The 71,862-nt window shown below is 42.5% G+C and overlaps 2 protein-coding genes and 1 long non-coding RNA gene across 7 annotated transcripts; 1 reads left to right on the top strand and 2 right to left on the bottom strand.

Annotated features, from left to right (window-relative positions):
- Window positions 1-32,410: 32,410 nt before the first annotated feature.
- LOC105889457 lies at window positions 32,411-51,615 on the bottom strand. The gene is made up of 48 exons (XM_031560357.2): window positions 51,444-51,615; window positions 50,802-50,859; window positions 50,173-50,220; window positions 49,748-49,828; window positions 49,413-49,490; window positions 49,167-49,226; window positions 47,327-47,389; window positions 47,143-47,208; window positions 46,945-47,022; window positions 46,666-46,710; window positions 46,379-46,477; window positions 46,151-46,222; window positions 45,800-45,859; window positions 45,579-45,647; window positions 45,417-45,485; window positions 45,266-45,334; window positions 44,893-44,949; window positions 44,730-44,780; window positions 44,447-44,503; window positions 44,290-44,358; window positions 43,655-43,726; window positions 43,466-43,531; window positions 43,266-43,337; window positions 42,963-43,013; window positions 42,790-42,861; window positions 42,575-42,643; window positions 42,164-42,226; window positions 41,994-42,062; window positions 41,800-41,862; window positions 41,631-41,699; window positions 41,282-41,344; window positions 41,116-41,184; window positions 40,920-40,982; window positions 40,751-40,819; window positions 40,434-40,502; window positions 40,065-40,136; window positions 39,776-39,847; window positions 39,574-39,645; window positions 39,360-39,428; window positions 39,211-39,264; window positions 38,406-38,477; window positions 38,112-38,180; window positions 37,506-37,568; window positions 37,043-37,126; window positions 36,833-36,872; window positions 36,615-36,666; window positions 36,000-36,414; window positions 32,411-35,522 (listed from the first exon to the last, which is right to left on the bottom strand). The coding sequence occupies exons 2-48, from the start codon at window positions 50,850-50,852 to the stop codon at window positions 33,657-33,659; spliced, it is 5,241 nt and encodes a 1,746-aa protein (XP_031416217.1). The 5' UTR covers window positions 50,853-50,859; window positions 51,444-51,615; the 3' UTR covers window positions 32,411-33,656.
- Window positions 47,545-48,431, top strand: LOC116218448. Its single transcript, XR_004162860.2, has 2 exons — window positions 47,545-48,052; window positions 48,136-48,431. It is a non-coding gene; the product is annotated as an uncharacterized LOC116218448 (long non-coding RNA).
- Window positions 51,616-52,021: 406 nt separating the features above from the next.
- apol1 (apolipoprotein L, 1) lies at window positions 52,022-64,830 on the bottom strand. 5 transcript variants are annotated; one of them, XM_031560205.2, is made up of 34 exons: window positions 64,654-64,830; window positions 64,471-64,512; window positions 64,227-64,298; window positions 64,048-64,104; window positions 63,889-63,942; window positions 63,482-63,544; window positions 63,331-63,402; window positions 63,163-63,231; window positions 62,941-63,012; window positions 62,770-62,838; window positions 62,546-62,617; window positions 61,921-61,989; window positions 61,678-61,746; window positions 61,446-61,517; window positions 61,257-61,325; window positions 61,060-61,110; window positions 60,871-60,924; window positions 60,711-60,776; window positions 60,411-60,464; window positions 60,170-60,241; window positions 60,000-60,053; window positions 59,695-59,757; window positions 59,256-59,315; window positions 59,036-59,113; window positions 58,866-58,925; window positions 58,389-58,469; window positions 58,039-58,098; window positions 57,702-57,785; window positions 57,495-57,557; window positions 56,528-56,590; window positions 54,430-54,519; window positions 54,270-54,309; window positions 54,118-54,169; window positions 52,022-53,990 (listed from the first exon to the last, which is right to left on the bottom strand). In XM_031560205.2, the coding sequence occupies exons 1-34, from the start codon at window positions 64,654-64,656 to the stop codon at window positions 52,850-52,852; spliced, it is 3,210 nt and encodes a 1,069-aa protein (XP_031416065.2). In that variant the 5' UTR covers window positions 64,657-64,830; the 3' UTR covers window positions 52,022-52,849. The 5 variants fall into 5 exon arrangements, with proteins under 5 accessions (XP_031416065.2, XP_042558987.1, XP_042558986.1 ...); XM_042703053.1 differs by having other exon boundaries at window positions 58,875-58,925; XM_042703052.1 differs by having other exon boundaries at window positions 60,711-60,770.
- Window positions 64,831-71,862: the final 7,032 nt, after the last annotated feature.

Genomic DNA, 71,862 nt, shown 5'->3' with positions numbered 1-71,862 from the left:
AAGCAGGCATACAGCTCACCTGATACACCCCACACATCAGTATGTTTGCTATACTTGATACACATTTAAACAAAGATTGCACATAATGTAATTCATTTCAATAGTGTAAATCATTTTTTGTCGTTCGGTAGTTTTAGTAGTTTGTTATCATGACTATCTTAGTGGTTATACTGATTGTTAATATTCTTCACACACAGATTATTGAGTTTTCATTCACATACTTTCCACCACACTATGAGGTGAAAATTATTATCCACTTTTGTCTGTTGAATTCTAGAAAGACTAGTCTGTGCTGTGTGGTGCATTACTCCAAAGTTAAACAAACCCAGCCTGTCAGTATATAACAGTGATAGTAATTATTTTCTATCATATATTTGGAGACTCAGTCTTGGATATGATCAGTCCAGGAAACAGGTTTAATCTTGTACAATGTTGGCCACCAAGGGAGAGACACAGACGTTTCACTCCTACAGAGCTCAACCTAAGAATCTTCTGAATGGCCATTGAAACATTTCAGTTATATGCCCTGTGAGTATAACGGGTGTCACCCTATATTAATGAGGCCTTGGAAACATCAAGTCTCTGAGCAAACCTGAACCTTCAACACCTACCTCAGGACAATCTCTCTCTCTCGTAACAGAATATTCAACCAGAAATGCTTACATTCTAACCAATCAAGTCCAAATAAAAGCACAATTACAACTAGATATAAGATGCATTGAATTATTGACTAAGGTATATCATTGTTAACTCATTATTAACTCTGAACCTTAAATTCTGATTCTTTCAACAGCTAGTCCTTTACAGCCTCTGATGTGGTGTGGATCCATTAACACTGCTTTTATTAGACATAGTTTAGGAGATTAATTTATCATTTAAATTAGTATTATAACCCTCAGGTCATTCTTAACACCATTTAAGTCAAATTTCTCAACTGTTGTCCATGTCTCATGACATATGTTTTAAAGGGAGAATGTTCAACCTGTGCCCTATTTTTAGATTTTTTGAGTTCAAAATGTCGACAATCGAAGCCACTGTCGGTAGATGATGGGTGGAAGGCCAGACGTTCCGCTTCACCCGGAAGTAATTCTAAGTAATGATTGTTTAAGACCAGTCACCTGACCGGAAAACAGGATACGTTTGATTGGCTAATACCAGGACCTTTACTTTTTTGGTGTCGATTGCCTGACTTTTTAAACAATAGTTTTTTGTTTTTGTTTTCTTAATTTTGTGAAGTTATACGGCTTAATACTCAACTGACTTGTTAACCGAACTTTTCCACCGTGTCAAATAAGCTGTAATAGTTGCAAGCTAGCGTAAATAAACTAAGCGTTAGGTCAGCTTGGTAGTCAAACGATGAACAGTATTTCATTGCCATCTTGGCTTGGCTTTTTATTTCACATGGGGTTTAATTTTGGCAACACTTACCTTGAACGTCTGCTGCTCATGTCACAAAGTTACTGCACTTACTGGTCGTAACATTATGCGCAAAGCAAAATATACAAAACAATATAGCACATCAATGCAATAACCTAGAAATGCTTCCTCGTATGCATCATGCTACATGTTATTGAAATGACTTCCCGAAAATGTCATACAAAAAGAAGTTTTTTTAACAAGAAGCAAACAACTGAATCTCATGTTCAAATTCCTTTATTTAAGAAATGAAAAAAAAAACCTAGGTGAAATTATTGCCAAAATGTTTCAAATGAATGTCTTCGAGACAAATCTATTTATGTAGTAGAATAAAATGCTAAAACCAGCAATCCCAAAAACGGCAATACAGTGGAATCTTATGAGGCATGCCAGGGTGGAGTTCTAACGTCTACAAAAGAACAAGAAATTGACTACAGAGCACAAATCAAAACATTACACAAGATTGATTGATTGATCTGTAGTGGATAAACAAAAGCATTGTAATAATGTAACCAATTATTCAAAACAACAAGAAAGTATTCATGGTTAAGGCACAGCTGCATCTTCTCCATAACAGAGTAGAGAATCTTCCTGAAAATAGGAGTTTTTCACTGACAAGTAATGGCCTCATTTTCTCTGAACTCACACAAAAACACAAATATGCATATGCACGAGGACACACACACATACACTTCTCACCACAAACCATATAAAGACACTCTAGTATTATTAGATCTACTTTTTTTTTTTCAAATGGTGAGCTCGCATCACAAACTGGAGGAGGGGTTTTATACATGAAGCATCACAGATCCAATATTGTCTCTGGTCATCACAAAGTTTTCTTTCATGTATAGTTCTACATAATAAGGGAGAAGGAGAAGGCAGAGTGAAATCTGCTGATCCAGGTAACTGTTGCAACTGCTGTGTGCTCAGTCCTCCCTCAGGTCCTCTTCAAAACAAGCGAAGAGCTAGGGCACTCAGAAGGATCGCTATTGCTAAACAAAAGAGAAAGTGTAGGTAGATTTGAATCCATATCAAAGTCAAAGTCAAAGTCTGTTTTATTATCACACAGCACACAACACCACACACATGCATTTGGCGGCGACACAGGACACACACACACGCATGACAAGACAAGACAAAAGCCAAGTTGACATGTCTAAATAAATAAGCACTGATGTCTTATGTTATGATGGCAACCATTTATCAGGCATATGACATAATTGCATTTTGTATAGTCTTTACAACAAACTTTTCTCTTTTCTTCTCTTTTTTTCATAAGAGAAGATAATTCAGGGCAATATATCTACTGTACCTTGAGTCAGTGGATGCAGGAGGGAAGAGCAGCCTGACATAGTAGTGGTTGTCGCGGTTGCATTGGTTGCAGCGGTTGTAGTGGGACTCACAGTTGTTGCAATATTAGCCATAGGATCAGCCACATTCAAGAGGCCAGAGCTTCTGAAGAGTTCAGACGTGGGGTTCTGAAATGTCCCATCAGCTGCAAACATAGAAGAGACTAAACCACTGAGGGAAAGACAGGTTTGGGACATATCCAATACTCTTGAGCATTGGATTACTACACTACTGACCTTAGTCAGAGACCATGATCTCAAAATTACAAGTTTCATGAGCCCATACGTTGTCAAATGCATAATTATTTAAAGATGACTGTACCATTGACTTCACCAGTGACGATGACAATTTGAAAGTTAAGTCCATTGGTGCTATTTCCAATTAATTCGGTCAGGTTCCGGACAGTGAATGAACACTGGTGGAAACTTCCGTTGAGGCTCCTGTTGAAGTTGTATGTGATTGAGTCCACTCTTGGCTAGGGGACAAATCACAGGACAAAGACAGTATTGTCGGTGGTAGTAGCCTACCAGAATTGCTTGGTCTAAGCCATGTAAGTATAAATGACAAGGATGCAATCAAACAAGCATAACCAGATGGGCCACTCACTATGTTTGTTAAGATGATGTTACCAGTGCTGTTCTGAAAAGCTGTGCGGAAGAAGAAGTTCCTGGCTGCGTTGAACGGATCCCTGGAACAAATGAGTGCTATACCACCCTCCTGTAGAACAAGACAGATTACTTAATATTTCAACCCATCGTGTAATAAACTGTCACCCTTTGCTATGAAAAGGGCGGTCTTAATCATGCCAGTAATTTGAAATGTTCCATCATGTCAGTGTGTTGTAGGGCAGTATTGGGTAGTGTTGCATTCAAGACAATATGTACATTGTCAAAGTGGGATTACCTGGTTTACAACAGGGGGGAGCACCAAAGCAATGTATCCACTGGCATTCCCAAAGAGCTCAACGGCCAGATCTAGGGTACTGTTATTTACGAGTCGGGAGGAGGCGAAGGGGCAGAGAACATTGCCAGCGGGGTCACAGTCAACATCTCCCAGACACAGCTTGGTGTCACCGCAGCCGTCACGAGTGATGCTTATCTGAAAATCACCACAGACGACTTATGAATAAGCCACCACTACTAAATGACATGAAGGCTGCATACAGATCCTAAGTCCTTTGTGCTTTGAGGCAATGCCTGACATTAATGGCGCCATATAATTTAATAAAATTGAATTTCCTAAAATGTCTGATTTGTGAATTTTTCATTATGTCGTCAGCAGAATGAAACATCAGACGATGCATTATGAGGACCTGAGTGAAAGCAATGTTACACTTCAGTAAAGCTATCTTACATTAGTGGCTGTCGGACGTGTCAAATGCCCATCTCCTCGGATCCCAGGTGTCAGATAACCAATCACGATGGTAACCAGAAAGATCAGTGTGCCTCTCATTTCTGTGGGCAGAACCGGGAGGGACAAGACAATGACTTGAAGACCCTGATGAAATTCCTGCACTAACATCAGATCAAATGGTGAGAGGAGTCAAAAGGGGACAAGCATCTTGTACTGAGACTGAGAATGGCACAAAAACAAGGCCTCGAAGATGTGCATTAAATAAATTAAAGTACACTTCAACAAGAAAAGAAAACAAGAAATCTGTTCACATTGATTGGACTGACAGTTGACAGATAAGTAATCTACATATTTATGATTGATATTTCAATTGCTTCAATGGTGTTAAGGTGGTAATTTACCATTAATAATACATTAAAATAAAAAATCAAATTACAAATTTACATAACATAATTTGATGGTTTTTCCTTTTTCTTCATTTATTACTGAGAATTCCCATATCTGCATTTTGTTGTTTAATTTTTATTTTAAAATCTCACAACAAGTCGATAAGCAACATAAAAGCAAATCTCACCTGCTGTGGTTCTTCCAATGTCCTTCCTTGCTGATTTCTGCTGAGGGTTGTGTGAGGATACACCTGTGCACGGCTTTTTAAGGCAGTTTACAGACACCTAAGAGGGCTGGGTCATGGCTCACACCTTAGCAGAACCATGACACATTTCTTCCTCAATACCATATCACACGGGGAGGGGCCCTTCCTGTTAGGCGCTTCCTTGAAGACTGTTCTCTATGACACAGAGGTGAGTGACTAAACTAGTGAGTTTTTTCCTTTTTCATGTTTTTAATGTTATCAGCTAGTTGTAGTATCATCTTTGCAACCCTTTCCACACTTACCACAGTCCTGTCCAAGCTTATCTCTATTGCTTGTGTGGTATTTATGTTCTGGAATACAGACTGCGAAATAAAGAATACATATAGCAACATACACCAATTTGCCATTTGTGAGAAATGTTTTTATAGGCGACTAGTTTTGTCATTCCCAACAGCTTCCAGGTCTGAGTTGGATTACCCATCGAAAACATAAAAAAAAAGATTTCATAGTATCACCAATTATCAATTTATTTAAGGCATACTTTATAGATATAATCATAGTTTTATATACACATTGTTAAACAAACCAAATGGATGTGTACAATACATACTTAATGACAATTCATTCTTAAACAATTCTTGATTTGTGATTCCTGTACAATATTGTTTAAAATGATGGGCCCAGCTACTGATCACAGAGTAACCATTACACTAAGGAACTAAGGGACAGTGGGTTTGTTCCAGCTTTTTGTTATAACCTAAAAACATAATCCTTTTTTGAAGGACAACACACACACATCATGTGACAAAGAAATGTTTCCTTATTTCCTCACATCCATTGCAATATCCAAACAATAGATGGTTAAAAACCAGATGGGCAAGTAAAGCTGCCTTGCAAGCAGGAACAGTTTTATGAAACTGATATAGTGATGAGAGTAGATAGGCATCTCATTTTAAATATTCTGGAATTTAAAAAAAGTATTCCGGTAATCACAACATATTTTCGGGCCAATACAAGTTACACTGGTTTAGTACGAGGAAAATTTGAGAGAGCTTCAAACTAACATCTACAAAAGAACAAGTAATTGACTACAGAGCAAGAATCAAAACATTACACAAGATTGATTGATTGATTGGCTGACTATTATTTCAGAATTAGTAACCAATTATTCAAAACAACAAGAAAGTATTTATGATTAAGGCAGATCTGCATCTTCTCCATAACAGAGTAGAGAATAAAAAAAACAACAAAACAATATAGCACATCAATGCAATAGCCTAGAAATGCTTCCTCGTATGCATCATGCTACATGTTATTGAAACGACTTCCCGAAAATGTCATACAAAAAGACGTTTTTTTAACAAGAAGCAGACAACTGAATTTCATGTTCAAATTCCTTTATTTAAGAAATGTTTTTCAAAGAATAGAAAACCTTGGTGATCAAAATTATTACCAAAATGATTCAAATTAATGTCTTCGAGACAAATCTATTTATGTAGTGGAATAAAATGCTAAAACCGGCAACCGAAAAAAACCCGGCTATACAGTGTAATCTTATGTGGCATGCCAGGGTGGGACTCTAACGTCTACAAAAGAACAAGAAATTGACTACAGATGCTAAATGTATCTGAACACACAAAAAAGCAAATATGCATGCACGAGGACACTGTGAGGGACCGGGCAGTCACCCCACGTTATTGGGGATGTGGCGACTGGACTTGGTGGGGAAGTTGGGCAAAACACAGTGCAAGAGTTGGTAGCTTCTTATGAAAATATATATATTTATTTACAAGGGGGGACCCTATATCTACCCCAACACGTGTGCCCACAAAACAAACATATCATACATACAAACAGTACCCACAGTAACCCAAGTAACCTGCATCCTGGGCACCAGGGACGTGCACAGGAATTTTGAAGGGCCATTGCTCTGACCTGAAAAAAGCAGTAGAGGGGAAGATGGTTATACCCCAAGTTATAGTCTGACTACGCCACCCTAGGGAAACCTTACACCAGTAAGCCCCAGGGAATACTTTAAAGTAAATTTCAGTATATTGTTTTATATACTGTTAGTCTCAGTTTAAACACAAAAGGCAAAAACAGGTTTGAATGCACGAGGCGACAGACGGGGTTTCGAGTTTAAGAATGTTTATGGATAACTGAGGGAAAGGGGAGTGGGAGTAAAGAGGTGGATTGTGAAATAACCTGCAAACAAGACTAGTTAGCAAGATACAAAAATATATTTATTGGATAGTATTTATGCCAGTAAAGCTAAAACAGGGAAACACTAGACTAGAGTATAGGCAGTGCTAAGTAGGACTCACCTGAGGGAGGCAGACTAGCAGACAGCGTGCTCTTGGATCCACACCGCTCACACGTGCACGCACACACACACACACACACACACACACACACACACACACACACACACACACACACACACACACACACACACACACACACACACACACACTCAAAGAAGTGGTTGTAAGGTGAACTATTACACGGCAAGCTACCCACAGCACACAGCACACTGCACACACAGCACACTAACCAGCTTGATACACCCGCATGCAGTGACAGGGGCCCACCACCAGGTGCCTGGCCTCCCTCTGGAAGCACCCAGCAACTGCTAAATGAATAAAACTAACAATTATTGCACCAGGAGCCAAAAACAAGCCTAAGAATAGGTCAACAAACTCTCAAAGTAGGGTCCAGAGACCCATAGCCTAGGGTTCCTTTTCCTTGATGGGGTGCCAGGGGGTCCCAACACATTAGCTTTGACTATAATTCCAACCATACGTAACAGAATGTATGACTGATTTGGTAATGGGTTTCATACATTTTTTGTAATAAAACATCTAAACTCAAAAATCTCATCAGATGGGGGAGCCTGGAAAATAGTCTTATCAAATAGGGATCCCTCCCTGGTCTAATTTGTGGCAGTTTAGTTGTCCTTGATATACCAGAGTTTGAGAACCGCTGTGCTAAATAATATTTGAACATGCCAATTACAGTGCTGTTGTGTATTCACCTTGAACTAAAAATAAAACTGACAAACAAAAAGTGAAAGCTGGTTTACACAATGAAACAAATGGCACGAACACAATAGACTGTTAGAGTTTACCTTCAATATTAACAGATGAAGCGCTAACGTTAGCCGCGCTGCTGTTGCTTGGTTGAGATTCATTAACGTTATCTTCACTCCATAGCCCTCAAAAACGCGACATTCCTGCAAAGTTATTGCATGCAGTATGGACACATTTTTCGGAGTAATGGTAGTTCCCCCCCCCCTTTGACGAAAGAGACGTTTTGCAAGCACTGCAAGTGGCCCTGTGGTCGTCTTTTTGAGTGAAAATACAACCACATTTTTGAACGCCTCTGCTGTAGTATATTGTAGAAGTGGTCTGTTAGTCGGGGATTATGTTTGTACCTGGCAAACTTATGAGTGATGTGTGATCGCGATATCTGTGTCTTGGAGCCGTAGTTATTAAACGTTACATGCAAGGTGTTCAACACGAATCAGCCTACGAGTACTTTTATTCCTGAACTAAAAAGTACAACATGGTGTCAGAAAAGGATTTTCTTCATCCACGAGTGAATGCTGCACTAAGCTGTAACCCTGTGGTTGAGAAAAGGAAAGTATTACCCGCGTTATAATAACTAAATAAGTAGCTAGCAGTTCACGCCTGGTGAATCTCGTAGAAAGCTAGCAGCTAAGCATGGACCAGTTCAAGCCCCCTGCACCGCTCGTGCTCACCGGCAATTTAAGCGAAAATTGGCGACGCTGGGAGCAGCGTTTTAAGCTCTATATGACGGCTACAGGTGCGGACGAGAAGGATGAACCGGTGAAGACTGCTATCATGTTGCACACTGTCGGAGAGGATGCACTTGAGGTGTACAACACCCTCAACGTTGAAACAGCCGGCGATGATGAACCGACGCTGGACGAGATTATGGATGCATTCAGGTCGTCCTGCATACCTAAGAAAAATATTGTCTTTGAACGCCACCAGTTTTGGTCTCATTCCATGCCTGAAGGACTCGCTGTCGACAAGTTTGTGACTGAACTTCGTCAGAAATGCAAGAACTGTGAGTTTGGTGTGGGTGAAGAAGATATGATAAGAGACAAACTTGTGTTTAGTGTGCAAATTGCTCGCATGAAAGAGAGACTACTAAGAGAAACAGGCTTGACTCTAGATAAAGCTGTTGATATTTGCAGAGCTGCAGAAGCTGTTAAGTCTCAAATGCGTGTCATGGGAACAACGCTAACAGAAGCATCAGTGCAGGCACTAAGCAAGATGGCAGTTGGTTCAGAGAAATATAAACTTAGCAAAAAGAGAAAGCAAAGGCCACCAGATAGAGCACAAACATTTAATGCAAATGCATGTAGAAAATGTGGTGGTACACACAAGCCACGACAGTGTCCAGCTTATGGAGCTGTATGCCACAAATGCAGCAAGCAAAATCACTTCGCCAAAGTATGCACTTCATCACAAGACAGGCTAGACTCTTTGAAAAGGGTCAATCAGTTGGAAAGAGAAGTCGAGTCTCTTTTCATAGGCACTGTGTCCTGTGCTGAATTAGGCCACACAGCTCAACAAGCTGACAGAGCATGGTACACCACAGCCAATATCAGAGACATTGCTGTTAAGTTTAAACTGGACACTGGGGCAGATGCAAATGTACTGCCTATGAACATTTTCCAAAAGATCCCAGGCCCTTATCAGCTGAAGCCCACCCCAGTAGTTCTCGTTGCATATGGAGGAGCACGCCTGGCACCAGAAGGCACAGTGAGTTTTATATGTGAAACCACCAAGAGCAAGTCAGGTCTGCAGTTCTTTGTGACAAAGCACTCCTCCACTCCAATACTTGGCAGAGAAGCGTGCGAGAAACTACAGCTGGTAAAAAGAGTGGACATGATCAGAGTGAAGGCATCAGCCACGAAAGAGGAGTTGGTGGAAGCCTATCCATCCGTCTTCAGTGGTCTGGGACAGTTTCCAGGCATACATCACATTCTTATTGACCCCAATGTGACCCCGGTAGTACACGGCTGCAGGAAAATTCACATCGCTGTCATGGACAGATTGAAAACTACACTGCAAGAGCTCGTTGACAAAGAAGTCATAGAACCTGTGACTGAGCCGACGGAGTGGGTTAATAGCCTCGTCATCACAGAGAAGAAGAACGGGTCTCTGAGGGTGTGTTTGGACCCTCGTGATCTAAACGAAGCCATTAAGAGGCAGCACTACTCCATACCCACCCCAGAAGAGGTCCTGTGCAGGTTGTCCGGAAAGTCCATCTTCACAATTTTAGATGAGAAGGACGGCTACTGGCAAGTAAGGCTGGACAAATCCTCATCTATGTTGTGCACATTTAGCACACCCTGGGGCAGGTTTCGCTTTAAGAGGCTTCCTTTTGGCGTGAAATCTGCCAGTGAAGTTTTTCAGCAAAAGAATTGTGAGACGTTTGGAAATATTGATGGCGTGCACATCATTGCAGACAATATGATCATCGCTGCTGCGTCTGACGAAGAGCATGACGCCATCCTTCAAAAAGTTATGGATACTGCACAAAGAGCCAACGTGAAGTTTAATAAGGAGAAGATTCAATACAAAGTGGACACAGTCAGGTACATGGGGCATGTTGTCACGTCCAAAGGAGTGAAGCCTGATGAATCCAAGGTGCTGGCTATCAAGAACATGCCAGAGCCTGAGGACAGGAAAGGGCTGCAAAGGCTGCTGGGAATGACAAGATATCTGTCCCAGTACATTCCAAATGAAGCCACAATAACTGCTCCACTCCGACAGTTGCTGAGAAAAGAAGCTGCATGGCACTGGAGTCATGAACACAGAGCTGCACTGAAACACAAGCCCCTGTGCTCAAATTTTATGATCAGTCCAAGCCTCTCACTATACAATGTGACGCATCTAAAGATGGACTGGGTGCTTGTCTTCTTCAAGAGGGTAGTCCACTGTCTTATGCTTCACGTGCACTTACCGAATCTGAGAAAAATTATGCTCAGATTGAGAAGGAGCTGTTGGCGATAGCTTTTGCAACAAAACGCTTTCACCAATATGTTTATGGCAACACAGTGACAGTCCAATCAGATCACAAACCGCTGGAAATAATTTTCAGGAAACATCTAAGCAAAGCACCAGCACGCCTACAGCGCATGTTATTGCAGCTCCAACGCTATGATCTGAATATAGTATACACTGCTGGCAAGGACATGCATGTCGCTGATGCCCTGTCTCGTGCCTTTCTTGAGGGCTACAATGAAGAGGTAAAGGAGGATCTGTTTGAAGAGAGAGTAGTTCACGCAATGGAGGCCACAGCTGCAATGGACGCTGACACTCTCAAGACACTGAAGCATGCCACAGCCGCAGATAACGTGTTGCAGCAGGTAGTCGCAATGCACCACAATGGTTGGCCCAATAGGCGAAGCAGCATCGCCACTAACCTCTACCAGTGCTGGCCTATGCGAACTGCCATCAGCATCAGAGATGAAATACTGATGACTGGTGATAAGATTGTGATTCCACAGAGTGCGAGGCAGATGATGCTTGACAGACTGCACCTTGCACATCAAGGTATACAGAGGATGAAAGCACAGGCCAGGAAGGTGATGTACTGGCCAGGGATGACACATGACATTGAGCACATGGTGGAAAGCTGTGCTCCATGTCAACAGCTTCAGCCACAAAATCAAAAAGAGCCTCTTATCCCACATGAGGTCCCTGAGCTGCCGTGGCTGAAGATTGGGGCAGACATTTTTGAGCTCCATGGACAGTCATACCTTATAATTGTGGATTATTTGTCAAAATACCCAGAAGTGCTCCATCTTCCTGACAAGACTGCACATACGGTCATACGCAAGATGAAAGCGGTCTTTGCTAGGCATGGAATTCCTAAAGAGCTGGTAAGCGACCATGTTCCTTTTGCAAGTTGTGACATGCGACAGTTTGCAGCTTCATGGGGCATAAAGCTCGTCCACTCCAGTCCAGGATATCCGCAATCAAATGGCCTTGCAGAGAGGATGGTAAAGACAGTAAAGCATGCACTTAAAAAGGCAACACAAACAGGTACAGATCCACACTTAGCTCTCCTGTCACTCAGAAACACACCAGTGACTGGTACAGAGTTCTCCCCAGCACAAGTACTGATGGGAAGAGTGTTACGAAGTACCTTGCCAATCGCTACAGCTGTGCTACAACCCGCCATTCCAAAAGGATTTCATTCAAAGCTTAAACATTTGCAAGCAAGACAGGAACACTATTATAACTCCAACTCAAAACCTCTGCCTGAGTTCACTCCTGGTACCACAGTTCATATGACAACACGACGTGGATGGGAACCAGCAACAGTCATAAGCAAAAGAGGGGAGCCGCGTGCATATGATGTGCAAACCCCCAGTGGTGTCACTTTCAGGAGAAACAGGCGACATCTAAGGAGAATCCACCCAAATCTGCAGAGAGATGGTGAGTATGAGCTATTTGAACAGCCAGAAGCCTTACCAACGGAGGACTCAGAACCACCTCTCAGCCCACAGCAAGACCAGAGTGCACCTGCCTGTGAAGAGAGCACAGGTTCTCCATCAACTCCTATTCGAAGCACCAGAAGTGGGAGACTGATAAAACCTCCTTCAAAGTACAAGGACTTTGAGATGAGCTAATGCTGATGATTGTGACCTGCTGATGGGTTAAGTTCAAGTTAATGTTAGTTAACCGAATAATATTAGTTAAAACCGACATGAGTGTTATGCAAATCAGTTTGTGTTTCTAAGGTCATATTGTATGCATAAAAAGTATGGTTATTAGGGACCAATGTAATTTACTGAAATTGTTTTGAGGTCCAGTTATTCAGTCAAAGGGGACTATCTTACTTGGAAAAGGAGGATGTAGTATATTGTAGAAGTGGTCTGTTAGTCGGGGATTATGTTTGTACCTGGCAACCTTATGAGTGATGTGTGATCGCGATATCTGTGTCTTGGAGCCGTAGTTATTAAACGTTACATGCAAGGTGTTCAACACAAATCAGCCTACGAGTACTTTTATTCCTGAACTAAAAAGTACAACATCTGCCTAGACGCCATGTTGGCTGCAGTCTAAAACAAAACAAAGCTGCGTGCGCGTGACACACCTAAACTGCACTTACATCGATACCGGAATCAAAAAAAATAAAAAATCTAAAAATGAATCATTTTTAAGGCATCTATAGCGGAATCGGAAAAAAAAATCGAAAAATTATATTAAATTTTTTTTAAGTATTGATAGCGGAATCGAAAAGAATTTTGGCTAACGATTCCAAGGAATCGGTCCACTGGGAACAGGTTCTTAACAAGAACCGGTTCTCGATTCCCATCCCTATTCCTCACTATAAAACATATGCGCTAATTAGAGCCAGTATGAAAGAGGCTACTCATTTTCCAGCGTTAATGAAATAGGAAAGAAGGCATACCTGAACATGCAGGGACAAGGACATACCGAAGGCGAGCGGCAGAGGGAAGGCTAGGAATACAGGGCTACAAAACAAACACGAAAAGGTAAGCCCAAAAGTAATAGGTAAAAGTTATGCCACTCGCCAGCGTCAAACACGTACCCGGCTACTCAGGAAAGCACCTCAACGGGAGAAGGGGTGTGGTTACAGACACCGTAATGCACACACACAACGTCTGGTCCTTTTATCTCCATCTAAGTGGAGGCTATCAATGACTAGGCTGACGATATTTGGGCTAATTGAATGTAAAAGCAGGAAGTGTAGGTGTAAGGACACCACCCTACCACACAAACAAAACAAGCACAATAAACAAGGCACACCAACAAAGCACAGAAGTAGAACAAGGCACAAAGAGACAGTGTCCACACACCTAGACAGATTTCAACTTAACCTCACATCAGGAAGTGTCAAACCTTCTTGCCTCTCCCTAGTTCTCTCATGCTTGCATGAGGCACCCTTTACATATGCCAGCCACTTAGTCTAAATTGGTCGAATTAGCTCCTCTGGGATTCTGAAAATTAGAAAAAAGTGTGAAAAAATTGATGGACAGAATAATTGAAAGAAGAAAGGATAGAAGAGTGAACATGAGTGGCTATGGATAAAGAGAGAGTGAGAAGGGAAAAGTTTGAAAGAAGGAGAGAAAATGGACTGAAGTAGAGAGATGGAGTGTGAGAAAGAGGAGTTGGAGAGGGATAGAAAAAAACAAGTTGATGGAGGTTGGACAGAAAGAGGGAATGAGTTAAAATAGATGACCGATGGATAAAGTGGAAGATATAGACATGGCATGGGGGAAGTAAAGTAAATGGAATGGATAGAGGACTGTAAAGTCAAAGATGGCCGACAAAAAAAGTTGAAAATGGTGTGGAGCAGAGAGATGGAGTGTGAAGGAGGATAGAGGACTGTAAAGTCAAAGAAGGCTGACAAAAAATTAGAAAAAAGATGTGAAAAAATTGATGGACAGAATAATTGAAAGAAGAAAGGATAGAAGAGTGAACAGGAGTTCAGGAGTGGCTAGGAGTGGATATGGATAAAGAGAGAGTGAAGAGGGAAAATATTGATGAAAAGGAGGGAAAAATGGAAAGTCAAAGAAGGCTGACAAAAAAGTTTTAAAAAGTGTAGGAATTGATGGACAGAATAATTGAAAGAAGAAAGGATAGAAGAGTGAACAGGAGTGGCTATGGATAATGAGATAAAGAGAGAGTGAAAATATTGAAAAAAGCAGAGAAAAATGGAGTGAAGAAGAGAGATGGAGTGTGAGAGAAAGTAGACTGAGAGGGATAAAGAGAAAGATGGAGAGAAAAAAAGTAGAGAATGGAAGGTGTCTCTTAATGTTTCTAGTTACAGTTGAATTGAGAGGGACAGAGAGAAGAGGTTCCTTGGAGTTGGCGCAGGTGTCAGTGAAGCACAGGTGCAAGCCAGTTTAAAGACCCTATCATGATGTCATAATGGCCCAATGTAAGTCAATGGGAGAAATTGTATTAGTTTTTCTTTAATATTTTAAAAAGTATAAAGTTTAGAAAAATGAAAAATACATAGCTTTACAAGACCTACGCGACCAAGTTCGAACGAAGTTTCTACGTTCGAGCTGAATTAAGCGCAGAAGCGGTACAAAGAATAATAAGAAGTATAAGAAACAAAGGAAAAACAATACAGGGCATTTCATGCACTGTAATCGATCTCTTCTACAGTGTAGAGGATAAGATTTGCTTTTGATCTCTTCAACAGTTAAGCTGTAGAGGATAAGATTTGCTTTTGCCCAGCCATGTATGTTAACTTTTCCTAAAATGTCTGATTTGTGAATTTTTCATTATGTTGTCAGCAGAATGAAACATCAGACAATGCATTATGAGGACCTGAGTGAAAGCAATGTTACACTTCAGTCAAGCTATCTTACATTAGTGGCTGTCGGACGTGTCAAATGCCCATCTCCTCGGATCCCAGGTGTCAGATAACCAATCACGATGGTAACCAGTGACCAATGACTTGAAGACCCCTATGAAATTCTTGCGCTAACATCAGATCAAATCGTGAGAGGCTGTCAAAAGGGGACAGTAGAAATAGAAAAGCCTTTATTGTCATTGTATTCGCATACAACGAAATTTGGACAAACAAGCATCTTGTGCTGAGACTGGGAATCAAATCAGTCTCATAAAATGTAATAATCATTAATTGTAGTATTTCATATTTTATAATTAAATTACTATAATAATGGGAAACTTTAGTTGTACCACTATGCTACAGTCTTAATATGGTATCACAGACTAACGTACTACAATTTCATTACAAAGTCTATAACACTTCATGAAACAACCAGATGAGTGAAGGCAATTGGAGTACTTGGTTGGCGGAAAATGGCTTTCAGTGAATATTGGAACAACAACAGACAAGACAATTGTTTAAGTCTAAATAAACAATGTATCAAAAGTGACAAACAGTAATTAATGGCTAATACTAATCAGGTATAATCACATAAACAATTGATTATAACAATGAACAAGGCACAAAGTGGAGTTGGGAAGTTGGGTAGTGAGGTCGTCTGTTTCAGGAATGCAGAGAAGGGTGCGTTAAAGCTTCCTCGTCTGTGTGTGTGTGTGTGTGTGTGACGGTGCAAACCCATGACACCGTAACGATAGGCTTCCATCGCTTTGAGTGGGCGTGGTGTAGCGTGTGCAAATAGCATAACAGACTGGACTAGTGAGCTAGTTAGCAGGCTAGCCAGTTAGTAGGCTATTTAGTCACTTGTCTTTATATCAAAACTGTCATTCTGTTCAAATAAGCCCAGGATTGAATATATAACATATCAGGAACAACAACAAGCCCTTACAAGGCCATCCAAGCCTTTCTTTTTAGCAAATTAACGACGAAACGACGCCACAGACACAACGACCAAACAACACCACAGTCCTGCAATTTTCAAACCGTCAGAGACAACACCAAACAATCTGATTGGCTGCTGCTGGGGAAAATCGCTCCTCATTTGCATAGGATTCAAGGACCCAAAACAGTGGTCTACGTCACAATGGATCGCCTCCCGTTGAAATGCATGGGATTTAGAATAACGCATCGCTCGCTACGCTGTCATGGTTCCTTGTCGTAGTTCACTGCGACATAACAGTATGGTACATGACATCAGTCATGGGTACAAAACGAAGCATTTATCTATTCACGCCTGAAAGGCCGCGAGATCTGTCAGCGCGCGCTCCTGAGCCCGCCCCTCAGGAGTCCTTATCTTGTTACGCGCCCTCAGATCTGCCTCTTTTGAAACTTCGCAAGACGGAGTGAACATCTCCGAGCATATCTCAAACGCTCTACCACAGTCAAAAGAGTTTTGTGTGCTTTTCGCTCTCTACGGGTTGGTGAGTTATCTGAGTTCCTTAACCCTCACTAGCTCAGGGCGCTACTAAATTCGTTGGCTCAACTTCATTTTAGTAGTGGCTGCTATCCTGGCTGCCTGGCTGGCTAAGTTTCTGACTAGCCTGCTAGCTTGCTAACAACGTGTTCGTTGCAGATAGTGTGCTTGTGTTTTAACATTCTTCTCTACTTTCAGATTGAAAAAAGATGGCTAGACACTACCCCGACTGCGGTCACGTCCGTCCCAAGGGCGACCGCCACCGTCGGTGCGTGACCTGCCTCGGCAGGGACCACGCAGAGGGCGCGCTTTCGGGCGAGGGCCCTGTCTGTTCCATCTGTGCTAGCCTCCCGCTAGCTAAGGCTACCAGGCGCCTTGCATTCTGAAAGCGCAAGGACGCCGAGGAGACTGCACTGGTTCCATCCGGGGCTAACGCCCCCGTAGGAATGAGTGCGTCTTCAGCCTTGGACTTGGTGAGCGTGAGCAGTCGCCTTGCAGCTGCAGCTCCGCTCCCGGGTCCCTCCCCGTCTCCGCCGCCTGTCAGCCCTGGGGCTGCGGGCAGCGAGGCTGAGGAGCTTCAACCAAGCGGTGTCCAGCCTGAACTCGAGCTGGACATCAGCCTGGATGATGATAGTCTGCTAGACTTCTCTGATGAGCACAGCTCAATCGTGGAAGTAATGCAGACAAGCCGAGACGTGGGGTGGGCAGACACCAGGCTCAGCTGGCAGATAAGTCCTACTTGGCTGCAGGGCAGGCTGCCTCCACGACCAATATGGCTAAGTTGCTACAGCGCTACTAGGCAAAGCTCCTGACTGAGCTTGCCTTGTCGCTGGGGGAAGATCACCCGTCTGTGACAGAACTCCGTCGCGCGACGGATCTGTCGCTCAGACTAACTCGGTGCACGTCACAGGCACTGGGGAGGGTGATGGGTGCCGCGGTGGCTACCCAGAGGTCTCTGTGGCTATCACTGGCTAAGCTGTCAGACAGAGAAAAAGCACCACTCCTCGACGCCCCGGTCTCTGTCCAGGGCGCCTTCGGGGAGGCAGTGGTCACAATGGCTGCCAAGTTCGAAGAACAGCAGATGAGCAGAGAGGCATTCCAGGCTTGGATGCCTCGCTCTAGTGGCACGGGTGAGACGTCCTCTTCAGGACACACCACACCCGCACCGGGCCAGAAGAGAAGCGGGTTCCGCTCGCCAGCGCGTCCAGCAAAGGTGTCCACCGGGCGAGGCTGGCAGAGACACCCCTTCCGCCCTCCAGCGCAGCCTGCAGCACAGCGACAACCAGCTGCGCGCCCTGCCCAGGGCGCAGCCCAGGCTCCGCGGCAGCACTCCGCTCGCCGCGGGCGAGGCAGAGGGAGACCTCAGGCTTCCTGATCGTGACAGTCAGCCACTCGTCACACAGGGGGGAGCGGTGGAGCCCACACCGCCTCCACAGAAATCAGCCCGTCGCTCACATGTGGAAATCAGGTCCTGCACGATAAGCAGGTTTTCACAAGCACCACAATCATATGTCCTAACTCCTGTCCCAGATGGCGCAGTGCCCAGGCATGCTTGTGCGACTGCCTCCACGATGCACACAGTGCAATCGCACCCCCCCAAATTTTTTCAAAAACATGAGGGGGCAACCCCAGATCTTGTCCTCCTCCCTAGGCGAAGTGGGTGTAGATCTAGGCTTAGACTCATTGACCATGAGCGGGTTAGTTCCTGACAAATTCAACTCAAACCACAACCTGGCTGGTTGTGTGGCGAGTTGGCGCGCATGCGCAGTGTCACCATGGGTGCTAAAAACGATCACAGTGGGTTACGTGCTGCAATTCGCCCGTCCCCCTCCGCCATTCAGCGGAGTGATACAATCTGTGGTGCAGCGAGAACAGTCTCACTTCCTACGGGAAGAGATAGTCTCCCTGCTCAGAACAGAAGCAATAAGCAGAGTTCCTCCCGAGGAGGAAGCTGCAGGCTTCTACAGCCGTTACTTCCTCGTCCCCAACAAGGACGGGAATTATCGGCCAATATTAGATCTACGTGTGTTAAACAAAGCACTCAGAATGTTGACCCCACGCAGGCTTGTGCAGTTTATAAGGTCAAACGATTGGTTTATCACGATAGACTTAAAAGACGCATATTTCCACGTTCCGATCCACCACAGACATCGGAGATATCTGAGGTTTGCGTTCGGAGGAATAGCGTACCAATTCAACGCACTCCCATTCGGCCTATCTTTAGCGCCGAGGGTATTCACAGAGTGCGTAGAAGCAGCCATCTCTCCGTTACGTCTACGCGGCTTACGCGTATACGATTGTTTGGAGGACTGGTTAGTTGCTTCTCATTCAGAGGCTGCAGCGGTGCAGGACGGCCATCTAGTGGTGGCGCACCTGTATCGACTGGGCTTTGTGATAAACAGAGAAAAAAGCGTTTTGTGCCCGAGGCAAATTACGCGTTTTCTAGGCATGATTCTAGACTCCTCCTCCATGGAGGTCAGGCTGTCTCAAGAACGAATAAATGCCATCAAAACATGCGTGCGCCAGTTCCGACTGGGACAGTCAGTCTCGTCGCTGTGCTGCCAACGCCTGTTAGGAATGATGGCGTCAGCCGTCATAGCGCTCCCGTTGGGGATGCTGCGTATACGGCCATTCCAAATATGGTACCTGTCTATGAGGCTCAACGCAGTCACAGACAGGCATCGCAGAGTAGTGGTGTCCTCCAGATGCAGGAAAGCCCTGGCGATCTGGAGAACCCCCTGGTTTCTCGCCACGTCGGGCACGATGGGCTCGCCTGCTCCTGTGGGCAGCGAGGCACGTCCTTCCCTCAGGGCAGTTCATATACCAGATCACCTCAACTACGGTGCGGACCTGTTATCGAGGGGCGATCCTCGAGCAGCAGACTGGTGTCTTCACCCACAAGTGATAGACCAGATCTAGGTGCGCTTTTTCAGGTGCGCTTTTTCTAGGTGGACCTGTTCGCAAACAGGCAGAACACCTGCTGCCCGCTCCGGTTCTCGCTAGGGGGCGACAACCCCCCACTGGGCATAGACGCGCTGGGCCACCAGTGGCCAGATCTACGCCTATATGCTTTTCCCCCGATTCCGCTCCTCCAGCAGGTGCTGTGCAGGGTAGCGGACGATGGCAGAGAATTGATATTGATAGCCCCCCACTGGCCCAATCAGCCGTGGGCGGCAGATCTATTCAATATGTCAGTGCAACAGCCCTGGGAGCTGCCTCGGCGGAGAGACCTCCTAACGCAGGCGCACAGGACAGTGTGGCACCCCCATCCGGAGTGGTGGCGTCTCAGAGCCTGGCACCTGAAAGGTGCAGGCTCATAGCGTCAGGCTTATCGGATGCGGTGGTGGCTACAATACAGTCCCCGAGCTGTGTCGACACAGGCTCTGTATACGCTGAAGTGGCGCAGTTTTGAACGATGGTGCGCTGCGCGTCAGCATGACCCCATTAACTGCGCGCTGGGCGTTATTCTAGAATTCCTACAGCAGTTGTTTGATGAGGGGAAGGCGGCTTCCACTCTCAAAGTGTACCTGGCAGCCATTTCAGCCTGCCACGCAGGCATTAATGGCAGCTCTCCTGGCAGTCACCCGCTAGCGTCACGCTTTATGGCGGGGGTGAGACGGCTCAGGGTGCCAGAGAGACACCTCATACCCTCTTGGGATCTGCTAGTTGTGTTACGTGCTCTCACAGGGCCTCCGTTCGAGCCCCTGGAGACGGTGGACATAAAGTCTGTCTCTTTAAAGACCGCGCTGCTACTGGCGTTGAAGTCAGCAAAGCGCGTTGGTGACATGCAAGCCCTGTCAGTCAGCCCATCGTGCCTTCAGTTCTCGATCGCTGGTGACAGAGTGGCTTTGCGACCTAATGCTGCTTACACGCCTAAAGTGGTGGCAACCCCATTCCGCAATCAGGTGATTTAATTAGCAGTTTTCTCGCCTCCTCCTTTTGCGTCAGCAAAGGAGGAACGTTTGAATAAGCTCTGTCCAGTGCGCGCTCTCCGCTGTTACGTAGAACGCACTAGAGCTTTCAGACAGTCAGATCAGCTATTTGTGTGCTTTGGTGCACGTGCAAATGGCAGACCTCTATCAAAACCGAGCCTCTCCCGTTGGGTAGTAGAGGCTATCGTGTTGTCTTATAAGAGCTTGTCTTTATCCCCCGGAGAAGTTGCATGCGCACTCTACGCGGGGGGTCTCGTCTTCCTGGGCCTTACTAAAGGGCGTCTCAGTGGAAGATATTTGCAAAGCTGCAAGCTGGAGTTCTCGCCACACTTTCATTAGATTCTATATGTTAGACGTGGCTGAACCTAGTTTTCTTCATGATGTTCTGCAGGCAAGCGATCTCTGAATCCCCTGGCCTGAGAACGATATGATAAGTGTGTTCATTAGTGTCTACATGTTATGTTGCACATGAAACATTCCAGGGTGTTTTCCTACGGGCGCGGGATCACGGATCCCTGTCGCCTATGATAAAGGTTGCCCTGTTAAATGTTCACCGCCAGCTGCCGTATGAACCTCTAGGAGGGCAAAGGCTTCAATAAAGCTGGTGTGTGTGATTGGCTGCCACTGTATTATCACGCGGGAATGTATAGGGTCCCATTCTGTTATATCGCAGTGAACTGCGATAAGGAACGTCTCGGTTACTTACGTAACCTCGGTTCCTTAAGCAGGAACCAGATATAACAAAGTTGGCGTGTACAGTGTTACCTTGGTTTGATATTCTTGCTCAGTTTTTCTTTCCAAGGGTGATTCGTGCTGCGTGATTGAATTTATAGACTCCTGAGGGGGCGGGCCCAGGAGTAAGCGCAGACGAATCTCGCGGCCTTTCAGGCGTGAATGGATAAATGCTTCGATTTAGGCCCATGACTAGTGTCATGTACCATACTGTTATATCTGGTTCCTGCTTAAGGAACCGAGGTTACGTAAGGAACCGAGGTTACGTAAGTAACCGAGACGTTATCCTGAATGCTGAAAGGAATATATCTTCTCAAACAAGGCACTCAACAGTTCTAGGATTGGAAATAATACAAAGACACAGTTCCTCTATAGCTTTGTGCATCACTTTGACATAAAACTGGTATTTCCAGAGTAAAGAAATGTCATCAATTGGCATCATCAAATGGCACATTTTATTTAGTGAGTCACTCACTCCAATCACATGCTGCTCAGATGATGCAAGTGATATCATCGAATTCCACTCAAGTTATTGTTTTAAACTTCATGTTATTCCTGGCAACAGACAGCATATTTCAGTCTGAGGAAGACATATAAATGATGTCTATGCAACACAACTGTACTTTTGAACTAGTCTGTTGAACTTTATGTGGGTCCTGTATCCCCAGTCCCTATAGCTTACTTTACCTTTGGTGAATACATTTCAGAAATGTGGTCATGAGCTTAAAAAGAAACGTTGTAGAAAATAACAGAGCAAAACAGAGATGATTGTAATACAACGAAACGCCATATTTTTCTCGTTGTATTGATGTACTGAATGTACTGTTCTGTGCTGTATTCTCTGTTTCAGACTAAACTAAACTATAGACTGGCAAGTCTGCCCCCCAGACTCTTCCTTTTAGAAACCTCCTTCATACTTAATATTATTAGCTAGTGTTCAATTTAGTAGCATTTTCTTGCTTAGGTGAAACATCTTCTGCCATCTCAGTATCAGTCATCACTGATCAATGATGACAACAGCTATCCGTTCGAAGACTAGTGAGTTTTTTCCTTTTTCATGTTTTTGATATTATCAGCTAGTTGTAGTATCATCTTAGCAACCCTTTCCATCTTAGTTCAATCTGCCTAACCGTAGAAACAAGAAAATCAGAAGCTAGGAAACTTCTTGTGAAGATACAACTGATGTCCTAGTTTTTTGCTTTGTTTTCCTCTGCTGTTGTGTCTTTGAGTTGGGACCCGGTTCATGTTGCCTACACAGGAGGAATTACCACAGTCCTGTCCAAGCTTATCTCTATTGCTTGTGTGGTATTTATTTTCTGGAATACAGACTGCGAAATAAAGAATACATATAGCAACATGCACCAATTTGCCATTTTTTGAGGAATGTTTTTATAGGCAATTAGTTTTGTCATTCCCAACAGCTGCCTGGTCTGGGTTGGATTACCCATCGAAAACATAAAAAAGCTTTCATAGTACATCACCAATTATCAATTTGTTTAAGGCATACTTTATAAATAGAATCATAGTTGTATACACACATTGTTAAACAAATCACATGGATGTGTACAATACATGCTTAATGACAATTCATTCTTAAACCATTCTTGATTTGTGATTCCTGTACAATATTGTTTAAAATGATGGGCCCAGCTACTGATCACACAGTAACCATTCAGCGATTCCCTAAGTGTGGGCCGCGGCCCACTGGTGGGCCGTGAAGGTACTGCAGGTGGGCGGCGAGAGGTCATTTACAATAAATAAATACAACTTTTTTAATTTTCAGTTTTGAACATTTTGACAAGTTTGAAATTACTATAACATATTTATGATTTAAATTACGTGTTATTCTTCATTTATCTGACCTATTTTTGATCTGTGACGTGTCTTGTATCTCGTCATTGGGAAATCTTAGTTGACGGAATAGGCTACCAGGTAGCCGCTACCTCATCATTGGTGGGGAAAATTGTAAAATGGAGCGGTGGCTATTAAATGGCAAAAGGAAAGCTGGAGAATCAACCTCAACAAGCAAGTCCTCAGAAAATGAAAATGAACCCCTGAAAACAAAAAGGACTCGTAGAAAGTACTCAAGTGAGTAGGCCTACCTATCGCTGGGATTTACAAGTGTGGGACCAGAAGACAATGATCACATTAGTTATGTGAAACATTAATTGGTGAAGCACAAACAATTTAAACAAAACGATTAATAAAACAATAAGGCTCTCTCGAAACAGCTGCTCTTGCCCGCCTGTCCTTATTCAACAATAAATAATAATTAAGACCTTTGACAGGTTTTTAATGGCACACACGTGCATATATGGAGGCGACACAGGACAGACACACACACACACGCAGGTAGGCCTGAGGTCGCGGTGAATTTATTTTTTGCTTTTTCCCATCCTGGACTGTCCCCCCAGGAGCAGTGGGTAGCTTGTAGCGCCCAGGGACCAAGTGAAGTGAACTGTCCATCTTTGGTCAGGGACGGACATGTGTTCTGTTATTTTGCATGTTTTTTCTGTTGGGGTCCTTAGTGGAGGAAACCCCTTGCGAACACTGGGAGAACATGCAAACTCCACACAGAAAGGCCCGGGAGATAGCCCACTGTGCACTCTGGGGAGGACCTGCCCCCCAGAGCCAACAGCGCCCCATGTGGGAATCGAACCCTTCGACCTTCTTGCTGTGAGGCGGCAGTGCAAGCGGTGCAAGCAACTGAGCAACCGTGCTTAACAAAACAATGTCAAATGGGGCGCCCTCTTGTAGTATGAAAGTTAATATATGTGAGCTCCGGAGAAAATGCTACACAAAACATACATTGTCGGTTAATAAATTTTTAATCGGTTAAATTCTTAAGGTTATTTAATCATCTCTAGTTTATGTGTTGATCAGAGTTATGATTAAAGGTTTGGGTGGGCCGCAGAAGATTTCAGATTGCACATTGGGCCGCGGCATTCTCAAGTTTGGGAACCGCTGACAGTGGGTTTGTTCCAGCTTTTTTGTTATAACAACCTAAAAACATAATCCTTTTTTGAAGGACAACACACGCACATCATGTGATTGTAAAAAAAAAAATGATGTTAATTCTCCACCTTGGAAAGTTTTACCAGCATTGTGCGCTTGCTTTCTAGACCCAAAAGAAGAAAACAAGAAATGTTTCCTTATTTCCTCACATCCATTGTAATATCCAAACAATAGATGGTTAAAAACCAGATGGGCAAGTAAAGCTGCCTTGCAAGCAGGAACAGTTTTATAAGACTGATATAGTGATGAGGATAGATAGGCATCTAAACACTAGCAGAAGAAGAAGAATATTCTGGAATAAAAAAAAAAAGTATTCCGGCAATCACAACATATTTGTGGGCCAAAACAGGTTACACTGTATTTGTACAAGGGAAATTTGACACAACAGCTTTCATATTCTCAAGAGCTTGAAACGGCAGGGGTTTTATACATAAAGCATCACAGATCCAATATTGTCTCTGGTCATCACAATGTTTTCTTTCATGTATAGTTCTACATAATAAGCGAGAAGGAGAAGGCCAAGTAAAATCTGCTGATCCAGGTAACTGTTGCAACTGCTGTGTGCTCAGTCCTCCCTCAGGTCCTCTTCAAAACAAGCGAAGAGCTAGGGCACTCAGAAGAATTGCTATTGCTAAACAAAAGCAAACAAAAGAGAAAGTGTAGGCAGATTTGAATCCGCATCAAGACAAGACAAATGCCAAGTTGACATGTCTAGATAAATAAGCAACTGATGTCCTATGTTATGATGGCAACCATTCATCAGGCATATGACATAATTGCATTATGTACAGTCTTGACAACAAACTTTTCTCTTTTCTTCTCTTTGTTTCATAAGAGAAGATAATTCAGGGCGATATATCTACTGTACCTTGAGTCAGTGGATGCAGAAGGGAAGAGCTGCCTGACATAGCAGTGGTTGTCGCGGTTGCATTGGTTGCAGCGGTTGTAGTGGGACTCACAGTTGTTGCAATATTAGCCATAGGATCAGCCACATTCAAGAGGCCAGAGCTTCTGAAGAGTGTAGACGTGGGGGCCTGAAATGTCCCATCAGCTGCAAACATAGAAGAGACTAAACCACTGAAGCAAAGACAGGTTTGGAACCTATCCAATACTCTTGAGCATTGGATTACTACACTACTGACCTTAGTCAGAGGCCATGATCTCAAAATGACAAGTTTCATGAGCCCATACGTTGTCAAATGCATAATTATGTAAAGATGACTGTACCATTGACTTCACCAGTGACGATTGAAACTTGGACGTTGAGTCCAGTGGTGCGAGTGCTGACGGATTGGGTCAGGTTCCGGACAGTGAATGAACACTGGTGGAAACTTCCGTTGAGGCTTCTATTGAAGTTGTATGTGATTGAGTCTACTCTTGGCTACAGGACAAATCACAGGACAAAGACAGTATTGTCAGTGGTAGTAGCCTACCAGAATTGCTTGGTCTAAGCCATGTAAGTATAAATGACAAGGATGCCATCAAACAAGCAGAACCAGATGGGCCACTCACTGTGTTTACTAAGGTGATGTTACCACCAGTGCCGTTCTGAATAGCTGTGCGGAAGAAGAAGTTCCTGGCTGCGTTGAACGGATCCCTGGAACAAACGAACGCTATACCGCCTCCCTGTAGAACAAGACAGATGACTTAATGTTTCAGCCCATCGTTTAATACACTGTCACACTCTGCTATGAAAAGGGTGGTCTTAATCATGCCAGTAATATGTTAGGTGCCATCATGTCAGTGTGTTGTAGGGCTGTATTGGGTAGTAGTGCATTCAAGACAATATGTACATGTCAAAGTGGGATTACCTGGTTTACATCGCTGGAGAGCACTAGAGCAATGTATCCACTGGCATTCCCAAAGAGCTCAACGGCCAGGTCTATGGTACTGTTATTTACGAGTCGGGAGGAGGCGAAGGGGCAGAGAACATTGCCAGCGGGGTCACAGTCATCCTTTCCCACACACAGCTTGGTGTCACCGCAGCCGTCACGAGTGATGCTTATCTGAAAATCACCACAGACGACTTATGAATAAAGCCACCACTACTAAATGACATGAAGGCTGCATACAGATCCAAGGTCATTTGTGCTTTCAGGCAATGCCTGATATTAATGGCGCAATATAATTTAATAAAATTGAATTTCCTAAAATGTCTGATTTGTGAATTATTCAGCAGAATGAAACATCAGACGACGCATTATGAGGACCTGAGTGAAAGCAATGTTCCACTTCAGTAAAGCTATCTTACATTAGTGGCTGTCGGACGGGTCAAATGCCCATCTCCTCGGATCCCAGGTGTCAGATAACCAATCACGATGGTAACCAGAAAAATCAGTCTGCCTCTCATTCCTGTGGGCAGAACCGGGAGGGACAAAACAATGACTTGAAGACCCTGATGAAATTCCTGCACTAACATCAGATCAAATGGTGAGAGGAGTCAAAAGGGGACAAGCATCTTGTGCTGAGACTGAGAATGGCACAAAAACAAGGCCTCGAAGATGTGCATTAAATTAATTAAAGTACACTTCAACAAGAAAAGAAAACAAGAAATCTGTTGACAATGATTGGACTGACAGTTCAGTCAATCAATCAATCAATCAATCAATTCAATCTTATATAGCGCTTCTCTAAATACCCGAAGTCGCTTTACAGAGTCCAGTAGTCATTCATACACAGTCATACCGGTGGTGGTAAGCTACATCAGTAGCCACAGCTGCCCTGGGGCAGACTGACATAAGCGTTGCTGCCAATCAGCGCCTACGGCCCCTACCAACATTCATTCATATTCATACGATGCAACGCATGTCTTTATGATGGTGGGGGAAACTGGAGTACCCGGAGTAAACCCACGCAGGCACGGGGAGAATATGCAAACTCCACACAGAAAGGACCTGGAACGACCTGGAACGAACAGGATTCGAACCCAGGGCCTTCTTGCTGTGAGGCCACAGTGCTAACCACTGAGCCACTGTGCTGCCCTGACAGTTGACAGATAATTAATATACATACTGCACATCGATGTATGATCGATATTTCAACTGCTTCAATGGTGTTTAGGTGGCAATTTACTATTAATAATACATTAAAATAATAAATCAAATTACAAATTTACATAACATAATTTGATGGTTTTTCCTTTTCTTCATTTAGTACTGATAATTCCCATATCTGCATTTGTTGTTTAATTTTCACTTTAAAATCTCACAACAAGTCGATAAGCAACATAAAGGCAAATCTCACCTGCTGTGGTTCTTCCAATGTCCTTCCTTGCTGATTTCTGCTGAGGGTTGTGTGAGAATACACCTGTTCACGGCTTTTTAAGGCAGTTTACAGACACCTAAGAGGGCTGGGTCATGGCCCATACATCATCACCTTACCAGAACCATGACAAATTTCTTCCTCAATATTAGGTTTCACTGGGAGGGGCCTTCCTGTTAGGTGCTTCCTTGAAGACTATTCTCTATGACACAGAGGTGCAAGTCCCAAAGAAGACTTGACTTGATGATGCAGTGTTACTTCCATCACATATGCCGAATATTGAATGTGTGGAGACATTTTGAATAGGTAGTGAGCCACATATCAGGAAGACGCTGAACATTTTTCTGGGAAACATTCTGACATTATTGCCAAATAGATGTATTGCAGTGTCCTGGTATAAGTGTTCGAGTGACTGACGAACAATAACCCAAGGCATATTTTTACATCATATAGGATATGATAGCATAAAACGCCTCTTTAAAAATCAAAGAGTGACTAAAAAACTAGTTGTCAAGTAAGCATAACAGTAGTTATCCTGAATGCTGAAAGGAATATATCTTCTCAAACAAGGCATTCAACAGTTCAGGATTGGAAATAATACAAAGACACAGTTCCTCTATAGCTTTGTGCATCACTTTGACATAAAACTGGTATTTCCAGAGTAAAGAAATGTCATCAATTGGCATCATCAAATGGCACATTTTATTTAGTGAGTCACTCACTCCAATCACATGCTGCTCAGATGATGCAAGTGATATCACCGAATTCCACTCAAGTTATTGTTTTAAACTTCCTGTTATTCCTGGCAACAGACAGCATATTTCAGTCTGAGGAAGATATATGAATGATGTCTATGCAACACGACCTTACTTTTGAACTAGTCTGTTGAACTTTATGTGGGTCCTGTATCCCCAGTCCCTGTAGCTTGCTTTACCTTTTGTGTATACATTTCAGAAACGTGGTCATGAGCTAAAAAAGAAACGTTGTAGAAAATAACAGAGCAAAACAGAGATGATTGTAATACAACGAAAAGCCATATTTTTCTTCTTGTATTGATGTGTACATGCATGTACTGTTCTGTGCTGTATTCTCTGTTTAAGACTAAACTAAACTATAGACTGGCAAGTCTGCCCCCCAGACTCTTCCTTTTAGAAACCTCCTTCATACTTAATATTATTAGCTAGTGTTCAATTTAGTAGCTTTTTCCTGCTTAGGTGACACTTCTTCTTCCATCTCGGTATCAGTCATCACTGATGTCAATGATGACAACAGCTATCCGTCGAAGACTAGTGAGTTTTTTCCTTTTGCATGTTTTTGATGTTATCAGCTATTTGTAGTATCATCTTAGAAACCCTTTCCATTTCAGGTCAATCTGCCTAACCCTAGGTCAATCTGAGGGAATTACTATCAAGAGCCCTGCTTGATATAAACAAAAGAATCAGAGGCTAGAAAACTTGTTGTGAAGCTACAACTGATGTCCTAGTTTTTTGTGTCTTTGAGTTGGGACCTGGTTCATATTGCCTACACAGGAGGAATTACCACAGTCCTGTCCAAACTTATCTCTATTGCTTGTGTGGTATTTCTTTTCTGGAATACAGACTGCAAAATAAAGAATACCTATAGCAACATGCACAAATCTGCCATTTTTTGAGGTATGTTTTTATAGGCAACTAGTTTTGTCATTCCCACTAGCTGCCTGGTCTGGGCTTGGATTACCCATGAAAAGCCAATTACCAATTTGTTCAAGGCATACTTTATAAATATAATCATAGTGTTATACACACATTGTTAAACAAATCACATGGATGTGTACAATACATGCTTAATGACGATTCATTCTTAAACCATTCTTGATTTGTGATTCCTGTACAATATTGTTTAAAATTATGGGCCCAGCTACTGATCACAGAGTAACCATTACTCTAAGGAGCTGAGGGACAGTGGGTTTGTTCCAGCTTTTTGTTATAACCTAAAAACACAATCCGTTTTTGAAGGACAACACACGCACATCATGTGATTGCACCTTGGAAAGTTTTACCAGCATTGTGCGCTTGCTTTTCTAGACCCAGAAGAAGAAAACAAGAAAAGTTTCAATATTTCCTATTGTAATATCCAAACAATAGATGGTTAAAAACCAGATGGATAAGTAAAGCTGCCTTGCAAGCAGGAAGAGTTTTATAAAACTGATATAGTGATGAGAATAGATAGGCATCTAAACACTAGCAGAAGAAGAAGAATATTCTGGAATTTAAAAAAAGGATTCCAGTAATCACAACATATTTGCGGCCCAACACAGGTTACACTGGTTTTGTACAAGGGAAATTTGATACAACAGCTTTCATATTCTCAAGAGCTTCAACCTGATCGGTGCATTTTATGAGCTTGTGTGCTAATTAATAGAGTCTTTGCAATTCTTTAGTGGCTTTCAAGTCATTGCCAGCTATATCACGGAATAGGGTCAGATGAGCCGAGATGGAGTAGGTAGGTCACTGTTCCCCAAAAATTACTACTTTAATTAAAAACAAATAAAAGCACAGACCTTTTTGGAGCTGGGCAACGATTGACACCCCCCTCTCCTATTAGGTCTTTCTTTTATCAGTAAAACAAAATTAGGATGTTTTTATATGTTTTGTCAAACAACCCTGAACAACAACCCCTCATCACCACACCACCCCCGCCAAGCCTGACTTAATCTTTGTTGTGACCACTGTTCATTTGATGAACCAATCATCAAACTCCAAACACAAACTTCTGTAGAAGTGGTGACACATTTTTGGACACAATATAATCAGTACACTTTATGACTGATTAGTTACTGACTCATTACTTATTTGTAAGGTTAATACATTTGAACTTAGATTTAAGTAGATAGATTCCGCACCATGTGACAAGGCCTTTAGTGTGGAGAAGACACATTTATCATTCCTTGTCAACTGTGTCAGCTTCCCCATTCTTCATGTCTTACCGGCAGCAGGGCCTGGTTTTTGCATCTTGGCATCAAGATGAATTCAAAGATATTCTACAAAGATGTACATGCACCATTATTAACATGCCAGTGGGGTGAGGGTATGACAAAAATTGTATTCTGTCACAACCATAACAAGACGTCAGTGGAAAAACAAAAGGCATTTATCCAATCTCAGTTTCAACACCCCTGTCATCTCTTACTTTGCTGTTCTGTCTTTGTATTTTTTTTCCCAGAATTACTTGCACCATGATGTGCCACCTACACCATCAATACAGTATATGTTTATGTGACATAAGAAATGTGTTGAGAGGAGAGAATAAAGTGTAGTAATGTAAAATACAAACACAGTGGAACACAGGAAAACAGACTAAAATATTTGTCTGTAATAAATGGTGTGGTGGCAAAAGATATCAGTAGGAGGGATTAGTTCTCTTTAGAAACATTTAAATACAATAAACTAGCAAAAAGTGGTCAATTTCTTCTTCAATGAATCCACTTTGTGTGTCCAGTGATTAATCCTAAATCATGCTCATTGACTTGACCGTTTCCATAATATAGAACAAAATGAAAAATAGAACAGTAACAAATGAGCCAATAATAAATCTACAGTCATCTCGTCAAACATAGATGAAGGCGGAAATGCATCACCACACTTGAGCACATTCGACTGAAGTATTTGGCAGATATTTTTGTCCAATGCAATTTACAAAACATTTGATAAAAAAAGAATAATAACATCAGCGAGAAAGTGATTTGGGGGGTGGGGTAAATTCAGACATGTGGTAGAAGGCAAGTGTCATCCAGAGTAGAGATCTGGCTGTTCGGATGTGTGTGTATTTTAAGCTCTGTCAATGTGGTGCTTAAATATTCGTTTCTGTACCTATGCAGGATGTAGATGGGTTTGTGTTTGGTTAGATGTCTCATTGGCAGTTCATCTCAATAACCGGTTTTAATACAAATAAAGTAAGTCATTTATAAACCGTCAAACGATGTCCTATGAACTTAACTCTCAACTACGTGTGAATTAACTGTCAGCCAACCTGTATTATGACCGTAACTCTAATGTTATCCTAATACAAACACCAACCTTAACCCTGGACATTACCTTTACTTGGAGCATATGTGTTTTCCACGCTCTCAAGCGGGTCAAATTATAGTTTAGTAAATTGCTATCAGTATGTCTTACATGACTTGCATGAAAAAAATGACATACTATATGTGTGAAGCAGTTTTGTCTTATAAAATATAAACACAGAATTGAACTTGAACAGAATCACTCATAGACGTAAGACCCGATGGGAAGACCCAGGTAGACTTGTCCAAACATCCCCCTATACATATACAGCAGACAGTACAATGCTCTGGCTTCATCAGGCTTTTACAATGACGTGCATGTCTAAGTTTTTCAGAACACTATCTTGTCTTTAAATCTTTTCACCTGCTTCCTTGTTTCAGGTCTTGAAACACCGCTTTACTCTCGCCAGAGAAATGCTGTGTCACAAAAGAAATGCCCTTGTTTCCTTCTTAGGAAGGAGTCACATGTCAATTTCTTAAGGTCAGGATTTTGCACTGCAGCTAGATCTGTATTATGATTAATCTGCAGATGATCATGATCCAGTAAACAAAGTTTTTTTTATAAGGCGCCTCGCAGCCTTACATTTAATTAAGTTCACCTTCTTAACACCCACAGGTGATTGCAGCCATTCAATTAATAAAATGCCGTTATATTCGCAACCCTTATAAATGGATATCACTCATAACAGATAGCTTCTGACAGTTCGACGTGAAGTCTGCGATTCCTATTCAATAGACTTTTTGTCTAATTCAGCCAATTGCTCTTCGCTCCTCTAGCTGTCCATTTTGCGTATGCGCTCACAACACCTCCGGTGTTCGTAGGCCTACACAGTCCTGGCACTAGAACAAACATAATGGCCATAAACAAATGCAGCCAATCAATACGTTGCGTCAGGAGCATGGAAGGAACGGGTGTAATTTGACTGTCAACTCAAATATCAACAACCTTCCGCCAGAATGAAGAATCCAACCACAGCGATATCCGTCTGAACAGCGTTTACGCCTCCTAGTGGCAAATGTGACATCACAGCTGAGAGGAAAAGGACTAAGATATGCGTGAATGACTTACCATTTCTCAGACCCCACATATTTCACTAACTAAAGGATTCAGTTTGTTCAGTGTATGTTCTCAGCCTCCATAGACTTCCGTATTTACACACACAGTTATGAAGAATATAGGGTATTTGGTACATATTGTAATGTTACAGTGTTTTAATCATAACAGATTTACAATACTACAAATAATGTATAATTGTGCAACTGTTTGTCCAGGAAGAGCACACTTTTGGAGAGACCAAACCATGCAGGGGAAACAGGAGTGGTAAATTAAAAGTTAATAAAAGGGAAAGGCTAAAAAAAAAACAGAACCAGTTGGCCTAGGGAAAGTATAGAAATTTATTACAAATACCAAAAGAAACCAACATATTGCAACATTTTGTGTGGTAGTGGCATAAAACACCAGAGATGTTTGACACAACATCTACAGCAACAATAAAAAAAAAACACATAAAAAAAAAGACATCCTCTCCTTTACAATTAAACATAACCAACCAACCAACCAACCAAACAAACAAACAGACATGAGCAAACACAATTCCACCCTTAAATACATCAAAAATATACCTCATCAGTAGTCATTTTCTTGGACATGGAGAATTTAAAAACAGATACACAGCGCTGTGGTGACATCACCACTTCTTTTGACAGACATTCTATGGCCACAGTGAATAAAATGCATCCACCCACCACCCTGCACATTGTTGAAGGGGATGAGGTCATCTCTTTTAAATTATTATAAATATGCCGAGGTCCTGAGTTATGCTGAAGGGTAGTCCATAATAAAGTGCATTCTGGATAGTTACCTTGGAACACATGAGATTCTGTGCAATATAAAATCTGACACCTAGAGGATAGTTGTTTCAAAAAGGCACTCCTGATACACCACCTGAGAATGATATATGTATTGGATATTCAGAATATGTATTGGATATGAGAATAGCCTCTTAAAAGTAAAATGTATCTATAAATACACCACAGATAAAACTATGACAAACGTTTCTATACTCTAAAAGTATAAGAAATGTATCAAGCACATATATATTTTTATACAGGTTATATGCTGAGGTCGTCTTGATGAATAGAGCGCCCGTGAGAGTTGGGCTCAGGCCTTTCCCCCTTTCCCTTGCTTGTCCTCTCCCTGGCCTCTCGGTCACTTCTTCTGCTGCTGTCCCATTCTGATCCACTCCTTCGTTTCTCACTGGAGTATTCCTGCCCACTCCCCCTCCTCCCCTTACCCCCTCCTCTCTCACTCCCATATTCCTGGCTGCTTCTTTGGTTTTCCCCATCCAGTTCCTTTACATTTCTTCCTTTTACGCCAGTGTGGTCCTGCCCACTCTCCCTCTTCCCCTCACCCCCTCCTCTCTCACTCCCATACTTCTGTGTGCTTCCTCTCCTCTCCCCTTCTCTCTCTCTCCTCCTCCCATTGTCTGCCTCTTTTCTTCCCACAAGGCTCTCGCACCTCCCTTCTCCCTGCTCTGATCGGTGACCCCTGTTCGTACCTCCTTCCTGCTTGCTGAACCTTTCACCCCTGACCTCCCTCTCTCCATCTCGCCTCTTCGTGCTATCCCTCAATTCTCCTCCTCTCTCCTCTTTCTGCTTCCCTCCTCTCTCCTCCTTCTGCTCTACACCTCTCTCCTGTTTGGGCTTGGTGACTGTTTTCCCTCCTTTGATGTCTACATCAGTTTCACTTCCCATTTGGCTTCTACTCTCTCCATGCTCTTCCCTTCTCCTATGCCCGTCATTTGGATTGGCAGTCGCTCTCTCAATTTCACTTTTACTTCCCTTTTCAGACCTGGCCTTGCCCTTGTTGGCCTCGTCTTCTTCTCGTGTCCTGGTCATCTTTTTCTCATCCCTCAGGGCTGCTCTCTCAGTCATGCTCTTTTCCTTTTCACTGCTCTTCGAAGACCTCACACTCCCTTCCTCTTCTCTCTGGCTTTGGTTGTGTTTGTCAATGGGATGCATTCTTCTGGTTGGTCTCTCTTCTTTTACTTTTTCCATCGCTCTGTCCTTTTTGTTGTTCACCAAATCCCCCTTTTCACTATTCAAATCCCTCTCTTTTGTGTTGCTCTTGGTTGATGCATCCATCTCTGCGTCTTCCTTTGGAATCTCACCAATCAGCTCAGCCTCTGCTTTCTCCACTTTTTCTTCTTCTTCCGTTTCTTGTTTTTCCTTCACTCCCTCCTTCTCCCTGCCTTCACTCTTCACACTCCTTCTGTCCTCTTCAATGATCTCGCTCTTTGTCCCGGTCATCCCTTCCTTCTTTTCACCTTTATTCTTCTTCTCTTTCTCGCTCTTTGTCTCCTTTTCTCTTCCCTTCTCACTCTTCATCTCCTTCTCGGTCTCTCCCTTCTTGCTCATGCCTTTGCTCGGCTGCTCTTGGATCTTCATGTCCAGTTTCTCCTCCAGCTGATCCAGCTCCTGCTCCAGCTGTGCCAGCTTCACTGGGTCCGACTCCAGATCCTCCTCATCCTCATCTTCATCCTCCTCCTCCCCTTCCTCCTCGTAGGCCTCCACCTCTATCCCGTCCATGGTCTTCTGCAGCTGGGACTTGACCTTGTTCAGTTCCAGTAGGCCATCCTGCAGTTCCTTGCACATCTCACGGATCTTGGTGGCGAACTTGGTCTTGGCGCCCTTGCGCAGCTCATGCGAGTCCCTGGCAAGGAAGAAGACATCGAGGGCAAGAAAGAGGGCTGACATTACCCCCGTGGTGATACTGATGGCCTGGGCAGCCTTGGCTACTCCGCCGGCCGCCCCGAGCACCTGGAAAGTGCTGATGAGCTTGTCCGTGTTAACCATGAGGGCCTTGCCGGCACGGCCACCCTCCTTCATCACATGCTTGATGTTGTGGTGCAGGTGCTTCTTAGCCACGCTCTCTGAGTACTTCTCGAAGTCCCACTCCTCCAGCTTGTGCATTCCTTCCTGCAGGCACAGAAAAGTGGTGAGTGCGGGATGCGTTAATATACATACATATAAGCATGTTTGTCTGTCTCTCGTTCTTGCTTGTTAGTCACATTTATTACACCCAAAGAAATTATCTGCTTCATCAACATTGATGAGCTAAACTACAGCCCAAGTAAAACGGTTTTGATTTGCGGCATTATGGACCTGTGTGTCAATTGTGGACTGTGAATGCATTAGAAAAAACTGTCACTGTCACATTCTACAATCTAACTGGCAGCCGCATGGATACCTACACTAAATTGCATAGGATTCAATTTTTTTCTTTTTCGCTTTTTTCCTTGCTGTAAAGTTTCGCCCTCCAGTTACAGAAAAAGAGGTGAATTCGCTCTGGTATAAGAAAACTGCAGCGTCACACAGCTTCACTACTGTGAAGTTATTTTGAGTGCGAGTGTAACTGCCGCCTCTAACCTCTCAGCTCCGCCCAGCTCAGCTCACCTGCACGAACTCCATGCATTCTCTGATGTCCTTGATCTCGTCCTGGTAGCCCTGGATCATCTTCTCCACCTTGTTGCGGTCCATCTTGGCGTGCACGGTGTCCGTGATGTTGGCTGTCGCTGAAGTGATGCTGCCTGCCGTTGCCACGCTGATGCCCACGGCAGTGACGATGATAGAGGCGCCGAAGGTGAAGGGCGCTAGGATGAGGCCTGTGATGGTGGCCACACTGCCTGCCACACTGGCCACGCCACCTCCGATCGCTGCTGACACAGTCTTCTTGTGGAAGTGGTCCACCGCGTCGGCCTGCGCCAGCAGCTCCAGAATGCGTTGCTGCAGCAAGGCCCCCCGCTGGTTAAAGAGGTGCACGAAAAGACGCGCTGCCATGAACACACGGTCAGCGACCTCCTCCACAGCCCTGAGAGAGAGAGAGAGAGAAAGAAAGCACAGACAGACAAAGAGATGGACAGACAGATAGAAAGAAATACATACATTAGATTATGTTGTATTACAAAAAGCAATGGCAGTGAAGAATAGAGGATGACAATGCAATAGTTAAACATTTGATACGACTGCAGGATGTGTATAATGGGAGGCAAGAGGCTCAGGTCTACTCACTCCTCTTCCTCATCCGCCTGAAATTTTTTCGTTTCATTCCACTCATCCCAACCTGGTGTAATAATAACACAACATCTAAGCGTTATTATCCCAAACTCATCAGTATAAACTACACCAATACATGGCAATAGGAGACTGTGGGGTCTGTGGCAGACGTGGGCCACACTCAGCAGCTATCTTTGGGGGGGGGGGGGGGGGGGGGGGGGGGGCACACTCACCCTCTACTGTTCTCCACCAGTCCATCAGGCCCTCACCCTCCTGGGACACAGCGAAAATCAGAAACAAACATGTTAATGGAGTCAGGAATAGGTATGTTCCATGAAGAATGGAGAGACTGCTGCATGCCAGAATGGAATGGAATAGAATAAAAGAAACAATAGAAATAGTATAGAATAGAATGAGTCAGACACACACACAGAACCCCTCACCCCTTCAGCCTCCAGGGGGTTCCCTTCTGTGGGGTAGGCTGCCATCTCTACTTCCTGAATCTCCACCTGCACCTCTGTAGCCTCCTGGGAATGAAGACACACAGCACCACACAGTCAGCTGGCTCAGTGCACTCTTCAGTAGGAAAAACACCTGAGTGTACAGAAAGATTAGCTTTGGAGAGGGTGATAATACACAGAGACGTCTAAAAGAAAAGTGATTAACAGGAAGTCTAAACTAGAGAGATGCTACTAGAAGAGTCTAGGTGAAAGGTGTTTAATGGGAGTGATATTTGAAGAATTAAGAAATCTATGTGAGAGATGTCTTCAAACAACATTCTCTCTCTCTCTCTCTCTCATTTTTGGCAATTGGTTCTTAAAGAAACTTTCAAGAGGTGGTTTGAAAAAGAGAGGATGAGGAGAGAGGTGCTTGAAGAGGGGTCATGAGTATAGGCTTGAGTCCAACCTGCACCGGAGGCATCTCCTGAAGCTCCAGGGGCTCTTCTATAAGGCACTCCTGACTGGTGCTCTGTGATGAAAACAAGGAAATGCAAATGGTTCACTTTCAGTAACAATGCTCACAGCAATCCTGGAATAACCTTTTCATCAGGAGAAGGAACTGAGAGAGAGAGAGAGAAAAAACTATGCTGTGGGCTTCTGCCTATTATGTTCCTCAGTTGGGTTCCTCTTTAGAGTTCCTCTTGTATTATTAAGTTTACTGTAGCAGTGGCCTACTCAAAAAAGGTCTGAGCAACATTTCAGGAAACAGACCAATACAACCAAACATTCAGTCAATATCGGTATGATGGACTTTCCAGGATTAAAATCTTGAACATCCACCAAAATAAAGAAGTGTAACTCAAATAATGTGATACAGGAAAACTGATAAATCATGTATCCAGATTCAAGACAACAAAATAATATCAGACAAACTAGCATAATAACTAGTGAGAGCAGGTCAGTTCCTCATGCTTTTGAATTGGTGATACTGCAACCAGACTAGAGCTGCGAAACTAGAGCTGTGTGAGAGGGACGAAGAGGAGGAAGTGACAGGAGAGAATGCAGGCATCACCCGTGCTGAAGGACCGAGGGATATCTTGGGCACTCTGGGTAGAGTCCTCTTCACTCTGAAGGACACAACCTGGGGGCAACCACCAGCCAAGGATCAATAACAGGTACGATCACATGCTCATCATGACAATCAGATTTTACATTGTAACAGTAGTGGTTGTACCACTAACAATCCCAAGGGAACTGTGGCAATGCTCAAGCAGGCTCTCACAGGCTTCAAACTTGATTTCTAAATATAGAACACATTGGTCTGATATGATCTATTAGATTATTTCCTTGTGGTTGAAGAACGCACCCGCTGCTTCTTTTTCAAGCTTCTTCCTCTTCTCACCAGACCCTTGTCTTCACCATCTTTATCTGCGCCAGCCTGATAGGGACAGACAGAGAATGGTTCATCGGATGGTAAATCCTATGCATGTACGCACGTTTCTTTGCATGCGCACACACACACAGACACACTAGCAGCTCAGTGTCAGTCAGTGTCAAACATCATAAACATGCTAATTCAGTGAAGGATACAGCTTTTAATAACAAATCTGACAGATTCCACAGCAGACAAACAGAATCAAAGTAAATGCATCCAAAGAGGTGCTTGTATGAGCAATGTCAATTACATTCTATTGAGCTGCAAATGTATGCCTTGAATCATTTATTTTACATGGTTCAGACATTATCACCATATAACTTTATGTTTTATTGTTTTTAAGATGGAAAGATTGTGGCAGAGAGAAAGCATTCCTGCTGAATGCAATGAAAAATGATTTCAGATAATGCATAAAAAAAACCCTCTTGTCTCACATATGTGATGTAGATGTTCTCAGCAGGTAAGTACAGACAGGTAATGACTCATAGGAAAAATACTGGGATGCGTCACAGTCTCGGTGAGTGAGACACCAATTGCTCTTGACAACAACGAGTGTTAGATAACACAAAGACTGGAAAATATTCACTCATAGTTTTGGAGGAGTAAGTGGGTCCTATTGTTTGTCTTCAATTGAACTCTTTGTTTGTCTCCACATTATGTGTTATGGGATTTGTGTGCGAATGATACGTCTGACTGTTCTGAAACACTGCCTTAGTGAAGTTTTCTCGGCTATTACCTGTTCTGCAGGTCTTGGTGACCTCCGGAAAATTCCCAGCATTCCTTTCTTCTCCTGTTACAAAACCAAACTTTTTTTTTTTTAGTTGACACCGAAACAGTAGGTGAGAGATAAGTATGAGAACTGACAATGTGCAGAGCTCAGCTCACCTTGGTATTATTATTGTCAGATAGATCATCCTTACTACCAGAAAGCTCCGGGTCAACAGATAGAAGGCCCTGGGTTAAAATCGAATTGATGAGAATGATTATAGATACAGTAGAAAACACTACTACGTGATGAAGACATTAGAGGAATTAAAAATGGCTGGTTTAAACCCTGAAACGTTTGTTCAACCCAACATAACTGTTTAATTTCACTTACTGCCTGTGAACTGCTGATCTCAGCAAGGCTGTCATTGCTTTCTGACAGTTCACTAAACTGAGTCAAGGGGTCCTAAAACATGAAAGTCAAAAAGGATTCTTAAGTAAACACTACAGACACATTTTAACAATAAATAATAAATAATATAAATATAGACATGACACAGATCAGACTAGACTGGCAGGTGTGATTGAGTGAATACCGTTGAAGCCTGAGACTTGAGAACAGGCTTAGGAGACCTTCTGAACATTCCACTCAACCCTGTGGTTTTCTCCTGAAACATACAGACGTCATGGAGATTACTGCAAAGGATCAAGCAGAAGTACTATGGGATAGCACTTTTATTAACACATTAAGCCTGAACTGTTACTTAGCATACACATTAAATACACAGAGAAGACAAAAACACAGACTTGCTTCTTCTTCTTCTTTGTAAGATTATGTATTTTGATTTGATGGGAATACAGACCCAGCACCATCTAGATCACTACCTTTGTGGTTGTAATGTTGTCAGACAGACTACCATTACTGGCAGAGAGGTTTTTGTCCAACGGTGCATTATCCTGCGACAACACAACAATTACACATAAAGCTTCTGAGTCACAGGAACAGTTCATCTTACACTATGTTGGTCTCTATCCAGCATCTGATATACAGTATCTCTAATACGTTTCTATATCAGTATTGAGTTAAGACTACAGAGGCATGAGATGCACTGTTGACTTTATACATACTTGGGTGTCTCACACACATACACACACACAAAATCCTTAAACTATGCATGAGTGAAACTGAGTGGACGCCCAATCTGGGTGACTAAATAAGTAACACTAAGGTTGTCTATGGCACATGGGCATTACCTCATCTGGAAGACAGCTCTCATGAGGTTTTGGCTTCTTGAACATACCACCAAACACACCTCCTTTCTCCTGAAACAGCAAAGAATGGACTCATGGTGTCACATTTCATTTCAACTCAACTGCATTCATTTAGATAGAGACACTGACAATGAACAGCAAGCACAAAGGTGACAGAGTCAAGGGCAACAAAACCCAAAATAAAACGTCATTTTATTATTACTTATAAATCTTAAAACAGGAAGAAACCTTCACATAATAATGCTGGAATTACTAGCACTTTATTAATTAAAGCCGATATCAAAACTGATCACACTTACTTTTGGTCTGGTGTTCTCCAACAGATCATCAGTGCTGGCTGACAGTTCAGTGGATAATAAGTCCTTATCCTGAAACAAGAACAATCATTATATGTGAACAAAAAAAATGTCAATCATATGCATAACCCATCCGAGATTAAAAGGGTAGTCTTGATAGTGCGGGAGTTACCTCATCGGAGCCATCCTGGGGTTTTGGCTTCTTGAACATACCACCAAACACCCCCCCTTTCTCCTGAAACGGCAAACAATGAACATGAAAATAACAAGGGAGTTATGGAGGCCAGGGCATAATCATGGAGAATTCTCATAACTTATAAACCTTAAAATAGGAGGAGACCTAAATCAGAAGGTCAGCTCACACTTACCTTAGGTTTAGTGTTCTCAGACAGATCATCAGTAATGGCTGACAATTCAGAGGATAATGAGTCTTTATCCTGAAACACAAATGTATTATGGGTGAAAAAGAAATTGTCTGCAAGTAATGCAAACCAGTTGGATGACTACATCAAAAACTCTACAGCATGCAGTTACCTCATCTGAGCCCTCACGAGGTTTTGGCTTCTTGAACATACCACCAAACACACCTCCTTTCTCCTGAAACAGCAAAGAATGGACTCATGGTGTCACATTTCATTTCAACTCAACTGCATTCATTTAGATAGAGACACTGACAATGAACAGCAAGCATAAAGGTGACCGAGTCAAGGGCAATTTTTTTTTTTTTTTTAAATAAATAAATAAAAAAAACGTAATTTTATTCTTACATATTACTTATAAATCTTAAAACAGGAAGAAACCTTCACATAATAATGATGGAATTACTAGCACTTCATTAATTAAAGCTGAAATCAAAAAGACAGAGACGCCAGCTCACACTTACTTTTGGTCTGGGGTTTTCCAACAGATCATCAGTACTGGCTGACAGTTCAGTGGATAATACGTACTTATCCTGAAACAAGAACAATCATTATATGTGAACAAGAAAATTGTCAATCATATGCATAACACATCTGAGATTATAAAGGTAGTCTTGAGAGTGCGGGAGTTACCTCATCGGAGCCATCCCGGGGTTTTGGCTTCTTGAACATACCACCAAACACCCCCCCTTTCTCCTGAAACGGCAAACAATGAACATGAAAATAACAAGGGAGTTATGGAGGCCAGGGCATAATCATGGAGAATTCTCATAACTTATAAACCTTAAAATAGGAGGACCTAAATCAGAAGGTCAGCTCACACTTACCTTAGGTTTAGTGTTCTCAGACAGATCATCAGTACTGGCTGACAATTCAGAGGATAATGAGTCTTTATCCTGAAACACAAATGTATTATGGGTGAAAAAGAAAAATTGTCTGCAAGTAATGCAAACCACAGTTGGATGACTACTTCAGATACTGTACAGCATGCAGCTACCTCATCTGAGCCCTCACGAAGTTTTGGCTTCTTGAACATACCACCAAACACACCTCCTTTCTCCTGAAACAGAAAAGAATGGATTTCAGATCATAACAGAACTACAGGGAACTACAACCCAATGTCGAGGTATAACATTTCAACTCAGTTCGATTTTCATTCATGTAGACACTGACAATGAACATTGTACCAATCCACTTTATACCACTCAAAACCTGGACCCCCTAAATCTAAACGCAAAGGTGAAACGGGCAAGGGCAAGCTCATAGAAAACAAAAAACATATTACTTTATAAATCATAACTCATAAGCCTTATAATAGAAAGAAACTCTTACAAAAGAATACTATGGAACTACACGAGCATTTCACTCTATGTAAACTTGAATGACCAGCAGGTCAGATTCCACTTACTTTAGGTTTAGTGTTCTCAGAGAGGTCATCAGTACTGGCTGACAATTCAGTGGATAATGAGTCCTTATCCTGGATTCAAAAAAATTATATATCACACACACACACACACACACACACACACACACACACACACACACACACACACACACAATTACATTTCCATACATAGCTCCCTATATCAGCCTGAAACATACAATCACAGAAACATCCCTTACCTGAGCACCCTTGTCTTCCTCAGGGGGTTTGGGGGATTTTTTTAAAATTACACCAAAAATCCCGCTTTTCTCCTGTTTGGACATCATGATAGAATGCATCAAGGAATTTTTCAGAAGTCGAAAGATTAAACGTCTCCACTGATTTCTAAAGTTAATAGTTTAGCTTGACTCACTTTGGGCTTATCATCACTGGCTGACAGTTCTCCGTGCAGAGATTGCTTGTCCTTCGAGAGACACCAACAAAAGCACACTTACTCATAATGCAATGTTTCACTTCAGAGGCTGTTCATCACATATATGAACTCTGCTCACATATACAAGTGACATGTTGGTAGTGACAAACTAAAATGCCATCTTCCACCACGTCTTAACAATAGTAACACCATTTTATTAATCTATGTGCAAACTTTTCTCAGAGGCTCCACCAGTAACAGAACCAAGCCACAAACACAGTGCCAGGGCAGCTGCAACATTACCTCTTCAAATGGAGCATCCACATCTCGCTTCTGGGGTTTCCTGAATAACCCACTGAACACGTTACCCTTCTCCTAAAATGCACAAGTTTCCCCAAGAGATAAATTACCCACAACACGTTATAATTTCATCTTATATTGCAATAATACGACAAACTTACAATACCTAACTACATCATATATAATTCCAATTGCATACCCACCTTAGAGCTGTTTTCAGATAGGTCATCAGTGCTTCTTGAGAGCTCGTCATTAGAAGGCTGCTTGTCCTGAAAGAAAGTTGATCTTGCCAATCAAATATATATATAAAGGCTGGCGGTAACAAATATTTACTCAGTAAAACCTACTTAATGTGATGACTGTTAGCCAAAATGTATACACTAAATAGTCACCTCATCAGGAGCAGGAGAGATCTCTGTAGACTTAGGAGACTTCTTGAACATTCCACCCAACATTCCTCCTTTCTGAAGGACAGTCCATAATTATGCCAATTACATAAATGCTTTCGTGGCAGGCCCCCCTTTGTCAATGTAAAATAGTTGCCCCACCACCACCACAGTGCAAAGATTGAGACACTGACATATTACCTGCAATTTCACTTTTGACCAAAAACAAACAGATGCCCATACATTTTCAAATTAATTTAAATCACTCAGTTAGACTTAAATTGATTTTATTTGATCAGAGCTCTTGTTTAAACTTCTCACTTGGTGATCCATTCATAAAATCTTCATTTAAGGTGCGTGCCCATTGTATTAATAATTAGGCTAACTATCCCCTCTAACATTTAGGCTAAATGGTAGGCCCTGGCTATAATATATAAGTAAAAAGTAGGCTATACAACTAATCACCAAATAGGTTAGCTATAGGCTACTATGCACTGCCACTAAAATGTGAATTGTAATTGGTTGTTTAGGTTTCTCATTCTGTTTTCTTCACCCCTTCACACCCCCCTTGGTGGGCCCAGTCCAGACTTTGGGAAACACTGCTCTAAACAAATACATTTTAAAAGCTTGAGACCACCTACTTTAGTGTTGGTGTGTTCAGAGAGACTGTCGTTACTCGCTGAGAGTTTTTCATGCAATGAACGGTTTTCCTGTGAAAACAAGCATCTATATGAGATCAGATATCAAGCAACAACAGCAGCTGTATTTTGGAGTCTCTGTACTTTGCAGTGTTACTACCTCATCAGTGGCTTTGGGGGCCTTCTTGAAAATGCCACTGAAAAGACCTCCTTTCTTCTACCACACAGGTAAAGGATTATTCAGAGGTTAAAGCTTTGGTAATGATAGTTGCAGCAGCAGCAGCAGCGGCAGCAGCAGCAACAACAACAACAATAACGACAACAATGAAGAAAAAAACTATTATGATAGCGACAATAATCATGACCATGGTCATGATGATAAGACACAAGACGTAGGACTGTGATTGTTGAACATAAACAAACAACTCCATGAGCTCCTTTACCTCCGAGAGACTGTCATTGCTGGCTGAGAGCTCTCTATGCACGGAAAAGTCCTGAAAGAGAGGGAGGTTTGGTCAGCAAGAGGAATACTGTGAACTCCTTCACTGATTAAAAAAAGAAAAAGAACCCTGCCACCTTGATTAATGCAACGGAGCCAAAGCTTACTTCTCTAGAGCCGCCATCTTCAGAAGGTTTGGGAGACTTAGTCAGAATGCCAGTTTCCTAGTAGGAAAGACGCAAATAACACACCCTGATAAACACCTGCTCTACCAGCAGAAGGCATACAGCAGTCATATGAAAACAGATCCATGTACATATTGTGCTCAGAGAAACCTTAGCAGTATTGTTATAAGAGGCTAATAGGTAACTGTGCATCTACTTTTTCAAAGAAAACATCATCGTACATATACTTCAAGGAAAACAAAATCTTACATATACTTCAAGGCAAGGCATTAAGAAATGCAACTATCTACAAAGGGCAAAAAACATGACAATATGCCGCTTTAGAAAAAACATTTCCATAGTTTCTAGTCGATACCTCTTCGGCTTGAGTGTTTGTAGACTTGGGAGCCTTTTTAAACATTCTAGTCAGAACACCTCCTGTCCCCTGAGGTGAACACAAAACATAGAAGATATATAATTCAACTATATATAATTTTCACCCTGGCATAAACAGCACACGGACCCACCTTAACGTTGTGGTCAGAGAGACTGTCATCATCACTGACTGAGAGATCACTATGGACAGAGAGGTTGTCCTGGGATACAGAGTAAAACACTGAAGGTTAGGGTCACATGTTTCATACCGAAAGTCTGAATCCATTGGACTGCCAAAATAATACATGATTCACCTGTGCAAGTGTCACATCTTGTGAAGGTCTGGGTTTCTTGAACATTCCACTGAACATACCGCCTTTCACCTTCCAGGCAAAGAGTGTTTTCAGGTAAGGAATGTAAAATATATATGAATAAAGGAACAGAACAGCCATAAACTGATATATATGTGTAAATATGAGTGAGTGTCTGGGATCCCTAGTTTTTAAAGAGACTTTTAAAGTGTAGATCTGCTTACTTTGGTTTCCACAGGTTCCGCCTCCTCTGCGTTCTCTGTGTCACTGTTTGCTGGGCTCACCTGCAGAGCACATTTAACTGTGAAAAGCACAGGAAGAAACAACAACAGCAAGACAGAAAGTGGCGAGGCCTTATATTGCCCTGAAGGCTCAGATTTTAATCTATTGACTGAGGCTCCAGGTTTGTACCCTCTCTTCTCTACCCTACTTAGGCAGTTTAGAAGGTTGAACCCTGCTTCAGTCGAATAGTTATAATCATAATGACATCTACTGCAAAATATTTAACTGAATTTTGTTGTAGAACCAACGTAGCCCATTAAAATATATCCGTACTTTTATACACACATACATACCCTTACGAGAGGAGCGGTTGTCTTCTCTTTCTGGATGCCTCTGAACATTCCAGCCATGAACCCCCCTTTCCCCTGAAAGAACACAGAGAATGGATTTACTTCCAGTTCAGGGCTTGAACACCACCTGGTAGTTGCTGGCTCTTTTCCATCTCTGCCACTCATATGCGCACACACACACACACACACACACACACACACACACACACACACACACACACACACACTTACATGTTTGCCCTCCTTCGGTCTCTCCAGTTCGACCTCATCACCAGACTGGTCCCTCTCTGGTTCGGGCTCCTCAGCAGAGAGAGTGGTCTCCACGCTGGTCTAGAGTAAGTGGGAAAAGGCACGTGGTCATCATCGCTGTTTGATAGTGAAGGGGCACGACCCAACTACGACCCTACTACATTTTAACAGTAGAAGGCAGGTGATTCAAACATTATTTTCAATCAATGGGTAACATACAGTACACAGGCAAGTAGCTGGTTTCTCAGTTGCATAGACAGTGACCATACCTGTGATTTTAACAGATTGGACTTCAGCATTCCTTTGAGTCCACCCTAGCACACATACAACTGTTACACAGAAACCCACCCACACACTGGCTATTGCAAAACACATTGCACACACAGCTTTATGGAAACCCGAAACTCCTCCAGAAACAGTGAACACATTCCTGAGCAACACAATTAATATCATGGTTAATTAAGCTGTGTTGCAGAGGAATGAGCCCTGATCTACACAGGAAATATCTTCTTATTTTAAAAACATACTGTCTTGCTTTAAAAGCATACCTTCTTATTTTCAGTGGTGGGTTTCTCAGCTTCAGTCTTCTCTTTAGGTTTCGGGGAATTAGAGTCTGATACATAGCTCTGGTGGAGGTATTACACGCAATTAAATAATAATAATATGAGGATAAGAAGAAAATAAACAGAACAGAAACAGAAAAGTTTAAGTTGCACCTCAACAGTGACTCAAATGTATACACTCACTATGAAAGTAGGAGCTTCTTCATTGGGACCTTTCTGGAACATCTGTGTGAGCATGGCTACTTTCCCCTGAAAGACGTCAGAATGCTTCAATTGACAAAATGGCACACAGTAAAACAATATGGAAAATAATGACTTACGTCGTGTTTCAGGACACTAGTTTTATTCACAAAAAGCATCAAGCTACCTGTCTGAAATCTGTTTCCTCTTTGGCTATTTCAGAAAATTCTGGGTCCTTCTCTTTAGAAAGCTAGGGCAAGATAAAATATCTTCAGAAATACAGCCAGAAAAGACAGTCAGAAATACATTATTCCATTGCTCATTTCAGTTTTGTTCACATTTTATTATGTTGCAGCCTCAAGCTAACATCATTTAAATGCTCTACAATCTACACTCTCCCCCCCCCCTAATGACAAAGCAAAAACAGGATTTTAGATTTTTTTTTGCAAATTTATTGAAAAGGAAAAACTAAAATATCACACTGACATAAGTATTCAGACCCTTTGCTATATCACTTGAAATGTATCTCAGGTGCCTCCCATTTCTCTTGATCATCTGAGAGATGTTTCTACACCTTGATTTGGGTCCACCTGTGGTAAATTCAATTGATTCCACATGATTTGGAAAAGCACACACCTGTCTATATGAGGTCTCACAGCTGACAATGTAAATCAGAGTAAAAACCAAGCTATGAGGTCAAAGGAACTGCCTGCAGAGATCAGAGACCGGCCTGTGTCAAGGCCCAGATCTGGGGAAGGCTACAAAAAAAATGTCTTCTGCAATGAAGGATCCCAAGTGGCTTCCATAATTCTTAAATGGAAGAAGTTTGGAACGACCAGGACTCTACCTAGAGCTGGTCGCCCAGCCAAACTGAGAAGGGCCTTCTGACAAGTTGAGGAAAAGCTGAATGGAGGTAGGACGGATATATCCTTCGTGAAAACCTGGTCCAGAGAGCTCAGGCCCTCAGACCGGGCCGAATTGTTCACCTTCCAACAGGACAATGACCCTCAGCACACAGCCAACACGATGCAGGAGTGACTTGGGAACAACTCCGTGAATGCCCTTGAGTGGTCTTGACTTGAACCCAATCAAACATCTCTGGAGAGACCTGAAAATGACTGTCCACCGACGGTCCCCATCCAACCTGGCAGAACCTGGGAGGATTTGCAGAGACGAATGGCAGAGAAATCCCCAAAGCCTGTTGCATCATACCCAGGAAGACTTGAGGCTGTAATCGCTAACAAAGGTGCTTCAACTAGGTACTGAGTAAAGGGTCTGAATACATATGTCAATGTGATATCAGTTTTTCCTTTTTAATACATTTGCAAACATTTCTAAAATCCTGTTTTTCGCTTTATCATTATGGGGTATTAAGTGTGGACTGATGAGGGGAAACTTTAGTTTAAACTTTTAGCATAAGGCTGCAACAAAAAGTGAGATGTGAATGTGTCTGAATACTTTCTGAATGCTTTTTACACACACAAGACTAGTAAAGATATTAACACTGGTTGAGGAGAAGAGAATGGGAAAGCTATAACCAGAGTAGTCATGCAGCTCCAAACATGGCCGACATTTTGTGACGGGTACAAATTGAAGTTTTTAAATATTGGTCAGGGATTGCCATGAAGTCTGTCCACCACAAAGAAAACACACCTTTCACCGTTCTACTTTTCTGTTTTAAATCAACCCTATGACTTCAAGCTCTACTCCCATGATGAACTTGCTCATCTCCACACATTTAAAATAAACCCCTGGCCTTTATATACCTTTCTCCTGAAGTTTTCAGCTTCTTGATAAACTTTGTGTACTATTAAGGACCTTAATGACAGACATGATATAAAAGCAAGAAGAGTTTGTTTCCCCTCCTCTGAGGGCCTGGGTGGGATGACTGGTTGTGGTGTGGCTTTGCCTGTGTTATTACCCAGAATCAGAATTTACAAAACCACAAACAGTATGAGATATTCACAGACGACAACAAGCAGCAGGAGAACAAGACGGATTAGCCGAGAAGAGTTGTGTCGACATACCTGATTATCCTGGGTTCTTGTTGTCTGATACCGTCTGAATGACACAGTGTTACTGAGTTCCTGAGGTATTAAAAACACTGATGTCAACCACCAGGAACAGTAACACAAAGCTACATACAATCTCAAACAAATGCTACGGCATTAAAGGACAAAGGTGAACCATTCTGGAGGCTGGTTGCCAGATATGCTCATGAGTAATATTATACAAATATATATTTTACTTATCAGACAATGTTTTAGTCCCACCTTCTCTGTTGGCCTAGGAGGGATAACTGGGGTTTGGGCTGTTGTCTCCTTCACCCTCTGGATTCTGTTCATGTTGGCCTTATGAAAGCAAAAGATTTCAACTGTAGTAAGTAAGAGTGACACTCAAAGTACAATACATTTTACATATGAAGAAGAAGCCCCCATAAGATGAATGGCACAAGAATGGCTGTCAGGTGCTTGCATGATGGCACTACAAATAAGAAAGGAGGTTAGAGAGGTTTTAGCAGCAGTCATTTGCTTCACTGACTTTGCAAATAAGTGTTTTTAACAGCATAAAATTAATTAAAAATAAACAACTAAATACAAAAACGTACCACATCACTGGGTTTGAGAGGAGCAGCTGGTGTCTTAACTGGGTTCTCCTTCCTCTGTGTCTCTGGGCGGTTTCCGCTGAGCTGAAATAGGGAAGCACGGTTTACCATGTCTGCGGTGAATACCTACTGTGGCATGCATTTACACTCAGACAAAACAGAATAACTGGTGGAGACAACCCAGCGTACGGACACACACACACAGAAGGACACCACACACAGAAGGACACACACACACACACACACACACAGAAGGACACACACACACAGAAGGAGACACACACACACAGAAGGACACCACACACAGAAGGACACACACACACACACACACACACACACACACACACACACACACACACACACACACACACACACAGAGAAGGACACACACACAGAGAAGGACACACACACAGAAGACTGGACGATACCTCAGGGGAGTGCTTTGGAGGCTTTGGAGGAGTGGATTGGGGTCTTGGCTTCAAAGATGAGAGAGATGAAGTGATTTAGGCACATGGAATGGGAAGAAATTGTAATTCAAAAGCACTTCTTATGCTGTTTATCACAAGTTGGTTCCTGGTCTATTTGTGCCATTCTTAATATCATCAGTACACAGGTAAATTGGAATTATAAAAGTGTGTTAGGGAAAAAACGAACCGAATCCGTTAAGAGCACAAGGGCCAACTTGAGATAGCTGTTAATGTCAAACAACCTGAGCATGGTGTGTATAAATTCTCCATCTCACAAAGTTCTCGAATAAACACATGACTGGTATAAAATGTATGACAAGCAACACAAGATTAGTTAACCCACAAATGTAAATACATGTGAATATATCCCTCTATTTTAATCAAGTGGCAATAGATTACTTGAACAAACTCCTTTCTTGGATATGCTTCCATTAACTTCACTGACACTGTACTGTTGACCAAGCTGCCATTAAGGACTTCGTTAGTAATTGTACACAGAAGCAGTTTTGTGTGTGCACAATAGGTGTGTGAACTGACATTTTACCAAACACCCAAAGTCCTTTGTTTAGCATGGGCACATTCACACTCACCTGTGCTGTTTTTTTCTTTTTAACTTCTGGTCTCGCCATGCACTGCTCCATCTTAACTCTACAACACACAACCAACAAGTCTCAACACGACCGTGACCTCTTACACTAAAGTAGGGAGGCAGGCTTCCCAAAACAACGTGACACTGCAGACTTTAATCAGTGTACTGCGAGTGGGAGTTATTTAATGTGAAACACAACTATCTCAAATAGCGCACATATGTGTAAACACGCATGAAAACCTCTACACGTGTTCTCATGTATTGCGCTTTGTTGTTCTATCATGTTCCGTCATTTTTGTACATAAAAGTGCCGGGGTGAATATTTGTGAAGTGTGAGTCGACCCGTCAAAGCGTCAAATTTTCGGTTTTACAGATAAACAACGCTGTCGACAGAGAAAGGAAGGAATAATTTCCCAAACTGGCACATACAAATAGTAGGCTACTGCAGCCCAACAGCCAATGTATTTTTGTCCGTCCAACCAATCTATTAACCGAAAGGGAGCACTTCCAAAAACCGTCGATGAAAAATGGATGTGCAAAAAAGAAAAATCACGGACGTATCATACTCTGCTAGTGGCATACAAATAAGTAATCATATTTCGTCTAAATAACACCGTGTTAACGTACAGCAACAGTCTCCTACCTCGATTCTCCGTCCAAACATTCTTTATGGACAGTAGGCAGGATAGGAACAACTTCCAAAAATGTAACCACGCCCAACCATCACATCTGTACTGAATTTACAGCCTAATTCAAAACTCACAGACAACAACGCGGACGGCGGACGGATTATCACAAGGTAATCTACAGGCGGATTTGACACGGTTGTTTGTGTAACTGTGACTCACGCGTTAGGCTTTCCCACAATATGGAACTCGAAACTCGGGAGACCTTACACCACAATTTTGTTGTTGTTGGTTTGAAATGATGGAACACAGGCGGACTCCTCATAATGACACCTAGACCACTCCTCCTTTGCACCTTTGTCAATTCACCTGGGACTGGGGCGTGGTTACCTCTGGGCAAGCGGAAAAGAGGCGACATGGCTCCTGAGTCATCACACCAGTATGTGATAAAGATGGGAAGCCATACTTGTTTCAGGTGACCTTCTTGTCTCCCTTGCGCTATTGTATTCAACCTGTGTTGTTTATTCCATTGTGATTGATAAATAAATAAATTAACCTCTATATCTTTATTAAATGTATGACAAAAGCTGATGGATGTGATCTTCATAGATTATTTTATTATGAATTAAGTAATTCATTAAGAAGAGAATTACAAATAAAATCATTACAAATAAAATTAGTTAAGGAAGTATTAACAGTTCTAAAACCAAATACCCCCCAGTTAAATAACCCCATTAAAGAAACCAGTTCCATTTTGTACAATTTAAGATCCCAATGTAAATAAATAAAGCAACATCAGTATCCTACACCCACAAGGGAAACTGAAATTGATATATTAGTCATATGCCATAGGCGCACAGGTTACCTTGGAAGTCTTTCAAATTTGGACATTAACTCTTATAGGGTGGTAGTGGTGGAATAAGAATATAAAAACAGCAGCAACAGTCCAGTTGTTTGGCTATCCAGTGAAAGACAAAACAACAAATACAAAAAGATGAAAGAAGTCTTCTTAAAATCTGCCATAAGACCTAATACATTAAAAGGTCTCAGCTACATCATGGCTAGCTCAGAAAGGATTCAAATCCCTGACTAGTACCACAGTTTTCCATGTCTGTGCAGCATGTGATTTTTCACCTAGCTCATCTATGGTGCCGGAGAAACATGATTTAGTGTGGCCAAGTAAGTACCAATCAAACTGCTTATCTCCTTTGACAAGGAGCCTGTAGACAGGCAACACTTTTGTGCAGCCTGTACAAGTCTATGAGCAGCAGTATCCTAAGGTACACACAGAAGCGGAGTGGCAGTATTGGAAAAGGGCTTAGAGGGCGAGGCCGGCTGTTGCTGAGTAATATGGAGTGAAACAAATAAAAAAGGTAGGTAGTTGAGAATGTGGTTTGGCAGTTCTGTGGGGGAGTTGGGAAGCTCAGCTCTTAGCTTTGCCCTTTATTTTGTCAGTGTCGTCAGTACTAGGATGTGGGTTGCTCTTAAGCTTGCGCTTGGTTTCATCAATGTCAACGGTGTCGTCATAACTAGGAGGTGGGTTGCTCTTAAGCTTGCGCTTGCTTTCATCAATGTCGACGGTGTCGTCATAACTAGGAGGTGGGTTGCTCTTAAGCTTGCGCTTGCTTTCGTCAATGTCTGCGGTGTCGTCATAACTAGGAGGTGGGTTGCTCTTGAGCTTGCGCTTGATTTCGTCGATGTCCTCTGTATCGTCCCTGCTCTCGGGCTGGGCACTGTCGGCTTTGCCCTCTGGGCCGGTGGTGGACTGCAGCTCCTCCCGGATGCCGTTGAGCTCCACCAGCCCGCCGTGCAGCTGCTCCGCCACCTCCCTGATCTTGGCGGCAAACTCCGACTTAGCCCCCTTCTTGAGCTCGCGGGAATCCTTGGCCACAAAGTAGATGTCCATGCCCACAAAGAGCCCCGTTAGAATGCCCGTGGCCATGCTGGCGATCTGCACAGCTCGTGCCGCTGTGCTCCCGGCCACGTTGGCGATCTGCACTACGCGCATGATCTCGTTGGCGTTGATGAGGATGGCCTTGCCGGCCATGGCACCATCCTCGTAGATGTTGTTGAGAGCGGGGAAGTCCTGGTTGTAGGCCTGCTTCTTCATCTTGATGAGGTCGAACCTGCGCAGGTTCTCGATCCCTTGCTTGATGAACTTCATGCACTTGTTGAGGTCGGAGATCTTCGCCTGGTAGTCCTCCACGATCCGTTCCACCTTCTTGCGGTCAAGCGAGTTGTTCACCTGGTTGGAGATGCCGGCGGAGGCCGAGGTGAGTCCACCTGCCGCGGCTATGCCCAGGCCCACAGCGGTCACAATCAGTGAAGTTCCCAGGGTGACGGGGGCCAGGGCCAGCCCGGCGATGGTCAGAGTGCCCCCCACGGCGCTGGTGGAGCCCCCAGTGATCTGGGCGATCTTGGTTTTCTTGTTGAAGGTGTCAAGGCCATCCGCAATGGCGTTCAGGTCGATGACGTGCTGCCACAGTCCTTCGGCCCGCTCGGTGAACAGCTTGTTGAAGACACGGATACCTTTCTGCACTTTGTCAGCAGTCAGAGCAAAGGCTCTGTGAGAAAAGGCAAACAAATAAAAAAATATATAATCAAGGATCAGATGGGTGGGCATAGGTTGAACCACCACAGAGTGGATAAAGTGAGTAGGTGTTAAGGAAAAATTCTTCTCTAATTTCATACTTCGCCTCTTCTTTCTCCGTCATGTCATCATTCTGTTGCATGTCTTCCCATTCTGAATAAAGCCAAACACAAATCACAAAAGACAAATCACATTTGAGTCTTTCAGCCAAGCTGTTAGGTCTGTGTGGATATTAAGTCTATGGTGCACTTACGTTCTACTGTATTCCACCACTCCATCAAGCCATCCAGATCCTACAGAAATATTTTCATTAAAATTATGAAATATTGTAATTAATTAAAATAGTTAAACATGTATTAGTTTATTCCACAGGAGGTTTTTTTCTGTATTGTGAAGACAGCGTCATCACAAACCTTGTCCTCCTCTTCCTCCTCCTCATCCTCAGGCTTATCAAAACGTAACTCATCCAACTGCTCAAACAGTGACTTCTTTTGGCCATTGCCCTTTTTTGGGGAGACAAGGGGTGAAACAATATAAAAATAAATAATTAGCTAGGTTTAATACATAGTTTAGTACAGTGGGGAAAATAAGTATTTGAACCCCTGTCGATTTCGCAAGTTTGGCCACTTGCAATGAAATGTGTGATCTATAATTGTAATGGTAGATGTATTTTAACAGTGAGAAATAGAATATCAACAAACAAATCCAGAAAACTGCATTTTATAACATTTATGACTTTATTTGTATTTGATGCAGAAAATAAGTATTTGAACCCCCAAGCAAACAGCAAGAATTCTGGCTCCCAATGACTATTTATGTGCCCAAGAAGCACACAGATTACTCCTCATTAGGCCTAACAAGGTACACCTGATCTCAACTGGTGACGTGTATAAAAGAAACCTGTCCAAAGAATCATACTTCACACCTTCAACCTCACCACCATGGGCAAGACCAAAGAGTTGACCAAGGACGTCAGAGATAAGATTGTAGACCTGCACAAGGCTGGAATGGGTTACAAAACCATCGGCAAGCAGCTTGGTGAGAAGCAGAACTATTGGTGCGATTATTCGTTAATGGAAGCAACACCAAACAACTGTCAGTCGCTCTAGGTCTGGGGCTCCATGCAAGATATCCCCTCGTGCGGTATCGGTGATCATCCGAAAGGTGCAAATTAACCCCAGAACTACACAGGGGGAGCTTGTGAATGATCTCAAGGCAGCTGGGACCACAGTCACCAAGAAAACCATTGGCAACACACTACGCCGTAATGGTTTGAAGTACTGCAGCACTCGCAAGGTCCCCCTGCTCAAGGAAGCACATGTACAGGGCCGTCTGAAGTTTGCCAATGAACACTTAAATGATTCTAAGGAGGATTGGGAGACAGGATGTGGTCAGATGAGACCAAAATCAAGCTCTTTGGCATCAACTCGACTTGCCGCGTTTAGAGGGGGAAGAATGCTGAATATGACACCATCCCCACCGTCAAGCATGGAGGTGGAAACATTATGCTTTGGGGCTGTTTCTCTGCCAAGGGTACAGGACGACTCCACTGCATCGAGGGGACTATGGATAGGGCCATGTAACGTGGAATATTGGGCTTGAACCTCATTCCCTCATTCCCTCCCATTGAAAACACAACCTCAAGGATTTGGAGAGGATCTGCAAAGAGGAGTGGACCAAAATCCCTCCTGAGATGTGTGTAAACCTGGTGACCAACTACAAGAAAAGTCTGACATCTGTGCTTGCCAACAAGGGTTATTCCACCAAGTACTAAGTCATGTTTTGCTAGGGGTTCAAATACTTATTTTCTGCATCAAATGCAAATTAAGTCATAAATGTTATAAAATGCAGTTTTCTGGATTTTTTTGTTGATATTCTGTTTCTCACTGTTAAAATACACCTACTATTTCAATTATAGATCACACATTTCTTTGCAAGTGGTCAAACTTGCGAAATCGGCGGGGGTTCAAATACTTATTTTCCCCACTGTATATATAAATAGTATACGTGAAATAAAACATATATAGACACTGCCACATGCAGCTTCCTGGAGAAAGGACTGGGAGTCCAGCAAAGAATGTAAATCTGGGCTTCAATTACATGACCGTCTGGTTTAATTACGTCACATAATGAGAAGAGAGATGGATATTAGACATTTGAAGTATTCAGGTCACATTATGCTGTGAATGTAAAGTAGCTTGCATGTGACCACCTGTGATGTTTGCAGAAGTCAGGGGAGGAAGTAACAGAACAAGTTTGGTCACATCAGATAACTGAGGCACACATTCAATGCAAACCAGCTTGAGTTGGGCGGGGTGGTGACCAGAAGGAAAAGTACCACAGCAGTCTGTAAATTCTCCATAAACACTAAAATACTCCACTTAAACCTTCCAACTTAAACCATCTTATTCAAATCTCCTTTAAGTGAGACAGACCAGGTGGCCCTTTTATGAACCTGCAAGGGAAAAGTCAAAAGGAGGAAAACAACAACAATAATAATAATGAACATACCTCAGCAGAGCCATCCCCAGGGGCCCCTTCCTCATTTTCATTCTTCTTCTGCAGCGTTTTACCCTGATGGTTAGAATGAGCAAAGCAGGCTTAAAAACCAGTCATGTTTAAAGCAGTGTGATGCAGGTTTTTACGGTGTTTAGAGGCATGTTGTTGAAAGTAACTCACGTTTGTGTCATTAATTATTCCCTTTGATGGTATGTGGTCATGTGAAAGACAGATACACACACACACACTTTTGTGACCGGGGTCTAAAACCCTGATGGAAATTGATATTGCCATTAATTTATAGACTTACATTGCATTGCAAGCATGTTCTCCTGTGTGTGTGTATGATTGTGTGTGCCATGTGCATTGATACACCTTTGTTTAAAGCCCTAGCAGACATCCCCTCCCCCTGCCCCAGGTGAACGAATACACATCTATTGTCCACCATTTTGGCTTTGTGTGCGTGTTCCGGAACCTTCCGTAAGAAGATCACCTCCCCTTCCCAATCTTGACCTGTAAGAACATCCCCAATGTTGACCCTTGACCCCACTGTAAACTCCCATTATTGACTTGTATATATACTGTAACACTGTGAGGCTCTTTAGTCTTTGCCTGCCTCTACTTGATGTTGGTATTGACTCCCTGCAGGAGCACCTTGAAATACACCTCCAGAAACCTTTGATTCGCCTCGTGGTCTTTGTCTAGAAGAGTGTCGGCCTAAGCATCTCCGTCAACCCCATGAAAAAGAAATAACGCCTTTCACAGCACAAAAAAGTTAAAAGTAAAAATGTTGCCAGCAAGCTAGCTTTTATCAATGCCAACTGTACTGCTGTTGGTGGAAGGCATGTTTGTTGGCTTTCAGCTAGTTAGCTTGTTAGTTGTATACAAAAATGCCTTACTGCTGCTTTAAACTTAACCAATATCTTAGGCAATTAATCAGTGATACTCATAGATAGCCACAAAAAGCATATGTCCATACCTTTGTAGCAAGTTTGGACATGAATGGATTTTTCGCTTTCTTAGGGTTCTTCTTCTTCTTTGGCTGAAGTAGTTATAAAACAACATACATGTTCAGTATTCTGCTTGCATGTATTAAAATAAACAATAGTTCCACATGTAAAAGTATAAGGATGAGACAGAGACAGAAAGGAGAGAGAAAGCCAGTGAGGTTGAGGTCTTTTCATACCTTTGTGGATGGTGCTTCTTGTTCTGGTATATTTTCTTCTGTGGAGAGCACTCTCCTGTCTTCCAGGCCATCATCACTTTCATCCTATGAAAATGTTGCCAGTGGCAATATAGTGTTTCACGATTAATCTTTTATGGTTTATTGCGCAACAGATCTATAAATGTATCTATAAAATGTTACTCAGCCTGTGTAACCATCTTGTTAAAATGAGAATTTAAAAGATCATTTGGGCAAAATAAGTTACCTCCAGTGCTAACATGCAATGAGGGCCATATTAAAGCTAACTGATACATCTACACTGATGAAATGTTTTCAAACCCCTACAAATGATCCCTACCTTGGTTTCTACCTGTGGCATGGACAGATTCTTAGGCTTCTTTGCCTTCTTTGTGGTAGACTGAAAAACAAAAAAAGTACATGTTACGCATAAAGTTAAGCATAATGTTAAAGTTAGGGCCAAAGTGTTTAGAAGATACAATCAGTTGAAGCCTGGAAAGACTGAAAGAGAATATTGAGGGAACACAATACAGTAGTGGTAAAAATAAATAGATAAATGAATACACTTTGCAAAATACGTAATGTTCAGGAGTGTCTTCTGATTATATGGAGTTCACAGACATGATCTCACTTCGCTGGGTTGAAGTGCACTCAACGTGCTCAGTGTCACTCAGAGCAAAGGAGCCTTACCTGCACGCTTTCCTCCTCACCATCCTCCTTTTCCTCCTTTGAACCCTGTCTGGCCTCATCACAACACTCAGCACCATTGCCCTGCCAGGACGGAAATCAGATCATTAGATCTCACTGTCAACATACAGACCCCATCACTCTGAGGTGGCCTCTACCCTGATAAGCCTACTAGAACTGGTATACAATAACAACAGTCATGTTTTGGACCATTAGTTTATGCTATAATAACTACATACAGTATGAACAAAGGGCCCTGGGGAAATCAAATGTGGTCAGAACAAATATGTAATTATGACCATTGACTTAATTGTGGCAGATTCTTCCAACTGAAGGCTAGGATGTCTAGAGTTACTCTTTCAAGATTAATCTTTTGTTGATTTTCACACCAAATCTTTTGTAAGGGCTAGGCTCCCAGGGTCTGGTTTTTTTCCTGGATCTTTGGTTTCATGTAACCCTGTTATACCTGTTTGTCTTTACCTGGAGTACCTTAGTCTGTGCTTCCTTGAGCTCAATCTCTTTCATTCTTGCAGTCAGCTCCTGGAGTGAATGAAAACCACATCAAGGACAGCACACAATACACAAAAGGAAACAAGGGTCTATTAAAAACAGTCCCATGTGCTCTGGAGCCCAGGCTATTTTAGACTCACCTTCTCCTTAGGTTTGGGTGGAACCGGAGGAGGTTTGGCCATGCTCTTGTTCTCCCTCTGAGTCATTTTACCATTGACCTGACAAGGACAAAGCAGTTACATATTGTTCTCTGTTCGGCTAAGCAAAAATATTTAGACAGACAGACAGACAGACAGACAGACAGACAGACAAAAAGCTAACTATTGTAACATGTAGCAGATTAAACATGCTGATAGCTACCTGACTCTCCCCTGCTGTGGCTGTCCTCAGCTGGCTGGAAGATGCTGTGCTGCTCAGCTCCTGGTCAGAACAGAATCGGACACACAACCTAAGTGAGGTGGGTTCAGACTAGACCCAGATTACAGCTGGCCTGGGACCGGCTCCACACCGGATCAGCGCCGAATCCGGGCCTCGTCTATTCCACACGCAGCTACTGTTGTCTGAGCAAAGCCTCTCCCTCCTCCTCACAGGAAGGAGGTAGAGCTCAGAGCTGAGTGAAGTATGTGCCTTTTCAGTGGGACAGGGAGGGACTAAAGGGGTACAGGCTGCTCACTCTTTCCCTCTCCTTGGTCTAGGTTTGCATCAGTCCGATGGAGACACATACACCCTCTCTCACCCTGGATTACTGAGTCACTGAGCAGAAGTGAGTGAGGGAGCACCATCTACATGAACAACTTACCTTTTTCATCTCATTATGGTCTCGCTCTAGCTCATCTTCAGACTCCATCTCTGAGGTGAGTTTCTACAGACAATGATTGAGATTTATCAAATCATTATTACATCTTTCCCACTCCAGCATAGATCACTTATGCCTATCTCACACAATCAAACAGATAACAACACCAACAAAGTCACAAACCCTTCACCACTCCTCACCAGAGCTTCAGAATCCACCACTATTAACATTTCCTCCACAACCTCCACCGTCACTTATCTACAATATCCACAGCCCATCACCACATGATAACTAAAAGTACTTATTACTTTGGGAGCAGAGCGAAATGGGTTCAATTTCGTTAGGGCTCCAACCACAACGTTCTGATTTGGACAAAAATGGGATAACAGAGAAACATTTTTTTTAAAACAGACACACACACACACACAAACACACACTCATTTGTAAACATGCACAGACAATATAAACATTGTCACACCTGTTTGCGATGGGAGTGGTTGTCACTGCCAGCAGACACATCTTCATCGTCCCTTTCTGACTCTTTATCCTCCTTTAGATTATTATTCATGTAAATGGAGAACATAATCAATAATCATATAAGTATATAAGTAAGTATATAAGTAATAAGTAATTAACAAACTTAATGATGATTATGAACATGCAGTCATTTGATGTTTAATTGGTTTTTAATTTGAAATTAATTTGTAATTAGACCTTACTTTGGTAGCAGGACGAAATGGATTCAGCTTCGACATAGCTCCGACCAGCACATTCTAAAGGAGTTGAGTAAGTTAAATCAAAACACAACAACAAAGGCGCACACATCTTTTCAAACACCACACAAACGCCACACAAACATCACACAAACACCACACAAACGCCACACAAACATCACACAAACGCCACACAACCGCCACACAAACATCACACAAACGCCACACAAACGCCACACAATCATCACACAAACATCACACAAACATCACACAAACGCCACACAAACACCACACAAATTCACAAACCTGTTTGTGACCAGCGTGTCTGCCACTGTCTGCGATCTCCTCCGTCTCTGAATCTGAGCCCTTCTCCTTCAGAAGAGAGAGAAGTTAAATTAGGAGCCATTTCCATGTGACCACCAGATGACAAACATAGGTAGGACACAGAGAAAGACTGAATGTCCACCTGTTTGGGTTGTGAAATCTTAGCATCTGAAGATTTCTCCGTCCTCTCCCTGTCCTGTCAAACCCAACCAAAAATAACCAAATCCATGTAATCAAAACCTCTTATTTCATGGAAAAACCCAACATCGGAGACTTGAAAGGCTTCACAAAACGACGCTCAACAGAAACTGGCCTGCCCTTGGTGGGTTACCTGAGCCGTGGACTGAAATGGATTCCTCCGAATCTTTCCCATCATCCCAGTCTGTGTGTCAGAAATAGAGATAGCAGCATATAAACAGAGCAGGAATTTTGTATTATATGTTATTCACATTATAGCACATCAGACATTACATCATGGATAACTGCTGAATTTAGAGTACGTCATGACTTTTGATTGGCCGATCGTACCTTAGAGTTGCTGTTTTCTGAGAGACTGTCATTGCTAGCAGAGATATCACTCTGTTCACACAGGTTTTCCTATCAAAGATTAAAAAAAATATAGGGAGAGAAGGACTGAAAGTCAGCAATCAATCAATGTTTACAAACAGAAAGCAACGTCAGTCAGGCCTTGGATCAGTTTAGCCTCAGCTAGCTCACCTGTGATGCTGTGCGTTTATGATTTGGTTTTGGAGATCTTTTGAACATCCCGCTCAACATTCCAGGTTTCTCCTTAAAGACAGATGTTTTTAAAAACAATTACAAGGTCATGCAAACAGACTAACAGAAAAAAAGGATGTGAGAAGGAGGGGAAAGTAAGAAACACCAGTCAAGAGGCAAACATATACACACACACACACACACACACACACACACACACTCACTCACTCACTTTCTTTGTGCTACTCTCAGAGAGACTATCATTGCTGGCAGAAAGGTCTTTGTCAACAGACAGGGTGGCCTGTCAAAAAGAGGGCGATGTTAACATCATGTTAATCAGAAATAGAGAAAGCAGGATATAAACAGAGCGAGAATTGTGTATTATATGATATTCACATTATAGCACATCCAACATTACATCATGGATAGCTGCTGAATTTAGAGTACATCATGGCTTTTGATTGGCCAATCATACCTTAGGGTTGCTGTTTTCTGAGAGACTGTCGTTGCTAGCAGAGATATCACTCTGTTCACACAGGTTTTCCTATCAAAGATTAAAAAATTATTACAATCAAATCTGACATAGTTCAAATATGCCACTATAGGCTACAACTATACCAGGGTCTCCCAACCTTGGAGTTAGCAGAAATTGAAGTAATTGAAGAAAAAAAAAAACAACACACACAAACAATTTAAACTAAATGTATAAAAAGTAAATCATATTTACTGACCTTTGTGTATCTTAATTGACACAACGAGTCATGATCAGATATTCCAAAACTCAAACATAAGTACCGGTATGCTCAAAAATCAAAGTGACAAGAATTCGGCAAGAAAATGTAACGATTGAGGGAAAAAAATACACTAAAAAGTTGTCCTTGTTGAGAATGACGCCGGTCACGAGAGACTTGTGACATTCAAGTGGCGTCATGAACCAAAAAAGGTTGTGAACCATTGCACACTATACATTTGTCACGCAGACCATTAATGAGTGGAAATGCTCAAGGGGAGAAGGACTGAAAGTCAGCAATCAATCAATGTTTACAAACAGAAAGCAACATCAGTCAGGCCTTGGTTCAGTTTAGCCTCAACTAGCTCACCTGTGATGCTGTGCGTTTATGATTTGGTTTTGGAGATCTTTTGAACATCCCGCTCAACATTCCAGGTTTCTCCTTAAAGACAGACGTTTTTAAAAACAATTACAAGGTCATGCAAACAGACTAACAGAAAAAAAGGATGTGAGAAGGAGGGGAAAGTAAGAAACTCCAGTCAAGAGGCAAACATATACACACACACACACACACACACACACTCACTCACTCACTTTCTTTGTGCTACTCTCAGAGAGACTATCATTGCTGGCAGAAAGGTCTTTGTCAACAGACAGGGTGGCCTGTCAAAGAGAGGGCGATGTGAACATCATGTTAGTCCACACAGTATGGGAGGGGAAGGAAAAACACGCGAAACAGCAAAGACAAGAAACAAGAACACTAACCTGGGACATGGACATACCTCCAGGAGGCTTGGGAGATTTCCGGAACATTCCGCTTAACATTCCTCCTTTCTCCTGACAACAAAAGCCATACGCGGTCGTTTCACTGTACCTACATGCTCTGTTTCTTAACTCAACATGCCATACATTTCCTAACCTCTGTGAAAGAAGCCCAGGCTTACTTCAGTCAAGTTATGACTTAAGTTGCTAGATAAGAGGACTCACCTTGGGGTTGGTCTTGTCAGACAGACTGTCATTACTGGCAGATAGCTCGTGATCATCTCCAAGACTAACCTGTGTCACATTGCCATGATGTGATCAGTAAGAAACATCAATTTTTTTCTTTATGTCTTACACTGTGATGTACACACCTGTTGACCCATGCAGACTTACCTGTGTAGACAAACCATCGCCAGATGGCTTGGCAGCCTTCTTTAGGATTCCACTGAAGACACCCCCTTTCTCCTGGTGAACAAGAAAATGCACTGGGAAAATTAAAAAAAACATGGCTGAATTGGCTGGCTGAAGTGAGACACAAACTTACCTTGGTGTTGTTATTGGCATTGAGACTGTCATTGCTGGCCGAGAGCTTGTTTGGCAAACGGTCCTGGAATAAAAGTAACCTTTATCAGTGAGAAGAGTACGTTTTTTTTGTCTAAGACAGTTGGCAATGTTGTGCCGTGAAAGCTTTTCTTAAATGTCCGCAGGGTGGTCCATTTCAGACCACAGTACTACATAGTGCATAGCCTGGATGGTTAGTGAGCATGACAGGTGTGTTTATCTGTCCTTCACATATAACATAGGAATTATTTAAAGATGATACCAAAACTAGTTGCCTATGAAAGCTAACTTCAACAAGTGGCAAATTGTTGCATACTGCTGCTTTAATCGTTATAGCAACATGCATGCTCCGCTACTGACCCATCAATGGATGCTTCTAATGGTACTCACCTCTGCAGGTTTGGTGTTTTTCTTAAACATTCCACTAAACACCCCTGCTTTGTCCTGTCAGAAAGAACAATGGTCAGGTAGATTATAAACCACATTATTTAACATCCAATAGCTAATAATAATAATAATAATAATAATAATAAAAACACTTTGAACTACCTTCATGCCATTGTCAGAGAGATTATCATTGCTTTTTGAGAGATTGCCATTTTGTTCCTGTTATAAATGATCAAGCACATTGTACATATAAAACCATATCATAATTCACACAACACCACACTCATAATGCACTGATATTTTATTTAATATTGTATAATCTAAGAGAACGGCCTTCCCACCTGTGCAAGTCCTGAGCTTTCTGAGATTTTGGATGACCTTCTGAGAATCCCACTTAACCCACTATTTTTCTCCTGAGAAAAGAGTAAGAAAAAACATTTCGCTGTTTTTATTTCACCTACAAGTCACAAGTCTAAGACACGCCTTTCCCAGAGGACATTTGGGTCAAGCCGAAACACAGATCCTTCCCAAACGCTTAATATTCAGTTACGTTAAATGTGTGTCCGTGTCCCACCCTGTTCTTACCATATTTGTTCCTTCCTCACACTCCAAGTCCAGCGTCCATTCCTGAAGACAGATACATCAATATTAGTCTAAACACACACACACGTCTGTGATATCGACGACGGGCGAATTCAAACATTTTAGACAGGTTAGACAAGTTAAGAAACGTCAAACGTATCGCGTAAACGTGTTGCTTTGACTTACCATGTCAACTGCCTCTGGTAAATAAAATATGTACTATAAAGACTGTAAATAGATGGACAGTCTATCAGCATCAGACAAAGGTAGAATACAGAAAGATCACTTGTAGTGTGATCCTCCGTAATCGCAGTTCCTTACTCCCGGTGTTCAGCTCGCTGTTGACAAGTTTTTTCCTCTAAACCCCGCCCCCTGCCATTTATGTTCGGCAGCTCGTTCTTCCGTAAAGAAAGCGTGAAAACAGAACAGGTGAGCACGGCCAAGACGGGGGAAAACGGTGTTTAGTGGCCGTAGTAGGTCACCTGAGAGTGATATCACGCTGTTAATTAGGGCATATTTAGTAGGCCCATATTCCCATTACTTTTTAAAACGTCAGCATAGTCTACACTGTTTATTGCAACCCGTACAAACATTTTCTTATTACTCTGAAGGTAAATTTACTTAGGCCGACATGAATGTAGGTCTAGTACTATTGACTGGGTAGGCAGAACAGTAGCCAGAGTCAACTAGTGAGATAAGAGAGCTGTAAAATCATTAAGATAACAGGATACAATGGCATGAAACTGAATGGCAAAAGAGGGTCAAGTTTGTGTTAGAAAACGGTGCGATTTTGTGAAAATATGCCAGGCTTTATAGCATTTTCCTGTAAAAAAGGCTTCACATACCTCCACATTTCTCTCTTCACACCATACAACCTTTCCATGATAATACACTTTCTTTCACTTACACACATTACCTCACAGGCAACTGACTAGAGCAAGATCTTTCTACCTTCTGTAGACAACAGAGAAGCGTTTCTCTGTGATTTAGGCATTTATTATGTAATTTCAGTTTTAAAAAAAATTATTCATTCTTTTCCTGATATTAAATCTTATTTTTTCTTTAAATCATTGACTGTATCAACTGGTTTCATGGCCCTTGAGACCTCCATTATGTGCCTGTATTGCTTGTTGTTAGGGTGACCCTTTCTTCCCACTGCATGTCAGGTTTACAATCCACAGTGTGGATGGTCCCATGTCTCATGTCTTGCCAGGCTTCCTCTTAGTTTTGAAACAGGCATGACAGGCTTTGGCCACAGCCACTGGAAACATTTATTTATTATAGTTATGATTCACGACCAAGTTAATGGACTGAATTATCCTTAATAATGGTGTGCAACCATGGTGTGCAATCCGTGTGGTTTGGTTTTGATGTTGGTGTTTGGTATTGCCGTGATTCTGAATTGTAAATGAACATGTATGAATTGCTGTAACTATTAATTGTATCTGTTGGACTCTTTGTACAGTACAAAATTATGAAGAAAATAGACCCATTCCTGTCCTTGTGACTTCATTTCAACAGTGTCTTGCCAACTGTGTAATAACCCTTAGAAATGTGTTATGGGACTTGAATAAATACGACAAATGCCAGCACTGTTCTATTTCATGTAAAATTATTTGCCTTTTCAAAAGATGTTCAGGAATATTTTTTTCAGTTGTAGTTGATTGTAAGTCTTTACAATCTCAAGTACAGCAAGTCATTAGGTTAGATGTGAGATTATGCACTTACAGTCAATTGTGATTAATTAAATTATGACAATACAGATGGAAGTTTTTATTTCACCTCAAGAGGCGTTGTACATAGAAGGATATGGAAATGTCACTTCCCCTATAGAATCCTCCTGACACCCTGAGGAAAAAAGGTTTTGACATTCAGATTTTTGGGGAAAATTTAATTGTGGCTGAAAGAAACATGTTACAACATTTTTTTTTTCAAAAATTGTATTTATTTATTTATTATCATCTGTCCCTTGTAGTGGACATCGGGTCTTGCTTGATCACAAAATGTAATTAATTCTCGTATGGATTTCATGAACATTATCAACTAGTTAATTGAAGGAAACACATCTGAACACAGAAACATCATTTAAAAAAATAATATACAATATCATACACTAACAACACAAGGTAAAAACAATCATAAATGGTATAACAGGAAATAATTTTTTGCCTTTGACACACACAAAAACATGTTGCATTTAATGCACTTGACAAACGTTTTGCCTTTGCATCCTTCTCCCCTGCATCGTGAGGAGCACCGTGAGGAGCAAATTCCTCGTCATCACTGCTCATCTCTTCATCGCTGGCAACCTGTTGACCTCGACCATCCTGTGCCTGAGCAATCATCTGTTCAGCCAGCAGCAGCTTGATATCCAAATACTGCAGACTCTCCTTTTCTGGTTTCCCAGAGGCTTTGTGGTCTGTCCTGTACTGAATCCAGCTGTTTGTGACAGCCAGGTCAAAAAGATGCATGACAGTGCGGACTGTCCATTTCCTTGTGTTGTGCTACGTCCTCCTGGGGTCGTTGTTTACCCTTGTACCCTAGGGGTCGTTGTTTACCCTTGTACCTATTTTGTTGCTTTGCCTATTTGTTTTGCTTGTGTGCAGGTGTGGCCTGTCAGCCAGGGCGGAGCCCAATACGTCTTAAGGCCGGGGTGGCCGTCCAGAAGTCTCACTCTACTGCGTGCCGTCACGCTATCCGGGCCTGTTCTTCGTTGTCCTATTTTTGTCCTTAAAATTCTCTTATGTTCTATATCGCTTTTTGTTAATAAAACCCCCTAGACACAAGCCCCACTTGACTTCTCGTAATTTGTTGCCGATCAGAGCTGGTTCGTAACATGTGGCTTGACATGGGATAGAAACTGATCATGCGGTCGCACAAATCAACCCATCTTATATGGCACTTCTCTTTTGCTGACCATCTTATGCAGCTATCCTGGGGCTCTATCCCATGGACATTGGAGGCCATCAGGACCGCCTTATTGTCCTGCCACTTTGTTACAGCAACCTATGATTTTCTGACCAGCATCTAAGATGCACCTCTTCCTTGCTTTTGCATTTTTTTTGTCATCTGACATCTTAACTTTGCAAATAGCAGGAACTCTATTTTTCATGATGGTCCCTGTACCCAGGAGACCATTTGCGTGAAAGTTATGTAAAAGGTGAAATACCGGTCAAAGTACAGGTGAGTCCCTTTGGACAGAGATTGTGCCTCCGAGCAACTGCATTCCCTCCAATTACATTTACATTTACATTTACATTTAGTCATATAGCAGACGCTTTTGTCCAAAGCGACGTACAAGGGAGAGAACAGTCAAGCTAAGAGCAATAAAAAACATGGTGTAACAATAAATACTACTTTACATAAGAATTAGAAAAACGACCTAGAAAGGAAAAAGAAGTGCAGGAATGTAACTGCTGGAGTGCAAGTTAAGCGCTAGTCAAGGTGCCAGTTAGGAAGGGAGGTGCTCTCTGAAGAGTTGGGTCTTCAAAGGCTTCTTGAAGGTAAAGAGGGACGCCCCTGCTCTGGTAGTACTAGGCAGTTCGTTCCACCAACGTGGAACTACAAATGAGAATAGTCTGGATTGCCGTGCTTGCACAGACGGCAGTGCCAAACGACGCTCACTAGACGAACGCAGCGTCCTGGGTGTAACATTTGCCCTTACAAGAGCATTTAGGTAGGTGGGAGCAGAACCAGCAAGCACTCTTTAGGCAAGCATAAGTGACTTGAACTTAATGCGAGCAGCTACCGGCAGCCAGTGGAGCTCAATGAGTAGCGGGGTGACGTGTGCCCTTTTCGGTTGGTTGAACACCAGACGCGCCGTATTGTTTAAACTTTAAAGTTATCAGAGGGCCTCCAGTCTTGGTGGTTGTGGCCAGCATTATCCAGAAATGTATTCTCCTCCACAACAGGATTGAAACTGAATCGATAAAGAAAGGAGATCTATAGTTTAATGTATTATACTATACATATATATAAATAAATACATCACATACAAATCAACAGGGTCAATACTTTACCAAATCAATTTCTAACTGACTGTGTGTGTGGGTGTGTGTGTGTGTGTGTGTGTGTGTGTCTGCTGACAGCTCTAAGTCTAAGACTCCCCTGCATCAATTCTTAGTAAAATCTTTTCTGCCTCACTCAGTCCTCTGCTTCCTGACGTATGGGAACAGAGAACACTAAATACAAGTTGTGTTTTCAAAGGGTTAAAATGACTGTACATTTCTGAAATCTTCCTAAATTGTACACTGCCCAAAAAAAGGTAAGGAACAATCAGGGTATGTTAATCAGTTTCAGCTGCATTGGTGTTGATGGAATTAACAGCAGGTGCACTAGAGGGGCAACAATGGGACAACCCCCAAAACAGGATTGGTTTTGCATGTGGAGGCCATTTCAAGTTTCTCCCTCTTGATCTCTTTGACTGATTTTCCACTAGTGTTGGCTTTAGCTAGAGTTATTATCACTACTGGGAGCATGAGGCGATTTCTTAACCCTACAGAAGTTGCACAGATTATCCAACTCCTCCAGGATGGCACATCCACGTGTGCTGTTGCAAGGAGATTTGATGTGTTTCCCAGCACAATCTCCAGAACATGGAGGAGATTCCAGGAGACAGGCAGTTACTCTAGGAGAGCTGGACAGGGCCGAAGAAGGTCCTCAACCCATCAGCGGGACCGATATCTGCTGCTTTGTGCAAGGAGGAACAGGTTGAGCACTGCCCGAGCCCTACAGAATGACCTCCAGCAGGCCACTGGTGTGAATGTCTCTGCCCAAACAATCAGAAACAGACTTCATGAGGGTGGCCTCAGGGCACAACGTCCTGTAGTGTGCCCTGTGCTCACTGCCCAGCACCGTGGAGCTCGATTGGCATTTGCTATAGAGCACCAGAATTGGCATTTTGGCAAAATGGACTAGCCTGCCACATAATTTTTTCACTTTGATTTTCGGGGTGTCTATAAAATGAAGCCCTCTGTAGGCTGAAAACCTTTATTTCCATCAAAAGATGTGACATTCTTTCGTTCCTAAGACATTAAACTGTCCATATCAGTATAGATATCCAACCTAATTTTTTTTCACATTGAGATCTGATGTGTTTTCAAAGTGTTCCTTTAATTTTTTTGAGCAGTGTAGTTAAGACTCTCATATTGAAGAAACAATTTGATTATTAGCAAAAGAAACATAATGTCTGCAAAAAATTGGTCACTTGCCTCCATAAAATGTGGATGGTAAAATTGCTGGCATTTTGAAAAGAAAGTCCATGTGCTCTGTTGGCCACACCCCCACAATTGTGACCTCACTAGAAAGCCCAGGATGTCCTCTTCACTGTACAGTAGGACTCAAATAGATTGCATTGATGATGCTTAACTTAAAGTCCTCAGACTCATGTCCTCCACAGAGGACAAAAATGAATGGCCGGGTCTTAGGAAAATGAGGCACCTCTGATTCACCAGGCATAGAGGAGGAAGCCACTGAAAGTGCTGCAACTGTTCCTGTCAGTGTATACGGCCCTGTCAGCATACATCTGCATGTAGCCTACACTTTGTCTGAGGGTTCCAACAGGAGAGTGACAGAGTTAGACGGTGTGTCTTCTGTGTCCTCTCCAGGTGCAATATCCGACGCTGAGACCACCATTTCCCCGTTCTTCATCAACTTTGCGTCAAGTTCATCAACTGAGGCGTTTTTCCAGGGGTTGAAAATGACAAAGGTGAAAAAGTAGACCCCTTTCACGGGTGCTGTGAACGTGACCGACAGAAATACCCACATTCATTTTATGTTATAATTCTTTTTCAATGAAAAATCATCCCAAACTACTACTATGGTGCAAACACAGCTTAGTTCTTTCAATATGCTACCTTAAGATTTTTTTATTATTATTATTATTTTTTTTTTTAAAGATTCAACTTTATTGTCATTTCGTACAAGTACTGAGACAACGAAATGCAGTTTAGCATCCAACCAGAAGTGCAAAATAGCAAAAAAGTGCAGAGTATGTGCACATGTAAAGTGGAGTAAGTGAATAAATAAATATGTATGTACAGTAAGAAATAGATATGCAGTGCAAATGTGTGTGGCAGTCAAGCCAGGGGGAGGTACAGTCACAGGGGGAGGTGTGTGTGGGGGTGGGGGGGGCTATCACCGTGGTGCAGAGTTCAACAGGGTGACCGCCGCAGGGATGAAGCTGTTCCTGAACCTGCTGGTCCGGGAACGGAGGACCCTGTAGCGCCTCCCAGAGGGGAGGAGGGCAAACAGTCTGTGGCTGGGATGTGAGCTGTCCTTGGCGATGCTGCACGCCCTCCGCAGACATCTCTTGCTCTGGACAGCCTCAATGGTGGGGAGTGAGGAACCTGTGATGCGTTGGGCAGTTTTCACCACCCTCTGCAGTCTTTTTCGGTCGGCAACAGAGCAGCTGCCATACCATACTGAGATGCAGTTTGTAAGGATGCTCTCGATGGTACAGCGGTAGAAATTCTCCAGAATCTGAGGAGACAGATGGGCCTTCTTCAGTCTCCTCAGGAAAAAGAGACGCTGGTGTGCCTTCTTGACTTGGGATGAGGTGTTGAGGGTCCAAGAGAGGTCCTCAGAGATGTGGACACCCAGGAACTTGAAGCTGGTGACACGCTCAACCTCCATCCCGTTGATATGGATGGATAATCAAGTCTATCAAGATTTCCTAAAAAACAGTGATTACCTATATTTGGATCGTAGGCACTTCCGACATTTATAATGACATTCTCATATTTTACTACTATAAACCACTACATTTAGAGTTTAGTTCCTTCAAAACTATTTCAAAAGTGATACCTGTATTTGGATCGTAGGTGCTTCTGAATAGTTATGTCATTCTCATATTTTAATCCGTTGACAAAGGTTTAATGACTTCATGTTCTTTCTTAGTCTGTAGTGTGGCGGTGAATGCCACTTGGGCGCAGCAAAGAACAGAAATGAACTAGAAAATGCATTTCCTGAAGGAAATACCAGTGTAAGAAGGAAAGAAGCAAGGAAAGAAGAGTGGAAGAAGGAAAGAAGAAAAGAAAGAAGAGTGAAGAAAGGAAAAAAGAGAGGAAGAAGGAAAGTAGAAAAGAAAGAAGAGTGAAAGAAGGAAAGAAGAGTGGAAGAAGGAAAGAAGAATGGAAAGAAGAGTGGAAGAAGGAAAGAAGAAAGGAAAGAAGAGTGAACAAGAGTGGCTATGGATAAAGAGATATATAGTGAAGAGGGAAAATATTGAAAGAAGGAGAGAAATGGAGTGAAGCAGAGAGATGGAGTGTGAGAGAAAGTAGACTGAGAGAGATAAAGAGAAAGATGGAGAGATGGAGAGAAAAAAAGGTAGAGTATGGAAGGTGTCTCTTAATATTCCTAGTTATACAGTTGAATGGAGAGGGACAGAGAGAGAAG

The sequence above is a fragment of the Clupea harengus genome, chromosome 22, assembly GCF_900700415.2.
Source record: "Clupea harengus chromosome 22, Ch_v2.0.2, whole genome shotgun sequence".
NCBI classification, from domain to species: domain Eukaryota; kingdom Metazoa; phylum Chordata; class Actinopteri; order Clupeiformes; family Clupeidae; genus Clupea; species Clupea harengus.
The sequence above is the reverse complement of the archived record's forward strand: the minus strand, read 5'-3'. Positions and strand labels throughout refer to the sequence as shown.

What these genes read in the sequence shown, in the direction of transcription:
- apol1 (XM_031560205.2), bottom strand. An exon ending in AGATTTCACAACCCAAACAG is followed by an intron (nt 60,777 to 60,870) that starts GTGGACATTCAG and finishes TCTCTTCTGAAG; the next exon opens with GAGAAGGGCTCAGATTCAGA. An exon ending in CACAGACTAAGGTACTCCAG is followed by an intron (nt 58,470 to 58,865) that starts GTAAAGACAAAC and finishes CCGTCCTGGCAG; the next exon opens with GGCAATGGTGCTGAGTGTTG.
- LOC105889457 (XM_031560357.2), bottom strand. Translation starts at nt 50,852, where the DNA reads ATGGAGCAGTGCATGGCGAGACCAGAAGTTAAAAAGAAAAAAACAGCA. An exon ending in GCAATGACAGTCTCTCGGAG is followed by an intron (nt 44,504 to 44,729) that starts GTAAAGGAGCTC and finishes CCTGTGTGGTAG; the next exon opens with AAGAAAGGAGGTCTTTTCAG. An exon ending in AATGCATGGAGTTCGTGCAG is followed by an intron (nt 35,523 to 35,999) that starts GTGAGCTGAGCT and finishes CTGTGCCTGCAG; the next exon opens with GAAGGAATGCACAAGCTGGA.